This window comes from Dermacentor variabilis, chromosome 8, assembly GCF_050947875.1.
Source record: "Dermacentor variabilis isolate Ectoservices chromosome 8, ASM5094787v1, whole genome shotgun sequence".
Taxonomy (NCBI): Eukaryota; Metazoa; Arthropoda; class Arachnida; order Ixodida; family Ixodidae; genus Dermacentor; species Dermacentor variabilis.
Genome location: NC_134575.1, coordinates 13,950,827 through 14,022,915, shown reverse-complemented (window position 1 = coordinate 14,022,915; position 72,089 = coordinate 13,950,827). Strand labels below are relative to the sequence as shown.

Below are 72,089 nucleotides of genomic sequence, written 5' to 3'. Positions count from 1 at the left end.
TGAGAATATCGAGCATCTTGAACAGTAGGCAGCAACGCGGCCAAGCCGTCTCGTATGGCAGCAAGCTCGGCAAGGTAGGACAGTGGTGCAGGATCGGCAACATACGAGCACGTTTGGCCTGCCTCTGGTATCAATGGACACACGAGAGCTGTGTGAATAATGGTGCTATTAACACTGGCATCAGTGTATGCTACAAGAGTCGCATCGTCTTGATTGTTATCGGCACGGTGAAGGCGGGAGACATGGGCATTCGCCTGACGAGGAACCGGGCTATACAGACCACCAAGAGGCTTATTGTCACTTAATTGTACCCTTTTCCACGGAGCTACATCGGGTCTCGTGGGCCGTCTTTACCTCCGTTAGAAGTATCGTCATATCATATCGAAAAAATGGGGGCGGTTCCTCGAGGCAGCGCAGTCTAAGACAGCAGTTCGAAGCGCTCACTGTCAAGTAGGAACAATGAAAAAAATATCTGGCACGTGACATGCTTGTCACAGGCTTGAAAGGCGTACATTGAACCGAAAGAAGACTGCGTGCGTTCATGGCCTGACTGAGAGAGCAGCGGGATGCTATGCTAGAAAAAGCTCGATGCCACCATACGTCCCGTACTTTTTTGCAGCTGCATGACCGTAGCTCAACTGTTATGGAGGTAGCTAACAGAAAACCGCGGTGAGGATCCAGTTTACGCGAGCGCCTTGTAGTGTGCACAAAATCACAACTGCGAAATAGATGCGAGGTATAGAAAAGTACGTCACTTCATTAAAAAAATAAATAAACTCAGGGGCTTTACATGACAAAAACACGATACGAATATGATGCGCGCCTATAATGGGGGACTTCGGATCAATTTCGACCACCCCCAGTCTTTAACCAGCATGCAATGCACACTACATGGGTGTTTTTTTCATTGTACCTGCTATCTAATTGCCACGGCCAGGATTTGGTGTCGTTTCAATAGACGAGGGTATGCCTGGTCCCTTGTGGTCATATAGGCGGAGAGCTTTTATTTTCCCGAAGAGGAAAGGGTCTCTTCCAGGTGGCCCCCTTTTGTGCGCTGCCAGCATCAAACTCAATGTTATGTAGGCTCGATGCATGGCTTTATTAAGTTAGGGCCTCTGGACGTGTATTGAGAGCGTAGAGTCAAAATTGGTAGAGTGGGGGGAATGGAAGGGAAGTGGAGGGAATGCAGCAGTTGAATAGTGGGACGCCAGGCACCAAGCCAACCAGTAGGCAAGCTCTCCCAAGTAACAAAGGACCTAATAAAGAAACGACAAAGAATGAAATTCAAGAGATAAGATAGAATTCACGGAACTGTCAAAACTGATTAACAAAGCGAAAATAAGTGATATCAGAAATTAGAACGTGAGAAAGACTGAAGAAGCCGTAAAAAATGGACGCAGCCTGAAATCAGTGAGAAGGAAACTTGCATACGATAAACCAAGATGTATGCACTGAAAGATAAGCAGGGTAATATCATCAGCAATCCCGAAGGTATAATAAAATCAGCGGAAGAATTCTATACTGACCAGGTACAGTACCCACAGGACTCAATAGTACTCTATTCGAAACAATAATTAACAGTATGCAGAAACTCCTCCTATAACTAGAGATTAGGTCAGAAAGGCCTTGCAAGGTATTAAACGGGGAAAAGTGGCAGGAGAGGATGGAATTACACTCGATTTAATAAAGATGGATGAGACAATGCTAGGCAAACTGGCGGCTCTCTATACGAAGTGTCTATCGAATGCAAGAATCCCAGAAAACTGGAAGAGTGGAAAAATTACACTAATCCACGAAAAGGGAGACGATAAAGAAAAAAATTATAGGCCCATTAGCTTACTCCCAGTATTACATAAAATATTTACCAAAATAATCTCCAATAGAATAAGGGTAACACTGTACTTTAGTCAACCACGGGAACAGGCTGGCTTCAGGGAAGGATACTCTACAATGGATCACATCCATGTCATTCATCAGGTTGTCGAGAAATCCGCAGAGTAGGATAAGCCTCTCTATGTGGCTTTCTGAGATTACGAAAAACCATTTGATTCAGTACAGATATCAGCAGTCACAGAGGCATTGCGTAGTCATTGAGTACAGACCGCTTACGTAAATACCCTGGAAAATATCTACAGAGATTCCATAGCCAGGTTAATTCTACGCAAGAAAAGTAGGAAGATAACCATAAAGAAAGGGGTCAGACAAGGAGACACAATCTCTCTAATACTATTCATTGCGTGCTTGGAAGAAATATTCACGCTGATAAACTGGGAAGGTTTAGGAGTAAGGATCGACGGCGAATACCTCAGTAACCTTCGCTTTGCCGATCACATTTTTCTATTCAGCAACACTGCGGACGAGTTACAACTACTGATTGAGGACCTTAACAGAGAGAGTGTAAGAGTGGTGTTGAAAATTAATAGGCAGAGGACAGAGATTATGATAAATAACCGGGCAAGGGAACAAGAGTTCAAGATCGCAAGTCAGCCTCTAGAGTCTGTGAAGGAGTACGTTTACTTAGGTGAACTAATCACAGGAAACCCTGACCATCAGAAGGAAATTCACAGAGGAATAAAAATGGGTTGGATCACTTATGGCATACATTGTGAGCTTCTTACTGGGAGCTTACCGTTATCATTGTAAAGGAAAGTATACTATCAGTGCATCTTACTGGTGCTGACATATGGGGCAGAGACTGACAAAGAAGCTTGATAAGCTAAGCACCGCGGGAAGAGCGATGGAACAAAGAATACTAGGCATAACTTTAAGAGACAGAAAGAGAGCGATTTGGATCAGAGAGCAAATGGGTATAGACGATATTCTAATAGACATAAAGAGAAAGAATGGCGCTGGGCAGGTCATGTAATGCGCAGATCAGATAACCGTTGGACCATTAGGGTGACAGAATGAGTACCAAGAGAAGCGAAGACAGAAGAAGGAAGGTACCAAGGAAGGCAGAAGACTAGATGGTGCGACGAAATTAGGAAATTTGCTGGTGATAGTTGGAATCGGTTGGCGCCGGACCGGGGTAATTGGAGATCGCAGGGAGAGGTCTTCGTCCTCTAGTGGACATAAATAGGCTGATGAAGATGATGATGATTATGAGGATGATGATGATGATGATGATGATGATGATGACGAATTGAAGGGGATGGTGGCTCATTTCACTTGGAGTTTCTTTTTTCTTATTGCTCAACTGGTCACTGTGCTTCGGGAGGAATCATTAAAGGGTGCAAAGACCATGAAAAAAAAGGAGAGAAGGTAAAGGAAAATATATATGCCAAAGCATATGGCAGGTACGTATGACAACGCCTATTCTTACCCGGAAAGTCAGAGAAAATTAGCTTAGTGAAGTGAAGAGTTGACCAACACGAAGACACTGAGCCACGGCTCATGAACTTTCTACTACCCGCCGTGGTTGCTCAGCGGATATGGTGTTGGGCTGCTGAGCCCGAGGTCGCGGGATTGAATCCCGGCCACGGCGGCCGCATTTCGATGGGTGCGAAATGCGAAAACACCCGTGTACTTAGATTTAGGTGCACGTTAAAGAACCCCAGGTGGACGAAATTTCCGGAGTCCTCCACTAAGGTGTGCCTCATAATTAGAAAGTGGTTTGGGCACATAAAACCCCATAATTTTTTAATGAACTTTCTACTATAAGTCCCTGCTGGAGGTAAGGCATGAAGTGGATCGCTATATTTTATGTGAAATTTAATTCACGCATAAAGTCGGCCTTTCGGAAGCCCAAGCAAATAATAAAAAAAGTTCGCCTCAATGCTCGTATCAACACAAAAAAAAAAAAGCGCTCTGCGTCACGACAAACTCGACAACTGCCCCTTTCGAAAAACATAAAAAATTATTCGACCCTGGCCCAATAGCTGACGCAAGCAGACGTTGCCGTAAAAGTTCCGGTGTGTGTTATCTTAAAAGTATTGCTGTCGACTAATTATGCGTAGTATTTATAATGGCAGTGCCTCATGCAGCGGTAAATGAAGTGGGCCTCGAGGTGGCAGAGAAGAAGACGAGGTTCAACGAAACGAGACCCGGTATGCGCTGTCCTGCATGAGCTCAATTATTCATTATTGCGCAGTAGTTCTAGCACGACCGAGTCTTAGCAAAATTAATTGAAGATAAGCCATATCAGCTTTGGAATTCGATAGCCCTTATCTTGGCGATACTAGGTAACGGCTTCCGTTTTAACCTTGTCAGGCTATTGCTAACATCTTTTCGCAGAAATCTTCATTACCAATGCAAGACGTAGGGCTCGTCTTGCACCAGCGATCGATGCGAAACGCAAATTACTTATTTGTAGGGAAAGGCGCTTACATTTCATTGCAGTGCATGGCATTTGAAAATATATTCTTTGTTCGAAACAATAACCAACTCATGGTTACGTTCTCGTAGATATATTTTGATATAGCTGCCCGTGTGTTCGTGACGTAAAGGAAGCTGCATTTTACGATAGCCATCGATGCATTCTTGAGAAGGGCGATTCGGTCTTTTCTTACGGTTGTGCGCGCACGTGCGCTCTGGAAGTTTATTGCCGGGGCGCGAAAATTCTGATTTGACTCGACGGCACATTTGGAGAACTGTGTAGCTTTAAAGGAAAGCGCCGAAGGGATAAAAAGCGATCAGCATACGCAGTCAAGAAGCAATGCTTTTTTATTCTATTGTGGTTTGGGGCTTGCACAGGAAAATGACTCTCGGGATGACAATCGGCGCAAGCCAAATGGCCGCCCGTGTTCTGCGGCAGCGCTGGCCTTTCATCGTTCTCGGCGTTCTTCTGATCGCACTCGCCCAGTGGAGAACATTCAGGTGAGAGTTCAGGCTCAGTCATTGCGCGCGGCACATAGCCGTCTCACCTCACGCTAAAGTTGGGGTATATACCAAGGTCACTTGGTATGGGCCAAACTTGTTCCCTCCGATATTGCTTTTTTTTTAATGTTTACCTTCCTCACGTGGCCACATACAAGCTGATTGTCCTATTTAGGCTGCTCAATGGGGTCGTTCTTTCTTTTTTGTACAATAACTTTGATGGCTTGCATGGTATAAGAAAAATACGTCTACCGCAGACTCCGTTTGCAATAATTAAAAGGATCTATAGACTATTCACGGCAGAAACATGTGTTAGTGTCGGAGGCAAGCTGGTAATTTATTCACGGAGACTTGTATTTCCAACTGCCTATCAATGGTATCGCTAATTATGTGGAGACACAGAACTGCAATATAAAAAATGTCGAACATAAAAGGAAGATGTCCGGACACCGAGCAAAATGGTGTAAAATATGTATTTACGTTACGGCTCCCCATGGGACCGTTGTTCACAATCGTAAATCGAAACGTAAATATATATTTTAAAGCATTTTGGTAGGCGTCCGGACCTCTTCCTTTTAAGTATGCTTCATCCCGACTAGACGGGCTTCCGTCATACTTACGACTTTATCCAAGAAACAGTGAGACGTACGGAATAGCCGCGCTTCCGGTGCTAACATCTTTCTGAGCACCGGCTTGTAAAGCTTCGTGAATTGCTCTTCAGCATACAAAGAAAGAGACCATGAAAGATGACATCGTTTCGATGCTCCTTTATCTTAAAAGCATAAAATCGCAAAGTAATGTGCACTCTTTGGGAGCGCCGGACAACAGTAAGAGGTCTAAGATGTCAGACTATAAAATTAAGATAGCGGTTCCACCGTGATCTATGTATGGTTATCTTATGGCGTGCCGTGTGGTTCGAGCTTGTGTTTCCACTTCTTTCTGGTAAACAAACCCCGACCTGCCTGCACATTTGTGTTTTGCGCTGCATTTGTGCCATGAAACTATCCAGTACCATCGTGTGCAGTCGGGAAGGAGCCGCATTAACGCGCGACATAAATGATTTGAAGCGAACAAGTTGCGCTATCTCTGAGTGGTGCTGTCGACAACGCTTTGATTTGACACCGTGTGTAAAGACCTAGTAGTTCATTTTACCAGCGCAGTACAAGATCTTGTAAATTCCTAAGTGGCGTCTAAGCAGTTTTTCAAGCAACCTGTGGGCACGTGCAAAAGTTCTCGCCCAGATTTCGGCCAGTGCGTGATGTGCGCACGCGGGAGTTAGCAAGCTTCCACTGCGTATATTGAATAAGTTGCCCGGCGTCGCCAGCTGTAGGGAAGCGTTGTCGCTGTACGGGAAAATGTCATCATAGCATTGTCTGGACCTTGAGCCCAAAGAAAAGACGAAACGGCGTAAATCGTGCTCTTTGATGTGCGTGAATGTAACGGATACATTACAGGGTCTCATCCCAGGTTTTCTTGCTGCACGTCTACATACAGCCTGTCAGCGATGGTTCCATCTAACCCTTCCGGCAGGAGGTTGGTTCGAGGAGGATTGGAAGCGAGTTTCATTGCGATACTGCGCGCATTAGAAGACGTCGCTCATAAATTTCGCTGTCGAGGCTGTTCTGTTGTTATTGATCACGCGGGGCATCATGACTGAGAACGCTGTGGTATGTACGAAACAGCGAATTCTTAAGCCTTGGCTCGTTGTACAGCTTTAGTCTTGGCGTAGGGCTTAAGGGTTTCGGGACAAATACAATCCACTTTTTACAGCCAGACGACCTGGATGCGTTGCAGTAAGCCAGCAGGCTTCGCAAACGACGAGTTGTCGCTTTGGCATTCTCGCAGCTGTGCACGTAACCGTGAATACAGGAAGAAAGCCTTGACTAGCAGTGCTTCTGGTGCACTCACGCTAGAGTGTGCATAAAACCTAAGCTTCCAGATGTGGGCACGCCATACAAATCAAAGATAATGCCGTCATGGAGTTTGGCAGGCAAAACCAGCAGTGAGGCTTTATCGTGGGCAGTCGAGCTTCTTTATTCTACAGGGCACCACTGCCGGAGCTGAACGACGAGAGGCGGCGAGTAAATTGTAAAGATATGGCAAGAATTTAGCCTTTTAACGTGATTGATCCCATTTATACGCAGTTTCTCCTTACTATACAAAGTCTAAGGTCTAATTTGTACAGCTAGAGGCCACGGAGCAAGGAGCATTTAGGAGGGGAAACTCCGCTGTTTGTGGCGACCAGAAAAGGTCACAAGCCCGCGGAACCATTATCATGCTGGCGGCGCCTGGCGGCCTGGAAAGAAATTACCGCCGTTTCGGTTGCCAGGGCAACCGGTCGAACATGTTGATCCCGTTCGGCCGCGCGCGCCTGGCTTCTATTGAGGGCACGGAGGAAGTGGCCGGAGAGCGCGCCGGAGCCGCCTGCCCGGGCGCTGCATTTTTTTTTTCGCTGCGGCTTCTACAACGCGCCGCATGGCACCGCCACTGCATACGGCCCCGTCGGCGCATACAATTGTGACCTTATCTGGTCGCCCGCGCTCGTTCGCGCTGACGGGAGTTTCACCTCCTAAATGTCTTCCTCCGTGCTAGAGGCTAAACAGGCAGCTAAGCCTCAGTGTTTTGTAGCGCCGAGGTTTATAATGTGCTTTTATAGTCAATGGCGTTGTAATGACTAAGACAGTTTTTTACGTATCCTTTACGTATCCTTTACGTATATTTTACGTATTTTTACAAAGACAGGCAATACGTATCCACTGTTCAGGGCTTGTTTTCATATCCTTTTCAATCTTTCTTCGACTCAAAATATGAGCTACCCGGCACCCAGCAGAAAGCCTTCTCTTCTACTTTGGGCTGGTTTTGCTTTTGTTGTGTTCAAAAACGAAAAAAAGGTATAAAGTATCTTTTATTCTTCTATTTTCTCTCTGTCGTATGACTTGCAGTTCCCAAGGCGAGCCAGCAGTCGCTGTCCATCGGAAAGCATATATTCCGAAAAGCTCATCGGCACGAGACTTGGTGAGCGATGTTATGACCATGCATCTAGATCTCCAGTTTGCGGAATATTTTCCTTTCTCATAGAAACAAGAGAGAGTAAGATATTTATGTTGCAGTTGTAAATCACCCTTCCACAATATTACAAAGACTTCACTCTTACCGTGATAAAAGGCTTGAGAAGCTGCAAAGGACGCAGGAACGAAGTTTAAGTATTTGGAACGTTGTTCCACATACCTAAACATGGTTCTAGTAGCCGGTGTGCATAGAAGAACGGTTTATATAATAGGCAGAAATATAAGAAACACGGTTTCGTTTAGCAGTGCTATTTTCGCTGGATCATATATAGTCACACATAATTAAGAGAACTTCAAATGTAAGAAGTTCAAATTGATATGAAACAACCTTTTTGTATTTTGTAATTTTATGTCAAATCTCCTCTAATTGTGTAAATGGAAAAGCAAATGCGGAATTTGACACTAAATGTAACCAGGTGTAACTTTAGTGTACCATATACTCACTTAAGCTTGCTTTGAGGGTGCTTACAACCATGCGCAATTGGCTACCAGGGCTAGGATAATGCCGTAGCAGCCCCCGAGAAAGGACCGTGCAGCTTTGCGCTGCGACTTCAGCATAAAGTTGTACCGCTCGGCGGCAGCACCTTCTGCCTGCAACTGACGTATATATACGAGGCAAATTTTCCCAAACAGAGCTCTAATCTTTATTACTGAATAGCAATTATATGGACAATCCAAATGTGTATTTTTGCCGTCGCCGTCGCCGTGACGTTCTGTACAAAGTCCAAGGGCGACGCCGCGCGTCGTATACTGTATGTGCGAGTATGCTGTATGCACGCGCGGCTCAATCTGGCGCGCGCAAAGAACGAAAGCGGAGAGCAAACGTGCCGTCTTCCGTCGCGCGAAAGACCGTTGGGAGATGGGAGAGAGGGAGCGAGCGTGGGCGGCATTGGCCTCCGGCAGCAGCTGCGCACTTCGCGACCGGCCGCAAGGCGAACTGGCGATCGCGGCTCAATCTTGCGCGTCATATGCGGAGTGCGATGTCATGGAGAGAGAGAGAGAGAGTAAAACATCTTTATTAATAATATTTGAATGGCGAGAGCAATGTGGGAGGAACCCTCAGTCCAGGATCCCTAAGATGATTCCGGCGATGTTTCGAGCACGTTGTATCACAGCTCGGAGGACCTCGGGAGGTCCGGTGCGGAGGGCATCGTCCCACAGCTCTTTGATGCGTAGGGGGTAAAGGAGAGTTGGCAAGGGAGGAAAGAGGTTTGCAGTGCACTCAATCCTGACGTGGAAGATTGTGGGCGAGCTGCCACAGCCAGGACAACAATCTGCGTAACAGTGTGGGTAGAATTTATTGAGAGAGACAAGATTTGGAAAAGTTGCGGTTTGTAACTGACGTAATGCCACTGCTTCCTCCCGCGAGAAGGATGGCGGTGGTGCGGCGTGGGTGCGACGAATGAGTGTATAAGGACGAAGTATGCCTTTGTAACGGTGCAAGGGATCCCCCCACTCTGAACTATAGTCGCCTCACCACGCCGAGTCGCCCGGAGGGAAATTTCTCGGGCGACCGCATGCGAGCGTTCGTTACCCGGCAGCGAGGTATGACCAGGGGTCCAGAGTAAGTGGATTCGGGGAGGTGTGGTTGGTGTATTTTGCGGGATCTGTTTGAGTATTTGGTGCGCCGCTCTCGGGATGCCATGTCCTGATAGGAACGCCCGGCATGCCTGTTGCGAGTCCGTCAATATATACACCAACTCAGGAACACGGATGGCGTATCGAATTGCAAGAACAACACCGAGAATTTCTCCGTAAGCGGCATTTGTTCCGCGCATTGCAGCAGAGTCTCTCAGGGATTCGTTGCCATCCAAAACTACCGAGGTATAGCCCTCTTGAGTGCGTGATGTGTCCGTGTATAAAGTATGTGTTTCCGGGATGTTTGCAAGCATGCGGCCAATGTATCGTACACGGGCTTTGCGCCGCCCTTTGTCATGCTCGGGGTGCATATTACGTGGCAATAAATGAATACTTAGTGCTTGGTGTATCGCTGACGACAAGATCGTTGGACGGGTTTCAGACTCAAGGGGTGGGACAGAGCATCCTAGCCGTGTGAGAAGATGGCGGCCAGTAGGAGTGAGTAGGAGGCGCTGGCGATGGCTGACCCAATGTGCCTCTAGCAGCTCGCCTAGTGTGTTATGTGTCTCTAAGTTAAGGAGACGGTGTGTGGAAGTATAGTTCGGTAGGCCATGGGCCAGCTTCGTTGCTTTGCGAATCATTGCGTCTATGCGAAGTTGTTGCGCTTGGGTCAACCGCTGAAATGGGAGATGGTATGTAAGGCGGCTGATCACGCATGCCTCCACCAAGCGCGGCAGGTCCTCTTCTCGAAGGCCCGAGCGCCTGTTGGAGACCCTCCGGATCATGGCCAGAATTTGCTCAATCTGTCTGGATAGAAGGGAAACAGTGTAGTTTGACCTGCCATCGGCTTGGATGTGTAGGCCGAGGATACGAGCACGGTTAACCTGTGGTATCGGTGTGCCATCCACGTGCACAGTGATAGGGGGAGTAGAGGAACGGCTCCGGGGGCGAATGATTATGAGCTCCGACTTTTCTGGAGCGCATCTTAAGCCGAATTTTCTCGCGTACACGGAAACTGTATCGACTGCTTGCTGCAGTAGGTCTTGGATGGCTCCGTCGGAACCCCGTGTCGACCGGATAGTAATGTCGTCCGCATAAATAGCGTGGGTGACATCAGGGATCTGGTCGAGTAGCCGGGGGAGCCTTGCGAGCGCGATATTGAATAGAGTAGGGGAAAGAACTGAGCCCTGACGTGTCCCACGTCCTACAAGGCGAATCGTACCAGATCGATGCGGTCCATTCCTATGGTGGCTGTGCGATCTCGAAGAAATGCGCGGACATAGTTGTGCATACGAATTCCACAGTGTGAATGTGCAACATTGCGAAGGATGAGGTCATGTTCAACATTATCGAATGCCCCTTTTAGGTCTAAGGCGATGAGCGTTCTCGTTTGGGCGGACGACGGAGGTCCTATGACTTCCTCCCGCATTTGTAAAAGCACATCTTTGGCAGACAGATGAGCCAGATATCCGAATTGTGAGTTGGAAAAGAATGATTTTTCTTCGAGGAAGGGCTGCAGACGCCGCAAGAGTATATGCTCCATGAGCTTACCAATGCAGGATGTTAGGGATATGGATCGTAAGTTTTCAACCTTAACAGGCTTGCCCGGCTTGGGGATCAGTGTGATGTCGGCGTGTCACCATGCTTGGGGAAGCATGCCCTTGCGCCAGCAATCATTGCAGATGTGGGTGAGGTGGTTAATATCCGCGTCACTGAGGTTACGAAGGGTGGCGAATCGGATGTGGTCGGCTCCCGGTGCCGTGTTGCGGCGTAGGTCTTGTAGGACCACTCGCACCTCGTCAGATCTGACGTCTGGATCGAGCAATTCGTTCGCCTCGCCTACATAAGGATAGTCAGGGTACTGCTGCGGCGGGCCTGTGGGTATGAAATGCTTCTCTAGCTCTCTGAGGAGTGTCGAGACATCGTCCCTGTACTCGTGCATTAGGATGTGCAGCTGTTGAAATGTTTTTCCCTTTGTTGTGGTGGGATCTGTGAGTGAGCGAAGAATCGACCACGTTTTTGCTGTGCTCAATGTGCCTGAGAGGCGATCGCAAGATCCCCGCCAGTTATTCCTCGTAAGGATCTCTGCATACTCCTGAAATTCCCGTGTAATTTGATCTATACGTTTCCTAAGTTTGCGGTTGAGGCGTCGTTGTTTCCATCGTCGTGTCAACCCTCTGCGGGCGTTCCAAAGATGAAGTAAATGCGGGTCTATGTCTTGTGTCTCGGTTGTGGTGCTCAGTGTGCTCATGGTGGCCTCTAGATCCTGTGCGAGAGAGTCAAGCCAGCGTTCGTACCCTTGGCGCTCAGGTGGGTCCTGGCGACGTTCCCTGAATTTCGCCCAATCCGTTATACGCACATTTCGCTCGGGCCTGCGCGCACCCCGTAATGACAAGGTGGTCGCCACAATGTAGTGGTCACTACCAAGGTGCTCCTCTAAAGGCCCGTGCGCAACGACTGGGCCAGTATTGCGCACGAAGGTAAGGTCAGGGCAGGTGTCACGAGATACGCTGTTGCCCATCCGAGTGGGGTGCTCTGGGTCGGTAAGCAGTGTGTATCTCATGTTACAGATGGCATTCCATAAGCGGGTCCCTTTAGCCTGCGGTTTAACGTAACCCCATGCAGTATGCGGAGCGTTAAAGTCACCGGCCACCACAGAAACCCGTCCAAACCTACCAAATTCTGTTGGTAGGTGCTGAAAACAGTGCGTTCGCGAACGGGGGGGGGGGACTCTATGCATTGAGTATAAACAGACTCTCGCTGCGTTTACCTTGCGTAATTATTTCCAATATTTGGTGAGGAATGTCAATGTTAGTGGTATGTATGCGACATGTAACATGTTTCGACACGAAGGCTTCTACAAGAGGAGAGACACCCGAGAGCGTGCTGCAGCCGGATAAAGAAGGGGTGCAATTGACTTCCTGTAAGAGGATGACATGGGGAGGGTTCGTGTATGTGGCGATATACTGTTGTAGGGAACCTCGTTTTCGGCGGAATCCCCCTACAATTTCATTGCCACACCACTAGTTGCTCCGCGTTACGCGGCGCCATCATCATCGCGAGAGGAAGCAGGCGGTCGTGCATATAGGGATGCGGGCGCCGGGTGCCCACATTTGAAAGTTGCGGCCGAGAGCCTTGGTCGGAAAGTGCGCTTTCGTTGTTACCGCTAAGCTCAGGAACTTGCATGCGTGCGAAAGTGCACTCTATACATGATTTCACTTGCTCCGTAATCCCTATTTGAAGGGCCTCCATTTGGCGTTCTATCCTGTCCAGAGCCGCCTGCATACTAGTGCTCACGTCTGCCACCAGCGCGTCCATTTATTTTTGCAGGCGCTCACAGCGCGCCTCCATGTCACGACGTAGGCGGGCTATTTCTATTAGAGGATCGGGATTTTGTAACGAATTGGTAATAGGGGAAGTGGTAGGGAGAGATTTACGGGGCGGAGCGAGATCTGGGGGACCCTCCGCCCGACCTACCTCCCGAGGCGCCTCCATTGCTGTTTTCTTCTCCGGGGTCAGCTGCACCTCTGAATGGGGCTAGGGTCACTTTGGCTGGGGCGTTGGTCTGCAGGGCCTTCTTGTAGGTTTGTTGGGAAGATGGGGAAGGAGGGCGCTTCTCTGGGAGGTGCACCGATGCCTCGCGGGATCGGGACCGAGACTTGAACTTGCGACGGTATCTCGAACGGGTCTCCGACCGGACTTTTCTAGTCTCCTTCGTTGGGGCGCGCGACGTTCGGGTCTCCGCCGTATCTGTGGTAGTGGTCGGGTCGCTGGAGGGTTGGAGTTCACGCTGCTCTTTCTCGAGAGCTTTCCGCACCCAAACTTTGTTCAGTGTCTGCCTAGCACGCCGCGGGCAGTTTGGATCCGCTGTAGGGTGGGTCCCATCACAGGATCTGCAGTGTGGGGTGCACGGATGTAACGGGGTGGGGTTGTCAGTCCCGCACGCCGCGCAAGTGACCACTTGCGGCGTAGGACAGTATTCAGCCCAATGGCCGAGCTTGTGACATATCTTGCAAACCAGTTGGCGGGGTCGATGGGGGTAGCAGCGGAGTTCTGCACCACAGAAACGCACGTAGCGAGGCACTTTAAGTCCTTCAAATGTTACCAACGCCACGTTGGTTTGACCCATGATTCGTGCTTGAAGTATTTGAGTTCCAGGAGCCACAAGCTCATCCACTAGCTTGGAAGACGGTGTACCGGGCAAAAGGCTAGGAACAATTCCCTTGCATGAGTTGTCTTGGGCCGCAAAATATGTCGTGATGGGATAGACCCGCTGACCAAGGTTCAGCTCCCTCACCTTGTACAATGCGTCGGCTACGCGTGACTGAGGTGTGCTGATGATTGCCAATTTCTGCTGAGGTCGCAGTCGGAATATGATGTGCTTGTTAATTCAGTTAGTAAGCGAATTTCTCAAAGTTTATGGAGCCGATAAAACTACTATCCTTAATTCGTATAGACCTCTACTAATTTGCTATGGCACTCGACGCTTCGCCTTTCAGGCGAAACTGCGACTTTCTTTGTGCGATGCGATATAACAATCTTCCTCGCAACTATATTTGTTTTTCATTTTCAAGTATGGGTCGCTCTTGGCGACCACGCAATCGCAGAATTCGAGTTCTGTCGCACGGCGAAAGTTGTACGAACAGTGAGGGTTTTATTCATATTCTTTTTATATAATGTAACCTCGGGTAAATGTATTTCAGTCTATAATGGACATGATGTGAGTAATATTAAGAAAGAAAATGGCGGCAATGTGTGTTAACAAGTCCTAGGTTTCAGGGTTATCTAAGGGTGATAAAGAACATTTATTATTTTTCCATAATGCGGACGATTAAGTCAAGTTAAAGATAGTTTATAAAAAATTATTGTTCGTAATCTTTCAGACTGTATTCTACATTCATAGGAAACATGAATTTTGTACGTATACTACAAAGACATCACTTACTGCGAATGCCAAAAAACAAGTAACAGGTGCTCCGTGGTCAAGCAATGTAGGTTCTCGCGGCTATTTCATAGACTTCACCATAGATCCGTCCCTGCAGTTTCAACCTGTAGCTCGATGTTGGTTCTGCAAAGGGGGACATAAGTTCAGAAATGCTCCACTTAGTCGATGGTTTTTAGAGGAAACAAATATACTTGGTCACTGGCTCTTCCTTCGGTGAAGCTCATTGCCACTGTTATCATTCACTCCTACTTTTCTTAATCTCCTAATAGGTTCAACTAAGAAAGTTAGCCATATGTGCAGAAAAAATATTCCGCTTATTGAAACTATTGACGAACAACACTAGGAGTGTGACAGCTGTTAAAAAAGAACCGCGGAAGGTTCGTCGAATTATTCAATAAAACTCCCTCGATACCATATCCGACACCAAATTCCTTACTTTCCCCTGAGTACAGCGCGAACTTATCGTTGCGCAGCATTTCTGCATTAAGTGAACACAGCTGAAAAATCACGCGAGCTGTGTCCGTTAATTATTTTTCCACAATACTGAAACAAAGACTCTTACCGTGAGAAGACGCTGGGTGAGCCAGAAAAGATGCAGAACGAAAGACGGGTTGGGACTCCGCTTCGGAACTTCCCCCGCATCCTAGTCGTGACGTCATGGGTTCTGACGCCAACTCCTCGTGCTTCTTAAATTTTTCGTCGACGCGAATGATGGGTACATTGTACTCTAAATAAGCGAAAGGCCCAGCCTATGGAATGTAAAGAAATTTCTCTGACCCACAATGGCCGAAATTCGGAAAAATACTTTTGCATCCGTGACGTCACATTACCGTGCCGGCCAAAGTGTTTCAGCGCTAAATTCATCAGTGACAGCTTGACCGTCATTCTGTTTTCTAATGATAAACCTATTGCCGCAAAACAAACTGAAGTGGAGTGCTTTAGCAATGCTTTGGAAACCTAACCTGATTCAGTGTTTCTTTTTTTGGTTTCGCCTTAAAGGTGTGACAGCCACTAACTGAGTAACCGCAGATGGTTCATCACCACCTCGAATAAAAATCCCTAGGAACGAATCCCTCTCCAAACGCCTTATTTTCCCTTGAGACGGGACGAAGATATTGCCGCGCAGCGATTTTTCAATAAAGGTCTCTGTTTTGCAGGATGCTATATGCGAGGACCAATGGAAGGAAAAAGCGTACGTCGATTGCCACCCTGACCCAGGAGCTTCACCGATGACCTGCATGGAACGTGGCTGCTGCTGGATTCCTAAAAATCCGCCAAGTAATTAACACTCGGCGCTTACGCTGGGCTAAACGCCTTGCCTGGCTTCGCTTAAGTTGTACCTATAGAGGAATCTTATCGCAAGTGCTTTTAAAAATTGAAAAAAAAACACAATAATACCTATAATTATACTAACACAGCACGCGAATCACCGTCACCGTGATGTTCGGTGCACGTTTATGCATACAGGCGCTATATCTTTATGTGTGCTGTGTATGCTAGGTAGGCACCGCTTTATTCAAGCACAAAGGTTTCTCAAACCAGGCTTTGTGGGCTTGTCTGTATCAGTATTCAGATTATCTTACAATTGCAGTGCGGAAGAGAAAATCATCAAGCTTTCATTCACAGCGTATGCCTTTTATTTTAAAGCTGCTTAACCATATATAAAGAGGGATGAAATATTTGGGCTCACAGACTGAAAATGAATAATTTGATTGACGCAGCTGGACGTGCTCTTTATGAGCATGCGCAGTAGCGCGTCTGACGGTGGCTAAAATCATAGCGTAGCCGCAGCAACGAGTTGGTTTCAGAGTCCGTTAATTCTTGTCACAACATCTATTCTATACTGCAAAGTGGAGTGCTTTGTCGATGGAGTCGTGGTTTGTGCAAAAGCGTTTATGCGAGAAAAGCATATATCAAGCCATTCACCCTAACCGTGGACTTGAACCTTTCTGGGGCGTGAGAGGTACTAGAGCAATGTTGCGCGGTTTGTCGTTGGCCCTGGCGCTCGATAGCGCTGAGTACGAGGTTGATAGTTCGGTTCAAGTTCACTGCAGCCGCATTTCAGTGGAAAAGGAGTGCAAGAAGCTTCGTGCAGTTAAGTTTAGTTGCTTGTTAACGAATCTCAAGTAGTCCAAGTCAAATCCGGAGCTCCTCCCTATATTGCTTCTGCGATAGCGCATGTATTGGCTTGGAACAAAAAATTCCGTGACCTGACTCGATGACTCACCCGATGTAGCGTGTGTCTCATTTCAGTGGCCCCGCAATGCGACCTTCCGGCTGGCGCCAACCGCTACGTCCAGACGTCGGGAGTGCGGACAATGGACGGTTGGAGCGTTAACATGTCGCTCCTAAAGAACACCTCGGCGGCGCTGCCAACACCTGAGTCAACGACGGTGACCGTTACCGGCATCTACTTCTCTTACGGAATCGCACGATTGCGCGTGAGTTCAAAGCTTCCTTCAAAATTCACTTCATAATTTCTCACTCAGGTCAAAGATCCATCCCTATCATCTAGTCAACCTCCAAACGACCCCCCCCCCCTCAAAAAAAAAAAAAAGCTATTAAGACGCCTGCTTCAGTGCTTTAATGTGAGCTCATTATTATAGAAGCACGAAGTGCAGGGAACTAAAACGGTAAAATGTAAGGACTACATATAGATGCGTTGGTGCTCGGAATTATTTTCTTTCATCATATACCCTCTTTTCATACACTTGTGTCCCTTGAGTTGCTTTGCGATCACGAACTTTAAAGGACTCCTTACTTTTTGGTTATGCACTGTAAGCTCTAAAGAACCATCTACAGAACACTTTTCTTTTATGCTTCACATAGTTGTATTATGAAAAGGGATCAAATTGAAACTGTGCGTCGTCATGCGACCAGGATACCAAGCCTCACTGCCAAAATATAAACTAAGGGCCCCATACCGTAAAACCATTCCAATTTATTGTTATTCCAATCTACTGGTGCCGAATTTACGCCGCGACCAATGTAGGCATAATTATGCGGTAACCCGCAGCGTTGTTTGAAGAGTCAAATCAAACGCTCTCCTCGTTTATAGGAGGTGATTTTTTTTTTTTTTTGCTTTAAATCGATTGGCAATTCCTACATTGAGCGGTTTTATCTCATTGACTGACACCAGGTGACGTGCACGCTGAAGTGAAGAGGGCTTCGGTGGGGCCGAGTAAGCATAGTGAAAGCAGGCATAACCAGATGAGGAAGGTGGTGCCGGCGTCAACGATTGGTCCGCTTCCCCCTTGCTCAGCCTGCAGTGGCTGGCCAAAAATCCCGGTAGCGCGTAAAGGAAGTTTAAAGATGTCGCTCAAACGAATCCTCAGTGAAGGAGAGTCGGCAGAGCGATGCAACCTGCCAGTAGGGCTAAGTATTGTTAAACTATCAGGGGAAAATTTTTATTCTACGTAAATAAATCCATGCTCCCTGGTAGCTCCCAGTAGCCAGTGACAGAGCAATCGGCGGGCAGCCGTCTTTTATTCCTTTCGGAACGGGACAGCCTCCACCTATTCAGAAAGGATTACTGCAAAACATTGCGAAATATTTATTCCGTATATTGAGGGATTTCCTTATTTTGGGCTTGTATATACGCGTACATCTCACTATATTTGGAAATGTGTTCTGTTAAACAAACAACGGTTATCGGGAACATTGGCCAATACGCTAAACATCCTGCAACATATTTAAATTGTCTTCGAGGAAAGGCTGTGTGAAAGTGTTTCGGATGAAAGTTGCAGCCATGTGGAAAAGTGTTCCGTATAACAGTGGTTATTTCGCTGGAACCCACTTTCATGTTATTAACGTTAACACAGATAGAATTGAAACAAAATGCAATGTATGTATGAAACGCTGTTTTAGTTAGGTACGTAGAAAGCATTTGCAAAGGTAGCTTGAACCTAACTGGAAAGAGAGCAAAGAACACAATGCGTTTGATGGTAATAAATAATGATGGTAATGACGATGATGATATCTGGTGCTGCTGTTAGTACGGAGAGCTTGAACGCGCATTGCATATGCAGATTCACGATGCGACACAGAAGGAATTTGAGACATCCGTTCCGCCAGTCCCGCAAGGTGACAGCGCTGGCATCGTTTCCTACAGTTTCACAGCCCATCCCGATTTCGTCTCGCTCAGTCCAAAAAGTTTTCTGGACTACAAGTGAGTGTCGCTTTAGAGCACTAACTGCGATGTCCTCGGTAACATTAAAGCTATAGAAGTTGTTGAATGGGCCTGTTTGTGCATGCTAACGTATAGTGTGCAAGTTGTAATAGTAGTGTTTCACCGCAATACTATTACAATGGTAGGAGTGCGTAAGTGCGTGTGTTTCAGCTACTTCCCTTCAACTCTGCCCCACTCGAATATTGTCAAGCGAGCAATAGCGACCGCCGCACTTAGAGACGCCCATTCAAGGTCGTGCTTCCACAAGGCTGACTCAATCTTCAAAACTCAAGATTAACCGACGTATGATTTCCCGTCCGGTTGCTATCCGCCGTGGTGGTTTAGCGGATGTGGTGTTGTGCTGCACGAGGTCGCGGGATCAAATCCCGGACGCGACGGCTGCGCTACGTTGTGACAATTGTGAATGCACACCGGAATTCCACGCATGTTCGGTTATCGGCAGATACCCACAAGTTTGCGCCCGTTTGATAGCAGAAGCATACACGATTCGATAGCTTTAAACGATAAAGAAGCCTTGTTCTTTAGAAGTGCACCTTAGACTTTTCTTCAGGGAAAGTCACCCTAATAAAACCGATGATTAGCCCTCGTTCTGCATAAAAACATTTTACCTAGGATTTCATATCTTTGACGATATGACCTACACATGCGGTGAGGTGTGTTGGTTCTATATATTGCTTTGTTGCAATAAAGACAACATTGTTAGTGAGCGCATGTGTTGTCGGTATATTCTATAGGTCCTCGTCTTACACACTGTTTTCCTTTCCCAAAGGAACAGCAACTAGCTCAACGTCGGTTCCTTGTAAAACCCTTGCCATTCAACGTCCAACAAGCCTTTACTGTACACGACGGCAATCTCAAACATTACGCACGAAGAGAAAAGCCGTAGTTTAAACATTTGGGCTAATTCTCACCACTTGAAGTCCCAGCAAAATGCCTGACAGAAGGATTCGAGAGTGAGAGCATTGAAAGCTTGTTTCGTGCAGTTTCTGTGCCGTATGTTTCCGTGTCGTCATGTTTACTAGCCGAAAAGTGTCAACAACAGAAAAACTCTCTTTTCTCCATCCATTATTAAATCTGACCACTAAAGTCCGAGCGTATTCCCATGGAACAAGCAAGCACACTCAAGGGTGCCACAGTTCTACTTGTGCTTTTCTTGTTCGACCACTAGCTCTAATGAGTTTGTGTGCGTTTTTTATGTTATTAGATAGTGTTAGTTTGTCCCTAAACTTACCATATATAAATTAACGGGTTACCGGAGCCATGAACCACAGTAGCAATTCTGGTTGTGACATCTTGTGACTATTTCTTAAACTTCATAGGGTTAGAGAAATTTTTTTTTCTCGTCAGTGCTAATACCAATGGATACTCTTAAAAGTGCGGCATGTAAAGCCTGAATTCAAGAATCATAATCAGAATTCAAGTAGAATATGTATAGGCCACTGCAGTATGACGTTTGCGTGTGTACTAGTAGTTACTCTGAGTCACCAGATGTCGCTACCAGCTTTGTTGTTGCCGTACACCTCTCCGGTAGCCCGGTTTTCGGCAAACAGTAATACGTTTCCTGACAAGCTAACACTCTCAATTTATAGGGCGTGAACATGGGCGAGTTGGGATCGTTTTTAAATTGCCAAGACGCGTTACTGACGGGACTTATAGTTTAACTCCTACATGTTTATTCATCTACATTGAGTCTGTAACGTGCTTTAGCAGCTTAATCTAAATTTACCTTCGGAAAGTTTCTATAGAGACTGTTCCCGTGTTCCATTCGTTAACACCATGCCCTGCCACCCACTGCAGATTGAAATTTCTGGTTGGAAAAATGTTCCACGCCGACGTCACCAAGCAGCTGTTGATCAGTCTACCCGGCCACATCGTGTACGGTTTGCGAGGGGCACGTCGGGTCCCGTTCGTTAATGCGCGTCGGTGGAGTCGGCACACCTTCTACAGGTCTCATCAACAGGTAGAGCACCAGTAGAAAGTGGCCAGTTTCACTGTAATTAAACTGGCGACATGGCTCACAGTCGCATTAACTGAACATGGCAACAAAACATCTGAACTAAGTTGAGTATATATGAATCAGACGGTGGTTACCACTCATGTAAAGTGTACATATTTTATATTGCTTGATATACGTATCCGTCAGCAGTGTCGTATATTATAAACGTCAACAAACGCTTGAATTTGTTCAGCGCTGTTGGTGTGTGTCCTTATATATGCGTGTCCAATGTGTGTTTGTGTGGGCATTTTTCTTCTTTCTTTAGATGTGCACTGCTTTGTATCTGGCATATCTTTGTTAAGCGGACGTTCTGTTTCCTCCAGTAATTTTTTTACAAAATTCCGTGAGGGCTGCTCAGCCACTTTCTACGGCTGGCCGTGTTCACTACGAGTGTTCTTGGCGTGACTGGCTACGAATGCATGGCCGCTTATAAATCACTCTTTTCTGCATTGATTTCAAGTAATATAATTGTTTGTTTGCAAACTGTTGAGCGTCTTCTGTGTAGGTTTGCAAGCAAAGTTTCAAAGAGAAATTTACAATCGCTAGTTTAGAGCAAGTACTTTCGTGCTGATTTTGTATTGCTTCAGAGAGGTTTCAAAGTTCAAATGGCAGCTTGGAAATTCGGTACAGAGCCCCCACTGAGCATAGCGTTTCAAAATTTCACCACCGGGATTGCACTAAAGCAAGCTTTTATTCTGCAATTTTTCATAGTAATAGCGACATTATTCTTCATGTAAAAATGGCGTACTTTATTCCGGTGCACATGCGGAACGCAATTCCCAACGTGCTGACAGCTTCCCTAATCGAGCAGAAGACAAACGGAAAGGAATGCACGCAGGATTACGGAAATTCACTGATACTAACTCTTTGAACTCAGTGCCCCTCTCATCGTACGAGTTCTTTCCCGTCTTCTTCACTGGCGCTGGTATGAACGCTGACAGAAAGATGACGAAACCCACCCAGAGCAAGATATTGTTGTCTAACTATTAAATTTTTGATACGATGCACCTACAACTACAAAATTCCTCTAGAATGTTGGACCTACAAAGCTCCTAATGTATCTAATTTTCGTCGGGATACCTACGGCCGCCGTGAAACGAGAATTCCGCTGAATAACAAAAGCAGAGGTAGCTCCAAAGCACAGTTTCCAGAAATGTGGTAATTTCTCGAAAGGGTCCTGCAATATCATTCGCAGTAATATTGACAACACATTACCGCTTAGGTGCCATCGTGCTCTCCGCAATGAATCGCGTGAACTCCACTGGCTTTCTCAGAATAAGCTTCATGCCATTCCTCAATTTCCTAATAGCTCTGTCACAAGCGTTAGGTAAACATTTCATGGCGTGACTTCAAGACCACGAAAAGTAAACAAATACGCTTGCACAAAACGTTTTCTCTGTACCTAAGTATAGCACTAAGCGATTTGCAGTCTATTCCAGGCATAGAAAAACAAGTGGTGGAAGCAGTAGCAGCAGGTCTCAGTCCCAGTTGGGAATAAAAAAAGGCGAATGTCTATATATGTGAAAAGAACAGATTAAATATACTTATAGTAACAGCACTTTTGAATCCTTGCGATACTTTTTTCCTTTAAATGGCTTACTGAGTATTTCTTGATCAACCCACTTCTCCGAAACTACTCGACGACATTTCCATTAGCGCATTGCCCTTGTATGCATTTGGAAAGGAATAACGAAACTCATTCCAGCGGTATAACTTCAGTTCAAGTTACATTTTGGCAGTGACGTTCTCTGCGCCATTTGACTGATATCTTTAAAGGTAAAAAGATGTACGTTACTTCCCTCGCTGAGCACTACCGCGAATCATAACCTGTAACGCGCCGGAGGAGGCGTGTGTGTTTTTAACAACATAAAAAAAATTGGACCACCATTGGGGCAATTTGAGCCTGCTGGTATGTTATATATAGTAGAGGTTCTGAATAGCAAAATAACGTGATAAACGGGAACGACAGAGCACTGAATCGCCGTTTTCTATGGGCTTAGTGGACTACCAAACATCCTGCTTTTATATTCTTTTTTATTTTCTTCCTGTTTTTAACCCAGTGCGACCCACACGCTGTTCCACGTCAATAAAAATTTAACTATACTGTTGGCGAGTATTTCTGGCCATGTGGAGTACATTTGTAGAAAAAGCAAAATGAAAACACTTTTCGGGGGGAAACTTGTATTAGTAAAGCACTGCTTTATTAGTAATTGTTCTCCTAAAATATATCGTATTAGAAATGCTTCTATAAGTTCCTTGCGCTTCAGCAACTATTGTTAGGCATCAAATCCAGCTTAGCGTAAGTGATATGTCACGGATCGCACGGATGAAGTATAGTCTTTTATTCGTTATACCACACGCAGTGCAGCATCTTGTATGCAATCGTGCTAGCTAACCCCTGATTCACTTTTACAGACGGGCGCAAGAGCGTACGAGTCGGTCCATCCTTTCTTCGTGATGACGACAGGGAATGCCTCTGTGGGCCTCTTCCTCCGCACTAGCAACGACGTCGGTAAGGACTAGCCTAAAAAAAAGAAAATAAAAAGGCTACCATTCCTGCATCATGCACGATGTAACCTTAGCGCGATAGCTGCAGTCATAGTGGCCATCTTTGTAGGGGAAAAAAATTGAGCTGTGTTTGGGGATTGCCCTTTCAGAATACCAAGCAAGCCTTGAAATCTTAGCGTTAGAAGAGGCTTATATAGTTTAAAAAATACGCGGAAACAATAGACAGCCGTGGCGATGCCGCCTTGATCGTTTCCGCTCAAATTCACTCTGATGCCGTGAATTTTTAGGCTGTCTAATCAAGCCTAGAGATGTTTCTTATTCGAAGAATATGATTAAACGAGCCAAAAACTATACTTATCACTATAGAGAGCCTAGAAACCTCCTAGCCTTGCAAGTGCTAGTTTGGTGGCAAACCTGTACATGATTGCGCAATCATGGTACGCAGTATGATCTCGTCATTAGAGCATTTTTAGCCTGTACACAAACACCTGACCGCTTGCGGTTTAACAAGTAACTGGTATACCAGGCAAGAACTGCGCTGGTAGCGACACCTTGTGAAACAATGTTTAACGAAAGGACATGCAAAACGAATGCTGCAACTTACATATTCTGTATGACTATTGCGGTAAAGCGTTGGTAGTAACGTAATGCTTAACCTGTCATACTTTTATGATTTTCCTCCTATACAAACGTGATTCGACAAAAAAGGTAGAGAAAGAACAAAAATACGCTGCGCAATATAGATGGACAAATTCTCACAAGACGTCTCTACCAGCTTAGCCACTACCAGCCACGTCTCTGGTAACCTTGTAACCTGTAAACAGCAAGTAATTTGCGGAGTAAACCCTAAATATGATCGCTTCGGCACAAACAAGAAAGGACGGAAGGGAACCAGCGGAGCGCCAACTTTCGAGTGTTTATTTTCTATTGCATGGCATGCAATTGCAATATATACATGCAGGCGAATGCGCGACATACAAAAACAGCTTCAATCGCGCAGCATCCTAATCCCAGCCTGCTATCAAAAAAACCTTCTTTCTACATGCATATGTAACACTGATGCGTCGCTAATACAAGACGAACCTCGCTCTTTAATATGAAGCGCCTCTAACAATTCACGTGCCGTGGTGTCCCTGCTTCTACCGAGAATCCGTACCTCGTCCAGGTTTGGCTCACACTGATGTGAGTTGCGATGCTTAGGCAAATGTTCTCCGTCCTTTCAGTGACAGCTCATGTACCCGTGCACGCTCATTTACGCATCGCCCAGTCTGGCCGACGTATGTCTTACCATCGTGGTCTTACCACAAGACAGCGGAAACGTGCTCGCCGCGGTTGCCGATTAAAATTTAAAGAAGAACAACTAAAACGGCCACTCGAGATTTCATCAACGGCTACACTTGCGGCACGTTAAATAACAGTATTTGTGAAAGTTCACAGCCTGTTGCACATGGTAGGCCGTGGAATGAGTCCAAGCGCTGTCTTCCTCTTGGCGCACAGAGGTGACACTGTCGCCCAACCAAGTGGCCACGTTCCGCGTTGCTGGTGGCGTGCTCGACTTCTTCGTCTTCTTCGGAGCCAGCCCCGCTGAAGTGGTCGCGCAGTACACACGACTCGTCGGTCTGCCGGCGATGCCCTCGCTCAGGTTCATCGTGAGTGGACAAACGGCCAGCACCAACAGAAGAGTTGTTCCCTTCACACTCTTCCTCCCAGAGGAGGCAAGTTGCGCACTTCGTGCCTTATGGTCAATCACTGAAATGAGTATTCAGTCGACCGATCAGTCGGGTATAGTGGGTCAAGCAGTCAACGAAGTATTTATTATACAAGTCATGTAATTCATAAGTCATCCAGCAAAAAAGTCAATCAGCCGGTCAGCTAGCAAGGAAGCCAGTCAGCCAGTCGGCCGGTCAACCAGCCAGTCAAGTCGGTACAGCTTAAAGGAAGCGGTAGGCAGAGTACAAAGATCATGGAAGGGGTCATGCTTTTTTATTCTTGTCGACAATAAATATTGCAGGCTCTGTTCGCCATAGTTCGTTCTTACGTGCGGAACTAACCATTTATTTGTTTTATCTTGTGTGTATATATATATATATATATATATATATATATATATATATATATATATATATATATATATATATATATATATATATATATATATATATATATATATATATATATATATTGATGTGTGCGTGTTATTCTAGAGGGAGCCTTAAGACGTTCAGAGAGACTTGGCAGAAAAAGATCTGAGGGAAATAAATTATGAAAATATATCACCGGAATTTCTTATTACGGAAACAGCCGTTACAACGTGTTTCCTGCGACATTATATTGCTACCCTTGCCATCATTCCACGTCACCGCTCTTTACTGGATAACATACAATTACTGTAATGTGAAAATTCTCACAGTTGAAAAGACGACTTCCTTCATTTGGATTGCGACCCATATGACTGCTCTAAACAAGAGCGCGACAGGACACAGTCTACGGTCTGTTCTACTTTTCGAGATTTTGTTACCGAGAACGCATTTCGGCAAACTGAACTTCATGCAGCTTTGCAAATTAGCGCCAGTTGTCACAAAAAAGGAATGATGGAATCGTAAAAATATACTACAGTGGTCGCTTTGATTGCAGCCTCATCCTCTCCTCGCCGCTCATTGGCGAACGTTTTTCGCATCATTGTTTGTTGATAGATGTAAATAATAGATATGGCGGATAAACCACAGACCTCACAGGTGCTGCGATTCCGAGTGACCGCAATGGCAATTGTCGCAAGATTATAAATCACGCAGTATTTCATGGATAAACTCAGTGCGGAGGAAGCTTGAAATGGGGAGGAAAGCTCAATAAAGGAAATCCGCATGAAACTCTGAAGTGCTATCAGTTCTCCTATATGTGAAGCTCGTTATTTTCTCTTCCGTTCTCACTCAATATTGGGTTGCCTTGTTTATTGTTGTAGTGCTTAGCTTGTAGTTTTAGTGGCAAAACGTTCTATTTATTAAACAGTGGATAAGGACTGAATAATTTATGCGTGCTATGTTCTCTCAGTAACATTTAATACAAGTCGTGCATCCCTGCAGCGTTACGATTTTATCGTCTTCCTTTTTTTTTACGATGTACACGTAATATTATTTTCAATGTTGGATGGTTCCAGCTTTCACTTTTTCTTTATCTCCTGATTGTTTTCACTGTGCTTGCAGATGCGATTGTGTTTATGAAAAGAAAGCACCTATACAATCTCCATGACGCATATTTTCGCTTGTTTCAGATAAAGAAGAATGGCATGGACGACCCCCTTCGTTTGGCCGTTTTCCGAGACGTTGGAGGAGCTGTGCTCACATGTCGAGTGAGTCATCTTTCTTTTGTTTGGCCGCCAGCATTTCCTAAGGGCGTAAGAGTACATTGGTATCCCTGTCACGGAGCCACTCCTAAATCTTGCGGCAAATTTACTGAAAAGAATGCCCTTCTAAGCCAGGGCCGAATATTTAGCTCAAACACTGAAGATGTTTTTGTAGGCTCAGTTCAAATCATGCCAAATAACCACGCGGCTGTGAGGCCATGCTTTCCTCCTTGTAGCACTTAGGCGGCGGCTGTGTATGGCGCGGGTGAGCGCGTTTGCGCGCGCCGTATCTTGAAATCTATCTCCGATAGGTGAATAGTATAGCCGCGCGGAGGGCTGTGAGCTTCGCGTGCGGTGTATTCTCGCTGCCTGGTTTACGTTGAAACGAGAGGCAACACGAAGGTCGATTCGCTCGCTGATGCTGCCGCTGTTCCTCACGCCCGCGTTTCGGCCGCGAGTGTTCGCGGTTGTCGAGTGAGATATGTTTGTCTGTGCGCGCGTGGCGCCATGATTGTTAATGTTGTTAGTAAGAGAGAGAGATAACGTAATTGAAAGAAGGCAGAGAGGTCTGCCTGAGCTAAGGCGCTCTAGTCTGCTACTCTACACAGGGGTAGGGGGAACGGGGACATAAAGGTGTGACGAGGGATGATGATGACATAGCAAGAGGGATGCGCGACCGAATGTTTACAAGTTTATAGGGCTGGTAGAACTAGTATCCTTACTTCGTATAGCTGTCTAATTTTTTGCTATCGCAACTGATCTTTCTCCTTTCGGGCAAAACAGTGACTTTTTTTTAAATAAAAGATCACAGGGTAGAAGCAGGAAGCGTGCAGCGTGTGGCGTTTTTGATGATGTGCTACGAAAGTAGATGTCGACACTTTCATGGCACACTGCTTGTTCCGTCACATTTAAATGCGGAAAAATAGGTTTTAAACTCTCATGACATATTCGGGTGTTCATTTGATTGCGAGCGCTCTGACCGTTCGATGGTGGTGAAAAACGCCTTTAAAGCTTTATTGCGAAAGAAAAAACGAGTTATGGAAAGTAAGTGTTCATAATGCTTTATTATTATTAGCGGAGACCAATCATGCTATCTTGAACGTTTAGTTGCTCTTTTATGGAAACCTAGAAGCACTACCAGAGCGCTGAAAAACGACACGCGAATGTGCCACGAGATGACGAGGTGTATATAATGTGCATATGTAACGAGATAATCCCGAGATGTCCAGAAGGGGCGAACGGTCTGGAAACGTTCGGGCACACTAATGGGTAGCTCAGCTTGCGACATCAAAATATATTGACTTAGAAGTTACACGCAACACGCCAGTTCGCGTAAATAATACGGAACTCAACATAACCTGAACAAGTTCTTCACCTGAAATGTGTTAGGTAGGTAAGTCGTTAAACACTGAAAGATAAATACAAATAAATAATTCGCCGACGATTGCGATACTCCCTAATGCGAAATTTGAACACAGCTATATACGTGTTTCCATTTCTCTAATATTGGCTGGCACGGACAAGCTGTCTCGTGCGGTACGTTGCAAACGGAGCGAATTGGGGTATGACTGCCTCGCTGACCCGGAGATTGCGAGAGGCAGCGTGTGGGTGACGTGTGCGCAGTATTCACAGGAGCGCTGATGCAGCGCTTTGTTTCCACACAGACAACGCGCGCTACTCTGGCGCCACCTCGTAACCATCTTCCCCGCGCAGCCCGTCTTGCGCGGCATTATGCTTTTCCCCTGACACTTTCGTCATACCATCCTCCTCCGCTTTCCTCCTCGCGCTCTCTTCGCTATCATTATCTTTCATCTCCCGCGGCACTCCGCATTTGCTTTCATCATTAACTGTGCTCGTTCGCTCGGTTACGACGTAGAACGCCAAAGATTGCCGCAGGAACTGGTACCTAAAAGTTGCGCACTAAAAATAAGCGCTGGTGTATGCCAAGAAATGTTTTATATTTCGAAAAGTCATTACATAGTTTATCGCATGCATTCACGTTATCCTCCTAATCCACTTTGAATCTAGACTGGCCGCGGATCCGTGGAGCGACTCGTTGATCTGACACATCCGGCAGCTGATGACGAGTGGTCCAAGATGTTTGACCTCGTACAAGTTATCGAAAACTTCAAGACTGCAGGCGTACTGGTGCGTAGTCTGTTCAGAAGGTCGTGCGACACATATTGGGAATCATGCTTATACTAGTAAAGTTTTCTTTGAAAACTCTGTTGTCGTTGCTTTCGATATAATGGGTTAATCATTAGAAGCGACAATGAAGGTGAAAATTTCAATATTTCGAATTTCGCGCCGTAACCCCAGCCCGTAATACGTCAGTTAGACGTCACGGACTTTAAAGTATCTCATTTTTTCGTTTAGGGCGCGTTGGCTTAGTAAAAGTACCCGGAACTCACCATATTCAGTCTTTTACTCGCTTTACAACACAATGTAGTCGATGCTTACTGCAAAAGAATTAACTAGGCCATAGCAGACACCGTCAAAATCCATGCCGTTACGGCGTGCTGGTGCTGGAACTTAAAGGGAGCATTGCCACCAGTCTTTCGTTTGCGCGTTACTTCCTTTCTTACCAATCAGCTTCTCCTGGTAAGAGTGGTGTTCTTGGTATTGTAGAAGGGTAATTTCCTCATGCAGGATAAATTATTATTTTTTCTTTGGTGTCCCTTTAAAGAATTTGAGGTGGCCCGGGCGACACTCATAATAGCAATAAAAGAACTGAATTGAATTGAATATATCTTTATTTCCAATAGATTGGGGGAGGCAGGGAAGAAAAGTTGCAAGTGCAGCTTTTCTTCCCTGTCTCGCAGAATGACTTTTTCTAAATCTTTTCTGGACAGCCGATCAGGCTCAGTGCCTTCCTAAATATTCCTTTCGTCCTGTTTATTTTTTTTTTCATCATGCCCGACAACGGTGACGCAGTGGCTAGAAGCATTCACGTGCTTGAAGAGTGACAGCAACGTCACCGACTGTCCGGCGCATGCACGAAGATTCCCTGGTGACGTATGTGGCACGGCCCAGCTGCACCGGTCTGCGTACTCTGACGTGCGGAACGCGTACGGCTACCTCATGGCGCGAATGGCCCACCGGTTTGTCCACTGTTTTGCGGCTTACGCGTGCACATTGTAGAACTGAAACTGGATAGTACTTACACATGTCCATGTGGCTTGTGCTGGCCACGTCTTCCACGGCATGTATATGCTGTTCTCTTGTTCTTGTGTGATGAGTTACTTTTGGGAACATGTTTAGGACATTAATAACAACAAAATGTTACGCTGGAGCTAACTGGAAGACTCCGGCGCTTGGAACAAAGGAAGCGTCGTAATAAAGCTTGAACTTCCTTTATGAATGAACAAGAACACTACACAAGAGACGGAACCTAAACACCACTATTATATCTACAACTTGCATGGCGTCTCAGTCATTAGTTCTTGTTTCTCCCTCGTTAGCACGTGTATCTGGCTTTGTGAACACTGAACCCAGTGGTGACATTTTTCGGCATTATCTCACGGTGCACCGTACTCATCCAGGGTGATCACGCCGAAGAGACAGGCTTATCCCGCTCTGGCCACTATCAGCGACACGTTTCCTGGCATCGGCCAGTGGAACGTCTTCTGGAGTCTTGCACGCGTAGATGGAGCAAAGGGCCTCATAAAGGCTGTTCGAGGTAAGCCTCCTCGACACCGCAGAGTGCTAGATACCACATATTTTTTCGTGACCGTTTCACAGCTCGACACCGAGTGTGTCAGGGTATGATACGGCAACAAATATATACACCGCAATCGGTCAGTCTTTCTTTCTTAATTTTTTTTGCTTGGTTTCTCCAAAGGCTCATGACAGTGGGTGAGTTAAGAAGGTGAGGGATATCTTTGTAAAATGAACGCCCAAAAACATCAACGAAACAAAGCTTCCAATGAGGCACATGCTTTGGAACAATTCCAAACCACTATAACATAAGATAAACTACGAAACAACCCACTTTGACACTTTATTGGTAGCTAACATGATAAAAAAACAAAGTTGCTTTGGAAGACAGAGACACAAAGAATGCTGAAGTATTACAAAACATGGATATAAACAGCAAGAGGCAAAGTATAAAGACCGCATGATACCAATTAGAGTACTACATGACGTTCCACAGGGGTGAAAACAGTCATGAAACATTTCTTGTGTACGTTTTCGGTCGCTTCGTGGGGGACTATATAAACATTAATTTCTTAGGGGGGGGGGGGGAGAGACTATCTAAGGCGCTGAATAGTGATGGCAGTATTTATGACCGCTGTGTTACTGGTTTCTGCCATAAGTGAGGCAACTTTTGCGTTCGTGGTTTGAATACACCTCATCCACCACCAAGCCCCTTCCTCGACAAGCATTTTTCTTTCACGAAGTGTAATGTTTATTGAGTACACGGGTGGACATGTCTACACCTCCGGTGGATGAAGAGCTATGTGCTCAATGCGTGTTTATGGACACAACGCTAAGGAAAAAAAAGCCGAAAACACAAATTATCAAAGCAACAAAAAATTATTTAAAGCGCATAACAGCAACCTCAACAATTTAATGCGTTGACTGGAAAACTCAGTGTAACATTTGGGCACAGATACAGGGAACCGACGGCGATGAACGCTGCTATTACTAATAACTGTTTACGTTGCGCTAAGCTTTCCTGTAAACATGACAGACAAGCTAGCCCGTCAGTTTTTACAGATAAACAGTCGGCTCTTATTTTGTTGTTACCGTACGTAATCACAAGAAAGTAGGCCTAGAGATATAGCACCACTCGTGAGGAGCCTAAGTCACCAACATATGCCCCCAACTCAAGTCGAAAGTGAAGTCTCCTTGCGTTCGGGTTCACTGTATCGCATATCTATTTTGGCATGTATATTTTGCGGAGCGTGGACAGCTGAGGTAGCTGGTGCTTCAGCCAACCGCTGAAGTGCCTGAATGTAGCTAAAGATCGGCCGTCTTTCTCATTCGGCCTCTAACAACATATGACACTGTGAAGTTGCAGAACCTGGAACCACTTCTCGTGTCAGTGTTGTCTGCTACAGAAGCAAGGGTGCGCTAGCAGAACACGTAATAAATTTTGGAGCAGGGCGAAATACAACACGGATGCCACTCTTCGTGAGGTCGCCGCATGCATTCAACTGTAAAAAATATTTGTCGAACACAGACATCCAGCTCTACAGCATGATGGGTCTACCATACTTTCTGGCGTCCTTGTGCCCGGTGCAAGATGTGGAAAACAGCACCATACACGGCATCTGCAGCCTTTGGCTGAACTTGGCGGCCTTCTTTCCTGTGGTTCAACGCGTGAAGGTTTTGGAGACGTCGAACGTAAGTGGCGAAGCACAGGCTGTGGTTACCAAGTGCACACTAACTGCAATGGAAATGTTCTGTAGCTGCATCGCTTGAAGGCAATGTCTTTTTAGCGAGTTGCCAGAACTTTTCCGTGTCGGGCATGCTTCTAGTCGTTTTCGTGGGCTGATCCCGAATAAAGTGCAGCCCAAAAATGCGGGCTACTATGGGCTACTGTGTATACGTGCCCCTGGTGCCATTGCTCACCGTGATGTTTTGTGGAGCGCCCTAGTAGAGTAAACATGCCGCATGACTTCGCGAGCGGAGTTTGTACTGCATTCTTATGCTGTCAGAGAGTATTACAGTGAAACGCAGCGTGAAACTATGCAGGGCGATGATCCAGCAGAAAAGTCTGCGTGCTCACGCAGTGACAAAAATGTGAAACCTCGGCGTTGGTCCGCTTAGGATGATTGCCGTATAAGCGGGAGCAGAATGGGCTGCTGACACACTGCACGGTAGAAGCATTCCGTAATTTCAAAGTATGACACAAAGATCGTTGAAGATCGTTTTTGTTTGAATGTTTCTGGCACTTTGCCTCAACAGTTTACAGCACTCGAACTTTATGTCTGGTATAAATATGCGGAACAAGTATGAATGCGGCGCTTGCTCGTGCATTTGTGCTGTGTTCGTTTTCTTCTTATCGTACATATTTCCTTTTTCCTGTTTTGGTTATTTAGCGCAATGTAGTAACAAATAACGAAAAAGGAACTTAATTAATCCAGCTCTTCACAAGACAGGGGCTGCAGAAGCGTGTTTGCGCACTTGCGGTTGGTTATCCGATGGGTATATTAGGATGGAATTTTAGGCTTGACGTTGGCCTGAGCGTCCTGTGCCTACTACTGAGTACCAGGACAGAGGCACGTAAGGTGATGTGGGGCCGCCGTAGACATAGTAACGGGTCCCTTAGCACAGGTTCCTGGCCTGTCAGTTGGCCGAGTGTACATTCACGTCGATTCACGAAGCAACGTTGAATGTAATTTTCTTTTCCTCGGTCCCCAGGATGCTTCGACCGAAGAGATGACCCCCGAGAAGTCGTACATGAGAGCAGTGAAAGGCGCCCGGTCACTGCGCAGCAAGTTCCTTCCTCACCTATACACGCTGATCTTCAAGAGCTCCACCACCGGCGCTATGATTGTGAGACCTCTAGCGTTCGAGTGAGTATAGAATTAACACATTTATATATATTATACATATATTCAGCTTACTCAAGGTAACAATTTCCGGTGACAGGGACTTAGTTTCCTATTAAAAAAAATTATTTAAACAGCCTGAAGAAAGCTCTATACGGGCTAGCTCGAATATAACGAACTCGCATAAAGTGACATTTTCCATGTCGAACACGCGTAACTGTCTGGTCGAGACTGACTTAAAATAACTCCTTTATAACAAACTGGATATTGGATATATATCTATTTCGGCGCCCGCTAACAGTGCCATAAAGCCGCTTACATGGCATGAACGCAATTGTTCAAGGGAATTATATTTATTTATTTGTATAAAACGGTTCTTGCTTGCGATGATTTCTTTTTCCTGTCTGTATCTCTGTGTGCGGTATTTTCTTAGTGGACTGCGGCAGTTCTAGACAATGTCGTGCATTGAGAAGGCAGTTCTTAATGACTATGACAAACATTTATATGCAAGGCAAGAATACTACCCTATTCCTGTACTTTTGTTTTAGATTAATCAATTTCTTCCTTGCATTTCTCTCCGCTGTGGGTACAAAATTTGCGTATTAAAACGCGTGGGAAAAGTTTGTTTTGGTTTGCTATAGGCGAGTTTGGGGGTATGTGGGATTAACTGATTTAACGAACTACTTCGAGTGCATGTACGTGGGTGCTGGTTATAACAAAGGTCTGCGTATATGTGGTACATTAACTTCATACTTATGCTTTAGGTTTCTGGCCTCAGCCTTTTAGTTACCTGCTCTCTAGATGTAGAATTCTTACAGAAAAGTTGCCGTAGCTATACAGGCAATGCTGCAGATACGGTGCATCTCTGCTTGATAGAAAAACGTCAAGTAGTCCGGCAAGTATGATATTGCTTTACTTTTTGCCTTTTCGGCTTATAGCGCCACGGGGGTCGTAAAATGAAGCGGTTAGTAAGACAGTTTGGAATTACATGATATATTTTTCCGTTGTAACAAGCAAAGTATAACAATGAATGACAGAGTGGTACGTTTTCCTTAATGTTTCTTTTGATATCTCTTGTTTTTGGACGACGAAACGGAAGCGTTTGAGCGAGCCTTTTTATTTAATTTTCACGCGTGTTGCTTTAATGTGAGAGAGGCCTCATATTTGTTTCTTCGCGCTCCAATTGCGATGCATTTTCCACAAACTGTATACGCACTTCATAGCTCGATTAGAGTTTGTGGGCGACGCTGGATGAAACAGATTGAAAGATCAGGGGCGCTATTCATTTGTTGCAATGCCAGTGCACCGTCCGAGAACGACGGCGAATTCATGGCTTGGCCTTCTCGTTCTTCTCGCTCTTCAATGTGCGTGTTACTTCGGCGTCTTTGGGTTCCGACCAAACACAAACGCGAACATTAACGTAAAAATTATTCCACAACTACTAAAAGCAATTTTAATAAATGGTGTTTTGTATCTATTTCTTTAGGAGCGGCCGTGAAACGTGCGAATATATCCAACTGTGGTCTCATATGTGCCCTTCTGCTCCTTATCTTTGCTTCCATAACGATGCGTCTACTTGTCTAAGTTGATAGCCGAAAGCAAACTTCCTCGAAAAAGAGAGAATCAAATGAACAATAAAATAAATTGCTGTGATTGCTAAATAGCTTGCTTTCTTAAATATTCTGTTAGCCTTGCAGTATACGCCAGATGGAAGCAGTGCCCTGTTGGTAGCATTTGTTTTCTTTTCTGTCTCATGTTCGCAGCGAGCTTTTGCAAGGTTATAGTGTCTGCATATCCACATATAGTCGTCCACGCATGTAGAAGCAATACGTTTGGATGTTGAAAGACTGCTGTTAGACGAGAAAGATATGTACTTGTTATAGCTTCGCCCTTCAAATAACATGTACATGTTAAGTAACCTAAAATGACAGCGAAAAGAAATTGAAGCGAAGTATTCTGCTCAAAGCCAGAAGAAAACATGCTTAGACAGCCTGCTTACATATAATATAGCAGGATACATAGTGTAGATTTCACCAAACTTTACCAATAAGCAATGACAGATGTTCTGCAAAGAGCTACAATGAGTGAATTCCATCACACAAACACCAAATTTAACGCTTAATTTGCACGTGTAGTCATTCACGTTAGCCTTAAATACGTGTTGTTAGGTTAGCAAATAGCAGGGCTAATTTTCAACTTCCTGAAGCACTGGTCACTTTAAAGTAAAACGCGCATCACATATCAGGGAATACAGCGTCAGCACATGGAGATATCCTCGAATGTACCAACTGAAAGGCCACGCATATTACACCGCAATTAGGTGGAAACACGCGAAAATAAAATAGAAGGCGAAATGTGTTTATTTGTTTTTCGCCTTTACCGCTCCGCATAACACTGTGTTGACTCAGTAATTCACTGACGCTTGGTTCAGAAGCCAGTGCATACTTGCTAAACTTACGAAGGAACCAGAAAAAAAATTGAGTCTTATTTTACAATGTCATAAGTGAACTTGTAAGTAAGCACCGCTATATAGGTGAAACTAAGTCACGGGGGACAAGCGATAAACATACCAGGTATGCTATAGGAATCAGTCTCTTTAAGCACTGTTACAGAGACTACTTTTTACGAATGACGTGTGAGTGGAATAAACTGCCGGAACGTGCCGCAAATGCAAATTTGGAGAACAGTTTTTTTCTTCTGTTTTTCAGGAGTGTCTTCGTTAGTCGGGGAGTATTTGCTTCGGCTGTTAAGTGCTTTTACTTCGGGCTTGATATTCGTGCCCCAGATAGATGCGCAATTGTAGTTGCTTCAAGAAGTCGTACATTTTCAAGATCGCTGTTCCGTGTACTACCGTTTTAACTTGTAATATCTGTGTGTGAAAATATATTGTATTCTGATATTGTGTTGTAAGGTGTGCTTTTGCGGTATGCATTTGGTGTTGTGGTAGTGTAGTACAGATTATGCAGAGCGTAGTAAACGCGGACAGTGTCTTCAAATAAATAAACTAATTAATTAATTAATTCGATGCTTGTGAGTAAATCAGACGCAAAATGCGTTTTCGCCCCCTCACGTTTCATTCCAGCGTGGTCAACCAAAGATTTTATGTTTGCAACTTTCTTCAAATAATGTTTGTTAACTTCTTTGATTTAGGTACGTTGCCAGTGTTCTCCAAGAGAGCAAGCAACAACTTGCATTTCTTGGCTCTGACTTGTGTGTATTTGCCGTGTAATTGATCCTTTCTCAACCAGACCCACATTTCTCTTTGCAAAAGCATTACATTTCAAATCTCTGTGTGTCAATGTCCTTGCTTCCCAGGTTTCCAGGTGAGCGTCTGGCACACACCTACAATACGCAGTTCATGCTGGGCTCACACCTAATGGTGGTTCCAAAGACGCAGTACGAGGTTGGTATTCCTGCTACCGGCAGCGTTACGCTTCTCGTACCACTTGTCAGGCATTTCATCATCATCATCATCATCAGCCTAGTTACGCCCACTGCAGGGCAAAGGCCTCTCCCATACTTCTCCAACTACCCCGGTCATGTACTAATTGTGGCCATGTTGTCCCTGCAAACATCTTAATTTCATCCGCCCACCTAACTTTCTGCCGCCCCCTGCTACGCTTCCCTTCCCTTGGAATCCAGTCCGTAACCCTTAATGACCATCGGTTATCTTCCCTCCTCATTACATGTCCTGCCCATGCCCATTTCTTTTTCTTGATTTCAACTAAGATGTCGTTTACCCGCGTTTGTTGCCTCACCCAATCTGCTCTTTTCTTATCCCTTAACGTTACACCCATCATTCTTCTTTCCATAGCTCGTTGCGTCGTCCTCAATTTCAGCAGAACCCTTTTCGTAAGCCTCCAGGTTTCTGCCCCATATGTGAGTACTGGTAACACAGAGCTGTTATACACTTTCCTTTTGAGGGATAGTGGCAACCTGCTGTTCATGATTTGAGAATGCCTGCCAAACGCACCCCAGCCCATTCTTATTCTTCTGGTTATTTCAGTCTCATGATCCGGATCCGTGGTCACTACCTGCCCTAAGTAGATGTATTCCCTTACCACTTCCAGTGCTTCGCTACCTATCGTAAACTGCTGTTCTCTTCCGAGACTGTTAAACAATACTTTAGTTTTCTGCAAATTAATTTTCAGACCCACCCTTCTGCTTTGCCTCGCCAGGTCAGTGAGCATGCATTGCAATTGGTCTCCTGAGTTACTAAGCAAGGCAATATCATCAGCGAATCGCAAGTTGCTAAGGTATTCTCCATCAACTTTTATCCCCAATTCTTCCCACTCCAGGCCTCTGAATACCTCCTGTAAACATGCTGTGAATAGCATTGGAGATATCGTATCTCCCTGTCTGACGCCTTTCTTTATAGGGATTTTGTTACTTTCTTTGTGGAGGACTACGGTGGCTGTGGAGCCGCTATAGATATCTTCCAGTATGTTTACATATGGCTCATCTACACCCTGATTCCGTAATGCCTCCATGACTGCTGAGGTTTCGACTGAATCGAACGCTTTCTCGTAATCAATGAAAGCTATATATAAGGGTTGGTTATATTCTGCACATTTCTCTATCACTTGATTGACAGTGTGAATATGGTCTATTGTTGAGTAGCCGTTACGGAATCCTGCCTGGTCCTTTGGTTGACAGAAGTCTAAGGTGTTCCTGATTCTATTTGCGATTACCTTAGTAAATACTTTGTAGGCAACGGACAGTAAGCTGATCGGTCTATAATTTTTCAAGTCTTTGGCGTCCCCTTTCTTATGGATTAGGATTATGTTAGCGTTCTTCCAAGATTCCGGTACGCTCGAGGTTATGAGGCATTGCGTATACAGGGTGGCCAGTTTCTCTAGAACAATCTGACCACCATCCTTCAACAAATCTGCTGTTACCTGATCCTCCCCAGCCGCCTTCCCCCTTTGCATAGCTCCTAAGGCTTTCTTTACTTCGTCTGGCGTTACCTGTGGGATTTCGAATTCCTCTAGGCTATTCTCTCTTCCACTATCGTCGTGGGTACCACTGGTACTGTATAAATCTCTATAGAACTCCTCAGCCACTTGAACTATCTCATCCATATTGGTAACGATATTGCCGGCTTTGTCTCTTAACGCACACGTCTGATTCTTGCCTATTCCTAGTTTCTTCTTCACTGTTTTTAGGCTTCCACCGTTCCTGAGAGCCTGTTCAATTCTATCCATATTATAGTTTCTGATGTCCGCTGTCTTACGCTTGTTGATTAACTTAGAAAGTTCTGCCAGTTCTATTCTAGCTGTAGGGTTAGAGGCTTTCATACATTGGCGTTTCTTGATCAGATCTTTCGTCTCCTGCGATAGCTTACTGGTTTCCTGTATAACGGCGTTACCACCGACTTCTATTGCGCACTCCTTAATGATGCCCATGAGATTGTCGTGCATTGCTGCAACACTAAGGTCCTCTTCCTGAGTTAAAGCCGAGTACCTGTTCTGTAGCTTGATCCGGAATTCCTCTAGTTTCCCTCTTACCGCTAACTCATTGATTGGCTTCTTGTGTACCAGTTTCTTCCGGTCCCTCCTCAAGTCTAGGCTAATTCGAGTTCTTACCATTCTATGGTCACTGCAGCGTACCTTGCCGAGCACGTCTACATCTTGTATGATGCCAGGGTTCGCGCAGAGTATGAAGTCGATTTCATTTCTAGTCTCACCATTCGGGCTCCTCCACGTCCACTTTCGGCTAACCCGCTTGCGGAAAAAGGTGTTCATTATCCGCATATTATTCTGTTCTGCAAACTACTAATAATTCTCCTCTGCTATTCCTAGAGCCTATGCCATATTCCCCCACTGACTTGTCTCCAGCCTGCTTCTTGCCTACCCTGGCATTGAAGTCGCCCATCAGTATAGTGTATTTTGTTTTGACTTTACCCATCATCGATTCCACGTCTTCATAAAAGCTTTCGACTTCCTGGTCATCATGACTGCATGCAGGGGCATAGACTTGTACCACCTTCAATTTGTACCTCTTATTAAGTTTCACAACAAGACCTGCCACCCTCTCGTTAATGCTATAGAATTCCTGTATGTTACCAGCTATTTCCTTATTAATCAGGAATCCGACTCCTAGTTCTCGTCTCTCTGCTAAGCCCCGGTAACACAGTACATGCCCGCTTTTTAGCACTGTATATGCTTCTTTTGTCCTCCTAACCTCACTGAGCCCTATTATATCCCATTTACTACCCTCTAATTCCTCCAATAACACTGCTAGACTCGCCTCGCTAGATAGCGTTCTAACGTTAAACGTTGCCAGGTTCAGATTCCAATAGCGGCCTGTCCAATGCCTGCCAAACGCACCCCAGCCCATTCTTATTCTTTTGGTTATTTCAGTCTCATGATCCGGATCCGTGGGCACTACCTGCCCTAAGTAGATGTATTTTATTGCCGCCTAAATGCCTGATTCCGATGGCGGCCTGTCCGGCCGCCATTGGAATCAGGCATTTAGGCGGCAATAAAATACATCTACTTAGGGCAGGTAGTGCCCACGGATCCGGATCATGAGACTGAAATAACTAGAAAAATAAGAATGGGCTGGGGTGCGTTTGGCAGGCATTCTCAAATCATGAACAGCAAGTTGCCACTATCCCTCAAAAGGAAAGTGTATAACGGCTGTGTGTTACCAGTACTCACATATGGGGCAGAAACCTGGAGGCTTACGAAAAGGGTTCTGCTGAAATTGAGGACGACGCAACGAGCTATGGAAAGAAGAATCATGGGTGTAACGTTAAGGGATAAGAAAAGAGCAGATTGGGTGAGGCAACAAACGCGGGTAAACGACATCTTAGTTGAAATCAAGAAAAAGAAATGGGCATGGGCAGGACATGTAATGAGGAGGGAAGATAACCGATGGTCATTAAGGGTTACGGACTGGATTCCAAGGGAAGGGAAGCGTAGCAGGGGGCGGCAGAAAGTTAGGTGGGCGGATGAAATTAAGACGTTTGCAGGGACAACATGGCCACAATTAGTACATGACCGGGGTGGTTGGAGAAGTATGGGAGAGGCCTTTGCCCTGCAGTGGGCGTAACTAGGCTGATGATGATGATGATGATGATGATGATGATGATGATGATGATGATGATGATGAATTTAAGGTAGCTGTTTCTTTCATTTCACGATGACTAGAGAACTCGGCAACTTTGCCTTGGCCAGCTTTTTTTTTCTTTTGTCTTTCAGGCCATGGATGCTACATTGAGCTGAGATTGAGCTTAATCAACCGCATATCATGTAATAGTGCACATAGACGTGGTTAGGTGTGATGGGGAAAAAGCTGCATGTCACAGCCTGACTGGCTCCATCACCCGCAGAAAAAAAATTACAAAATTACACAGTTATGCATCGTATAAAAGAACAAGGGACAAATGTGTGAAGAAAGAATGCGGCAGAATCCGTCAGTTGGATTGTTTGTTGAGCGCTGTCAAAATATGTGATGTCACAGTGAGCCTGTCCAGGAGGCTCAGGGGGATGAGGTCGGTGTCACCACCCGTATTTCTCTCTCGCATTTATTATTGCTTACTGAGCTTCCTCTCGCAGTGAGAGTGACAGTTTCTCAGCTGCAGAAGTATAGTCTACTGACTTGGCACAATGTCGCAGGTCCAATACACCGTCCGGGTCGGCTTTTCTTTCGGCGGGCAATATGCGAAGGCGCTCGTGTAGCTGTATATTAGGCACACGTTAAAGAATCCAGTGACCAAAATTAGCGATGCTGCGATGGGGGCCAGTTGGTGAAACATAATGGTTATACGGCATTATGAGCGGTCGTTAATCATTAAAAGGAGAAAAGGTAAAGCGGTAGTTCACAGCTGCTTTGTTTTTCTAATGGTATGGGGCTTATGAACAGAGCTCAAATAGTAATATATTTGAGAGAGGCACACCGGGAGCAAAAAATTAAGAGGTAGGGGGGGGGGGGGTCAATGCAGATTAAAGGCATATACGAGAACCTCATTTTCCTCACCAGCAGGTGTGCTTAAAGCGCTAAGCTTTTTTTTCTTTTTAACTGATGCTGCTTTAAAAGAAAGTTTGGAACTCTTTACATAATGCTGATGCCCATTACGGGCCAAAAGCAGTTGCGAGTTAGTGCTTCACTTAGTCGGTTTTCCTGTCGTTAGTTAACCTGCACCTCGTTACGCCTTCGAGCAGCGTGTCTAGTCACGTGTTCAAAATTGATCCGGAGCTCCCCGACTACACGGCGTCTTGTGTTGGGCTGCTCAGCACGAGGTCGCGGGATCGAATTCCGGCCCATAGCAGCCACATTTATACGGGCGAAATGCCCAAACACCCGTGTACTTAGATTTAGGCGCACGTATGTTATAACATACCCCATGGTGGTCGAAATTATTCCGGAAGCCCCCACTGCCTCATGATCAAATCATCGGTTTGGCACGTAAAACAAAACTTTTTTTTACATGGCGTCTTTCCTAAGCCACTGCGCAGTTTGGGCACAATAAACCCCGGCACCTAACGTTCTTTTGTTTCACAAAGCTTCAAAAAAGTGTTAGCGAGCACATTTCTTACTCTTTTCGCAGGATTCTCGGCTTTCCCTCGACGCTCTGTTGCTGAATTCGACACCGACGCCGGTGTACCTGCCACCGGGTATCTGGTACGAGTGGCAAAGTTGGAGGCAGATAATCAGTCGAGGCTCCGTCGTCTACATGTCCCCGGAAAACACACCCCAGCCAATACTGTTCGTGCGTGGTGGAGGAATTCTGGTCACCAGAAACAACAGCAGGTGACTTCGCCATGACTGACATGGCTGATTATTTTCTCTGAAGAAGCCTTCGTGGCAAATTTTATCATTGATGTGGTTTCAGTTCAGTTTTGTTTCAGTTCCTGCCGGAAGTTAAACCAAACTTTTAGCGTGTGAAGGTCGAGGTTTTGGGCCTGCTGTTTCTGGTGCACATTGCCTATTCAACGAATGTTTGTCGCCACTTGTCCTGACGCATGAACTACCAGTAGATGACTCGTTAAGGTTTTTAGATTTGCGACTTAGTATCTCTAGAGATCCCATGTGCTGGATGTACGAGCCCAGAGGGAACAATCCATTTTTTCTTATCTGTCGGCCCTTTCTAAGCTGGTTAAACGGGGCATTGTAAATCTTTGCTTCACAAATGCCCTAAACGAGTCTTGCTTCCACTGTTTAATGCGCAGTTTCCAAGCGCAGGCCTCCCGCCTAACATATGCCTGGGTACATTGAGCTTTTGTGTGTTTCTGTCGCATAAAAGATATTAAAGAAAATCAAGCTGGGAGACAAAGCACCAGCTCACAGCGCTGCCAGAGACAATAAGCCAGTCGCGGTGCTCCCTTACTTGCACAAGATTTCGCGCAGCTTGAAGAAGATGAGCAGTAGATGTTAAAGTTGTTTTTCCTGCCCCTGAAAAATTATCAGTGCTCTGTAGGCGTGAGAACCCTCATGCCACACGACGAAATCTTTGCAATACTAAGCATAGGAAGCGGTTTGGAGCATGCGCCATGGGTGTGGTTTACATGATTCCCTTGACTTGCGGAAAGAAATACGTTGGCCAAACAGGCAGATGTTTAAATGAGCGATTGAAGGAGCATTTTTACAATGTTCATACTGCCGCGCAAGGTCATCTTGGCATTCACTACAGAGACTGCCGTTGTGACCCTGAATTTGAAAACTGCGTAATAATTTCCAAACACCGAGAACAGCTTACACGTGATATCATAGAGGCTGACAAGATTCAGATGCTGGGAGGCTTTTGCATCAGCATGCCGTCTATTGCCCTCACAAAAAAAAAAAAACGAAATCAAGTATCTGGCTGTGATGCAATAGGGGTTCACGTGTGACTTAATGCAAAGATTGTTTTTTCATTACCTTTACTCATCTATATAGTTCCGGCGATTTCGTAAATAAAGATCAGTTGAAGTCAGCGCCTGTGTGGTGTTCTTCCTTTAGTCCTCGTCGTTTGCGCTGTGCAAACATGCCGATATTGAATCGCCAACTCGCCCAAGCATCCACATTATCACTTTTACATGATTGCGCCAGACAGGAAATGGAGAAGATGAAACAAGGAATAGGAATAAAATTCAAGTGCGCAGTATCCCTTCTTGTTTCTTTTTTCTTTTTCGTGCTTGTTCATTCTGTCTTAGATTGTTGTTTCAAAGAGCGCTGCCACATTCCGGATGTGGCTCAGGTTACGCTTTTGAAATATGCGTTTAGAATAAAGAAAATAAAGTACCCTTACATGTTCTTTTACAGCGATACTGTTAAGGGATACTTTCCCCACTATCGTGTCCGCGTGTAGAAAAACAACCGCTTAGATAGTACAATGCCGGGCCGATCCGCTATGGAAGTGCAGTTCGCCATTAAGGGCTCCACATACATAACTTCGCTGGTCATCCTTCACAGAGAAGAAACACACTGAGATTTTTCTAGAATTCTTTTTAATACCACGCTTGCTTGACTTGATTAATAATAATACTAATATATTGTGTAAATGCAGATTTCACGAAAGGGCGAAGGACAGAGCGTTAGCGGCCACCAGTTTTCTGGAGCTCACCGTTTGTCTAGACGCTGCGGGTTCTGCCTACGGAGATCTCATTGCGGCGTCAGCCGAACATGAAGGTAAATTTCTACTTGCAGAGCGCCAGTTTTCACCGATTGATAGACAAATGAAACAAAGTGTTGTATATAAATCCTAATTAATCAATTAAGAAAAATATCATGTAAAAATTGATGCTTGTGACAGCGCAAAATGAACTAATTTGTTAGAGTCCGTGGGCCTGAGACTTGCTTCGAGGAAAATTCTCCTCAATATCTGCGGTAAGTTGTATATATCGCCATTCAAGTTGTCTTCCACGCTCTTCGGTTCAGATTCAATAACCCTGACAGAGACCACACTGATCGCCAGATTCATGTCTTGAGGATTCTGTCTCTGCGCCGGGAGTCCGAAATTGAAATGTCCTATACTTCCTAGAATTCCCGTCCAGACTGCAATCCCGCAGGACAACCATTACATCTGCCTTGATTGCAAGGACATGTTTACAGCTACCATTGCAATCGACAATCAAGTGTAAGAAGCTGACATTCCTAAATGCAAGCAGCTGCTGGACATGACTGCAACAGTGAAATTATCGTACAGCTGCAGAGGTCACTGACTGATTTATTGATTGGGTTTAACATTCGAAGGCAAAAAACATACCACAGAAGCCAATTGTCTGAAGGACTCCAGATTATTTATTTATTTATTTATTTATTTATTTATTTATTTATTTATTTATTTATTTACAAATACTGCAGGCCCTACTCGGGCCCAAGCAGATCAATCGAAAAATGCAGAACAATAAAAAATATACAGGGACATCAGCCTTTGCACTTTAGAATTATCAGCAATAAATACGAAGTAGGAACTATACTTGTCGTTCGCCACTCAACTACATAGTGATAAGGCATGAACACACAGCAGATCACTCAGTTCAGCATTTTACCTGATTTTAGTGCAGCACACAGACGAAAATTAACTTCCTTCCCTGTGTTCAGGACGCTATCAAACAAAAGAAAAATTAAAGAAAGAAAAAGTTAGGACGTTCTACGGCGTAATACTTCGTCAGCTAATTGGACCTCTCCGTGTAGCTGCCGCACCCGTGACCTTGAGCTCAGCGGTGCGTCATTGGCCCTAGCCGCTAAGATTTCGCGGTGGGTCAGGATTAAATTTGAATACTTGGGGGTCTGCGCATAGAAAATGTGCTAATTACACGACCGCTTCTGCGCTGCACTGGCCTCCAAGTTAATTAGAGAAAGCGTTTATCTACTCTTTACCGAAACATTCAAGTACATCGTATACGCTTTCATTACTTTCTTAGTAATATGCTTTGTCAAACGGTGTACCTAGTGCCTTAATGTAGCACGCCGGCTTGAGGCGACCAGCTAATTACATCTGTCTTTATTACATCTCTCCATGTTGTTGGTCTTGTTTCAGCTCCTAACCCCCACCTGAATGGGCGGTACACGCATTTCAACTTCTTCTACTCAAGAGTAAGTGAACATTAGTCAGCGACTAAACGAACAACGCCAGTGGTAAAAAAAAAATAAAATGAAATCAGCCGTTGCCCAGAGATTTTAGTGTTCAATGCAGCCCCATGACAAAAATTACCAGGCAGTACAGATGACTGCAGTGTTCAGAGAAACATCACTGATTAATTTTAGACTGATAGAAGCGTCAGCTTAGCGTTTCAAACTGACAAGCTCCCACGCATAAACGGTGCGTGTAGCCAGGATACAAGTGACGTAGAAGAGAGAGGACGGGCGCTAAAACCAACTGCATTTTGTTCCCCTTACTTGCTTTACAGGCCTTTATAACGAGAGCTCCCTGCACTGCGGCATTTTGTCCTCCCTCCCTCTCTCTCTCTCTCTCTCTCTCTCTCTCTCTCTCTATATATATATATATATATATATATATATATATATATATATATATATATATATATATATATATATATATATAATATACTGCAGTAGCGCCAATACCTGCGTCTTTACACTAGCGCGACGAATCGAGTGTACAGGGAGGAGCCTCTCCCTCTCATGACTGAAAGGTACATCGTCGTCTTCATCATCATTATCAACAGCAGCCGTAGCATCCGATTTTTATGACCTCTGCAGAACAAAATCATCCCCCAGAAATTTCCAATTACCCCTTTCTCGCGCTCGCGGATTCCGACTTGCGCCTGCAAATTGCGTCATTGCATCGCCCCACCTAATTTCCTGCTGTCCACGACAGCGCTTCCCTTTCCTTGAAGCCTATTCTCCAACTCTAACGTTCCACCGGTTATCTACCCTAGGCATTACTTCGCCTAACCAGCTCTTTTTTTTTCTCTCCAAGTGTCCGCTGTAGAATACCAGCTATCTCCATGAGGTGTATATCACCTGCATATTGCTTATCACAAAAATACAACACTTTGACCTCAGACATTACTTCATATTTACAGTGCGCGCGCTATCTTGCCGAGAGATGTCCTACTCGCATATAGCAATATATGCATTTGGTATATAAACGTATTATGCGCAAGTCTAAAATGAACTTCGATTGGAAGTACTGTATAGTTGTCCTGTCTTGTTGATCGTATGTGAAATGTATTTGTGTCCAAAAATATAACAAAAAAATGGCGAACGTCAATGTAATCCGCGGACTACCCCGGCAGGAACCCTTTGAGGCTGTAACGTGCGGAGCTTTTCTCTCGCAGAACTTTCTTGCGGGCTACTGCTCACCGTGTGACTACAGGGACGTCCTGCGCAAGATCACCGTGCTCGGTCTCGCCAGCGCTCCGTCTAGGGTGGAGTTCAACGGCAAGGAATTGAGTTTCAACGTTAGCAAACAGGTATACGCACATAAAACACGTCGCTATAGGCTAGTTCTTCCGAGATTGATTACCAGAATTGTGGCGCTGCAAAATAAGAAATACAGGAACAACGTAGACACAGGGTGCACGACTTTCTATGCCTCTCTATTTTGCTTATATCGTTCCTCGTCTTTTGCTGCGCCACATTTCTGGTAAGGTATCTACGTCGACACTAGGTATTCGGACACAGACCATACCGAAGTTGCCTCTGGTACGCGTCAAAGATGTAAGTGGATGCAGTCTACTGTGAGGTAACCAGGAGAAAGAATTATATTCGTAATATTTCAAGCATTTGGACATTTGTCAATGTGGTATTGCATGCACTAAACCTAATCGCCTAAGCGTTAGTGTTCGGGTGTGCGGATCAACAGGGCACGGCGCTTTTTCTTTAGACATGCTTAATTTTTCAAACCTGCGACAACATTAACAATCAACTAATTACTGAGAATGCCATAATACATTTTTAATTAATTACTTTGCGGGTATGCAGTAATTTTCTAATTGTAACTGCTCAGTTTTCAACGCATATAAAACGACTTCTAAGGATTTCACGGGTTTCCAGATATGCGCCTTGAAACTTTCGCAACAAATGCAACATTTTTCACTTACTTTTTTTACAACACTCCCTTTTTACGCAATGAAGCAGAAAGGTGACCCGAATGCCCAAGTATTTCGTTGCGCACTTTAGTAATTATTATATCGAACCTGGTGTCATTCTGGAAATTTGTCGCAAGTGTACGCGTTGCGAAGTCACCGGCTTTACTTTGGAAATTGCAATATGCGCCGGAAAGTAATTACTGCCGAAGTTGAATGGACAATTTCTGATAGTTAGCTGACTTTGCGTTTCAGTTTTTCCTACAACTAATGTCCGCCTCTTTGAGTAATCCGACTCAATCTCCAGAATCATGCGATCTGTCACACGCAATTTAAGAATGCTCTATATGGCTTAAAAAACTGACTACACTGTAATAAAGCGTGTTTCAATTCTTTGTATAGGCTGTGTTTGAATTCTGGGATAGAGTGCGTAGAGAGGCAAGGCGATAGCTTCTAGCCCGAGTAATGGAATATATCTGGAACCGTCTGGAAGAAGTCTCCACGACGGGGTGTCACCTCGCGTCTACAAAAAAGAATAAAGCTAAGAGAACCACATATTGTCGCTGTATTTTAACGCTTTGATTTTACGAAGCTATGTAGAACACGACGCTGTTTACATAAGGCACATAAAAAATCATGAACTCGTCGGGTTTCTGGTCGAGTTTTCATACCTTCTGCTCTGCCGCCATCTTGGTTGGACAGCAACATAGCCCGCATTGTTTTTTACCTCGATGATGCCTTCCCAAAACTGTCTTTTTTGTCGGGTACGCGAGAATTGGAACGATGCCACTGCCCACTTAGCTTTCGTATTTGGCCCCCTACGACTAATATCTGAACAAAGCCATAAAATCTTTCAGCGAATAATGTGTACAGCTTACGGAATTTAACTCAAAAAACACATTTCACGATGGACATGAAAAAAATATTTCAGGAAACCATCGATGATGATTATCTATATAAGCTGTAACAGTCTGCTTGAGCTAACGAACGATCGAATGAGCGAGCCAACAACTTGCCGCCGGTGGGAACACGATCCGACGTTTTCGCATTACGCGTAACGCGCATACGTGGGATCGTGCCCCCCCCCCCCCCGCCCCCCGGCGGCAAGTTTTTTTCATCCACTTTCATTGCCATTCTTTATCATTTCTTTAATTCGATTAGGAAGTGCAAGTAATTGCCCCTATATTTTTTCTTGGTGTCTTTCTTGGCTTCTCGTGATATGATTACGAAGTGTTTTAGTCGCTTTCACGCGGCAAATTATATGTGGGTCCACAAAGTGTAAGCAATAAAGTAATAAAGACATAAAGCCCACGTGCTTTACAATAAGAATCGCTTACGGTTTTGTCTAGCGTTGTGCTCCTGAATCAATTTTTTTTTTCATTGGTACATCAACGCTTGGCCCGTGCCAAACTCGGATGACGTCGTGCTGTAATCAGAGATGATTTCCACGTTCCTGCATTTATTTCCGCCTCCTGCACAAACGCAAACCTTTATTCGACACTCGTATTGGCATATGCGGCCAGCTACCGTAGCCCAGATGCCATGGCCTTGCGCACCCGAGCACGAACTAGGTCGCGCGTTCGGCCCAGGCCACAGCAGTCCCGTTTCGATGGGTGCGACCTGCTAAAATGCCCGTGCACTTCAATTTAGCAGCCTTTTTAATTAATCCCAGGTGAAAAAGTAATCTGGATTTCCGCATTATGATGTGCCGTTTAGTCATGATGTTGGTTTTGGAACGTAACATGCCATAGTTTGGTTTTGGTTTTCTTGGCGTATGAAATAACGCCTGCGGAGGTTTTGAACATGAGGGTGATTGTAGGAACATGGGCTAAATTTTAAAAAAAATGCGCGTTAGTTCGCACAGAGCAGAAGTAACCTGTTTGTGCAAAATGTCCGTGTGTTATGCAGCCCATGTGGAATACATATGTACTCAGGCTGCACATCACAAAGCAAAATGGAGGAGTGGAATGATGGCCTTTATACTTTGTGGCATTGGGCACAAATTGCATTTTACTTAGAAAACCTCTTTTTATTTTGCAATAAAGCACTCCGTGGCCGCTATGGTACACCGAATAAAGCGTATCATCAATCTACTAGTATTTTTCTTTTTCGGAAGACCCTCTTCAGCTACCCCTTCCCGTTATTTGTAAACTAATTATTTTACAACCTTCCTCACCAACTCGTTCAATGAGCTTTTTTTTGTTATTTCTGTGGCGTTACGAGCCACAGCCACAAAATGGTTATGAGGTATGCGGCGGCCGTCGTGTGCGTCTCCGGAAATTTCCACCACCTGGGGATCCTTAACGTGCCCCCCAACGCACGAGACACGGGCGCTTTTGACCCACCTAATGTAAAAATAAACAAATAAATCTCTGTATATATAGTTGGGTAAGTGCTAAGTACTATGGGTTTTACGCCGTAACAATCACAAAGCGAAAGTGAGAGTCAAACTGAGACAGCAGGACTCCATGTGACTTCCGCTCTTAAACAAACTGAAGTTCCCAACTTCGTTTTTCGTGTTCGCCTTGTATGTAACTTCTGCTACTGCAATTACTTGGTGACTTATTCTTTTTCTTTATGCGCAGGTTTTTATGGTCGAAGCTGCCTACCATATATTGACCGAGCCTTTCATCATGAAACTGACATAGGCTTTTTTTCATGAAGAATAAAAGAAAAAAATATTCATTTATTATGCACCACGCGGTAATGAACCCGTCGCTATGGAAACTGCATCAGATGATGCTTCTTTACGTGTTTTGTATAACCACAAAGAAAAGGAATATGCTGATGCAGAACACATGATAGAATCTATGTCAGTTACGCTTTAATGATGCGGTTAACTAAAAGCTTCGAAACCAACGGAAATGCACATAATTTCGCTTATTCCATTATGTGCAGTGTGAAACTTCATTCTCACACAACCTTTGTGTTTTTTCATTACAAAGCTTATACATGCCAAGCCGAAATGCAAGCGCTATATCAGGCGCATGCGCAGTGCAAGATGTGTATGCTTCGATGTCACGAAGACTATATAAGACAATGTCTAATGCTTGTCGAGGAAAGAACGGTGATGAGTGGTGCCTACAGAGACATGTACAGCACCTACCTAGCTGCATTTATATCTGCATCTATTATGTCACCATGGCACAATCTAGAGCATTCGCCAACAACAGCCACACACACGCAAAGGCGCATACGGAATTAAAAAATCAAGCAAGGCATTGTAAATGAAGCACTCCTATGAAAATATTGCACTCTTCTATTAACAGCTGACGTGTATTAGATTATATTCTGAATTTTGTTCACATGATTCAAAGCATTTTGTTTGGTAATGAATGAATAATGTCATCAAGAGTATGACTGGAACTCGGAGAGCTCAGTCTATACATTTTCTCGGTAAGAAGAGAAAAGCGAGCGAGAGGAAACAAGAACGTGAATACAACTTTTACGTTCTTGCGCGTGTAAAAAACATAAAAAAGAAAAGAAAAAACGTAGCGCTGTCAAGAATACCAGAACGGGCACTGACAAATGTCAAAGTCAACGAAAACAACACGTGAAAAGCCAACAAAAAAAAAACGTGAATGCAAACTTGCGTGAAAAAAAGGAAAGAAAAACTTAAAGGAGAGCAACACGCGTGAGCAGTTTGTGAATGACCCACACGTCAACACGTGCAAATTGACTCGTGTCCACAAGGAAATATTACAGATGGAGCCCGTGTGAGGTAGGGAGGGGTGACATGTTTGACAGGGGTTGCCGCTGCTCCGACCTTGAAGATGGTCAATGCTTCCACTTGGTTAAAAGGCTCCTGTACCTCCACTGGGCCCTGAGTTTAAGGAAGCTGCTTTCCATTGCCCTCTTTGCACAAGTGGTATCATTTGTGTCTGTGAGCAAGCTGTTTTTAATACAAAATTTATGCGTGTGTGAAGAACAAAATCAAATATAAGCGAAAAATTAATTTACGAGGACAACTGATAAGTATGCACATATATCAGCAGGGCGAGAAGAATTTCTAAGAAATGATGTGGAAATACAGATGTCATTTCATCAACGTGTCCTATGATATGTATCATCTCTAACGGTCATGAATTTCATGAGGCAACTAGGAAAATTGTTCAGTGGTGAACCATACTGAAGTTTCGAACACACAAACAAGAACAAAAAGAAAGAAGAAAGAGGGGAAAAAAGTAAAAAAAGAGCACTAAAAATGTTAATTGCTGGGGTCTTGCAAAAATAAAAGGGTATATTTCGCGTGTATCGCTTTCGTAATAAACCCCATTCCTTTTAAGAGAAATTTTTCGGCAAGTTTGTACCGATTCATTAAGGCTATTTAAAAGAACAATACACAGCACACAAGAGAAAATAATGAGACAGAGCGCCACTCAAAAGTCCTTTATTTTTAAAGAAGGCGCGCACATTTATCCCTTTAGTCAGACCCTGCGCATCTTGTCATTCTTTTCTGACGTGCGGAGTCTGGCCAGAAGTAATGATACGAAAGATATGGAAATTATTGAAACGTTTTATATCAGTGAGAAATGTAGCTTGTGCGTAAGCGAAACACGTTTGTAGGAAGTTTGTAGGAAGTTTGTAGGAAGTTCCTTATCTTACCGCACTTGATGCTCGAATGTTCCTGCGCCGGCGCTGACTGAAGGTGTATATATATGTACGCGTATTCAGCAGAAATAAAGCAGTTGCGGGTCGTGCTCTGGTTCGTTTTCACGTTCCTTTGCTTAGCGTTTACTTCTCGAATCTAACTACGTCACATGAAATTGGAGGCACTGCATTGTTACAGTGAGTAATCTTGCCGCATATAGCACTCTTCTCCGTGATATAAGGCTACGGTCTACGGCTAGCAGATCCTATGCAATATGAAGCTGATGACAATAACTGTTTTAATTGGAATACGTTTGGGTAAGTACCTCTTTTTCCTATAGGTATATGTCATCTGTTGGGGACTAACTCTTATTGGTCTTTTAATTTATAAGTATAATGAAGGATACGCCTGCCGGAGAAAATGAGCATATGTTTATTATGAAATCATAGTGCTTAGCGACTAGAAACTGCACAGTTCGTTGTGAGGGGTGCTGCTGTGGAAGGCTCCGGATTAAGTTTGGCCACGGAGTGTTCTTTTACATTCACTCAAAAGAGATAAGGCGAAGTAAGTCAATCGGACTCTCGCAGTTACTTCTGTGAAAATAAATTTATTTCTTCATTTCGTCATATAGAAATTCAGGGAGCAGAAAAAAAAAGGCTAGCAATCGAAAGCTCGACGGAACCTTCGTCGTTAAAACAGCGAATAGCAGAGACACACTGGTGGCTGCCGGTATAGTTAAGCGTTATCCAACGCACGCAAACTTACGTACTCAAATAAATGCAAAAATCGTCACTTACGAAAGGTGAAATTGCGCCCAAGTGAATAAAATATGCATGATAAATATAGGTAGGTGGACGAGTTGTCATAGGTTGACCATTTTGAAGTGTAGCGCAAGAACAGACAAGCAAACAAATGGTGCGAAAGAAAGAAGAGAAGGCTCACATACGATTGCTACACTGACAAATGACCTTTTATTAGGAAATGCAGCACACGCACCTGCAGAACATTTCTTTCCCGAAAGGCCAAAAACCTTCAAAATTGGAAACATGAACCCTGTAGAAGCATGTCCGCATCTCACCCTTATCGAAAAGCGCCCTTCGCAAGTGGGCTTAACTCAGATACCTCGGCTTGAGCAGCGCTTTGGCACAACCACTGCACTGACGCCACGTCTTTTCACGACATCCAATTATAGTTGCCATAAGAAATCACGTCATCCTGGCTGACGCACAAACATTTCACGGCGTATAATTGCACTTGCCATTAATTCTCCACGTTTCGCATTCTTCAGCCATGACCTATAAGCGTCCAGGTATATCCCCGTCACATGACAATAAGCTGTCACTTCAGTGAAGTGATAAGGTGATATAGAAATTATCATGCGAAACTGCACAACATTGTTCCCTTCCGATGCGCTTCAGCTAGCGTGCTTTTGAGTAGGGATGGCTAGAAGGGAAACCAAAAGCTTATAATATGTACGCCACATAGCTAGAAGATTGTTTATCGTTCTGAATCACAGCATTCACTGTAAAATAATTTACACCCTGTAAAAGTTAAAAAAGTGTAAATGTGTTTATAACTCACGCCCTAAGGGTATCTGTTATATAAATCACACCCTAAAGGTGTGCGTTATAGACAAATTTACACCCTTTTTCACTTTTTTAAGGTTGTAAATTATTTTACAGTGTTGTGCAGTGAGCCGTTATCAGAACAGATCACTGAAAGAAAGTTGCCGCTGAAAACAACCAGACACCCCACGTGTGGAAGAAAATGGCCATAGCATCTTCGGTGCAGACAACTAACATACACGGAAGGATAGACGTTGTCCAGAGCACCCAGCGCATGAGCAGGTATATGTATCTGCGCAATCATTTTGCAATAAATCCAATTCAAAGCAGTTTTTACTTCAATATAAAGGTTAGTGGAACTTCATTTTATAATAACATGTTTAGGTCGTTACTCTTTAGTCCAAACATTGTGCGTTCGCTTTAGCGTTCTATGCCAGCATTAAGAAACTCTTCCGGGATCCCGCAGCCATAACCGTGACCGCGTTGATATGACATCCTACTTATACTTGGCGGCAACGCCTTTGGTACGTATGTAAATTAACACAAAAAGTTAGCCTACCGTGGGCTTCCTTACATGGTAAAACTAGCAGCCCGATATACGCTGAGCCGATAGTGCGACAGAGAGAACGCAAGGAACGACTCCACGGAGAGTCCGCTTTCGAAAGCTGACGGCGTGATGTCACATTTTCTCCATGTTTATTTCGTTCGTCCATTACAGTAACGAAGATTTAATTGCGAACGCTGGTGGCCTCCGCGAGCACTGTCTGTGCTTGCGAGACAAGCTGAAGCCATTATGCGGTGGTGGAAAACGGGTCAAAGCAGTCACATGTTCCAACGGTGCTTGTATAAGTCATCATTAAGACCTATTAAACACTCGGGTGAGGAAACGCTCCAAAGTGCACTTGAATATGTGTAAAGGGACGGGGATACTCACTGACTGAGATTTGCTGTTTTGTTTATTTGATGATAGCGTACTTTTTTTTCAAACCTTGTATATAGCATGGGTAAAACCTGGGACTGATCGTAACCGCGCCATGCATCAAGTTAATTCATGTCTCTCTTGAATTCACGCTAAAGGTTGGAAAGCTTGTGGGAATTCTTGGTGCATTCTTCTCCATCATAAGCGTTCATACAATCCAGTGCTCTTCAAGAAATGTAAAAGAATGACTATTATAATTGCCTGCTCTCCTTATCGGTTCTTTCCCTTTTTCCCCTCTCAAAGCGTGGGGTAGCCAACCGGGCACGTCCTTGGTTAGCCTCTCTACCTTTCCCTCTTCGTTTCTCTCTCTCTCTTGGTGCATTCTTCTTTGCGTGCCAAGTGGTTGAGTTATAATTGCCTGACAGCAAAGGTGGAAACATGGAGATCTTACTTGACTGCAACTCCAAATAGCAGGGAGTTTTTTTACGCCATGCGGTGCAGATGTTTGGTGAGTTATGTAGTAGCAGCTACACAGTGCCCGTACACACGACCACATGAAGCGCTTTGCGGGACAGGTGCGCGTCCTACATTTTCAATTTTGTTTGGCAGACGTTATAGAACCATGCACAGTTGCAACATTGCGCGACTGGGGCCGCCCACTTCTATCCATATTCGGCCATGTTACTTCTTTGTCACAAAAGCAAGACAAATGAAAAATCATGTTTCCTGTCGAAGTTGCATCTTTCTCTGAGGATCATGTGTTGGTCATGTTTTGCCGTCACTTAATATAGTACTTTGCGTATTTCTCGATAACCTGATTGATGACATGGATGTGACCCATTGTAGAGTATCCCTTCCTGAAGCCAGCCTGTTCCCTTGGTTGACTAAAGTCCAATGTTGCCCTTATTCTATTGGAGATTATTTTAGTAAGATAATTTGTATAATACTGGGATATTTTAGGAGATGTATGATATAATTGTGGGAGTAAGCTAATGGGCCTGTAATTTTTCAGTTCTTCAACGTCTCCTTTTTTGCGGATTAGTATAATGTCTGCATTCTTCAGTTATGTGGAACCCTTGCAGTCGATAGACACTTCGTATAAAGAGCCGCCAGTTTTTCAAGCATTATGTCTCCTCCATCTTTGATTATAAATCGACTGTTATTCCACCTTCTCTTGCCGCTCTTTCTCGTTTCAATTCTGCGTTAGTTCAAACAGAGCAGACGATAACCTGTTTGCGCAATGTGTCCGTGTGTGAACGCAGCCCACAAAGAAAATAAATTTCCTCCACCACTTGGCTGTACATCATGAAGCCAAATGAAGGAGTGGAATGACAAACGGGAATCACTCAGACTCATTCACAAACCATTTATTTTATTCCTTGGGGGCCAATCGTGCTCATACTAAGCAAATCTCTACTCAGAAGAATACTGGGTATTTTATTTACGCTCTGCTAATCGCATTCAATAGCCCATAAGCCGGTTTCATTGACCGATACAGGCTAAATGTTGAGAACGTCCCCTATCTTTAGGAAACTGCGAATGTGCAGCCAGCAGTCGTAGCCAATGTCGGTGAGCTGATGCCTGGCGTCGGGATGACGAAGGCACTGCACCCGCTCCTTGACGACGCCTGCCATTCTCATGAACTCGTCAAGGCTGCTGCGGTGGACTCGCAGGAGGGCATTGCTGATCATTTGCTTGGCTCCGGTCTTTGTGACGTCAGCACCTTCCATCACCATTTCGAGGAGGCGTGCGTGGTCGTGCATAAACTCTATTGCATTCGCGCCTTCCAAGTCATCTTGTTCGCCTAGCACGAACTGTGCAGCGGCCGACACCGCGGAGGCATTCCTTCTGGTCGCTTGCTGCATGAAAATAAAACAGGTGACACGTTATGTTCAAAGAAAAAAGTCTTACGATAAGCCTGAAATGGTATCAATTTCTGAAGAGCCTGATAGTGTGCGCGCAAATGGAAGCGTACAACGTTTCCTAAAAATAATGATAAATAGCTCTGTTACAGACAGCCAACGTGCTATCTGCATCATTGCTACTTATCTTGTAACTAAGGTGATCTTGGAAACGGGCGATAAGAAGTCATAGTAACGTGAGCGAAGCATTCTGTGCTAAACCATAAGACTTCGAATGCAGAAATATGCATTAGGACTTTCAGACTGACTCCAACCAAATAAGGAATTTTATTAGCCCGACGTTTCGGAGCCCATTCGGCTCCTTCTTCAGGGGTTGTTCGTCGGGGGGGGGGGGGGGGGGTGCAGCTTTTAAAGGGTCTTTTGTAAAGAAAGGAGGAGGGAGCACGGAAGGTGGGGAGATACTTCACAGACGGGAAGGGGGGGAAAGGGAGGGAGATGGCTGCCGTGGTGCTGGGCGGCTGGGATGACCGGTGCTGGGGACGCTTGGCCCGCGAGAGTGCTGCTGATGGGAAGAGGAGGGGAGGGGGGAGAAGTTACGGGGCAGCGCCGACGTTTTTGTGTTGGTGAACTTAGCGGGAGTCTACCTGGCTGGGAGGCCTTTTCTTCTTTTCATCATTCGCCAAGGCCATGGACATACACCGAGGATAGGTTGCCCTAGACGCGGTTTATGCTTCAAGAAATATGCATGCAGAGCAATCATCGCAGACGACCACATATTCTGTATGCACAAAAATTATATACTGGTTGAGAAATTGCAATATGTGAGCGCAGAAAATTGCCTCCTCTCCCTCTTTCTCACCGTGCACCAGTGGCCTGTCTCGCAAGAGCGATGCAGGTGCCATATTCCGCCATGGCCTCCGCGATCGCTTCGCGGGATGGCCGATAGATGGTGCAGCGGATGCAGGTGGCGCTTTCAACCATGGAGTTTCATATAATTATTACTATAGGGGACTCTCGCGCCAGTATGTACAGGAGCTATAATCAGGGCAGCTCAGCCAGCACGGTAATTATACGGGAAGTACGTGGATTTGCCTAAACTTCGTCGTTCTGGCTTCAAGTGGCTTCGCGACATTGTAAACTGGTACCTTTTAACGAAGTACTGTGTAATAAAAAACTAAAGACACATTAATAAAATTACACGGAAGCCTGGTACTGGAAACCCTTACGCCGCGAAAGCGTTCAGCGACAAGAGCCATAGAACGCCCTTAGAAGTTCCTCGCAAGCAAGTCATTGCGTTGAAACGCTCGGCGCGTTTCGATTTCGCCGCCTAGACAAGGTAAACCGCTCCAATTAGTGTTAATTGTGTATGTTCGCTGCATTGCTGTATCCTCTGCAATTAAAAATGTGTTGATTGCTCTGAAATTTAGCACCACGGCAGACAATGCGTTATAAACAAAGTCGCAAGAACGTCTGAATGCACAAGCACGAAGATCAGACAAATCAACTGTACCATCATTCCCGTGATCCCAGCGCCAGAGTTGCCTCCGGTAATTATTCTAGGAAACCTATATGCTTTCACCTGGCGCCCAAGGCCCAGCTCCCCTCCGCAGTTTCCATTTGCCGATGTTCAAGCAACAGCAGAAGCCGTCGACAAACAACTTGCCGCAGTCTAGGCACCAAAGGAACCACTCGCGTGGCAAGGGCTTCTTTGTTTTGGAGCAAAAAGGTGTTGCAGAACGTGAGAGTATCCGGCTTCGAAAACGAAAGCCAGGCGGCAAGAAAAGAGTGCAGAGCAAGATAATCACGTGGCCGCCATCACGCACGAAGCGAGCATGCGTATGTGCGTCTCTGTACGCCTGCAGTACGCTGCACAGCAGAGAAAAAAAAGGAAATCAAAAAGCCGCATGTAATCAAAATATATGGGCCTAAACGTAGGTCGAACACTACCATTTTCATGCGTACATGACTTCTCAGAACACTGATTCCCACAGGTGCGTGAGATCTCGTGCACTTCTTTTATTTTTCTCCTTCTTCTGCCTGTGTACAGATGGCGCGAGCATCGGACATGATACAATTGCGCGCTGCCAGATGTCGAAGACAGTAGTGCGTCGCATTTGCCGTGTGGCCAGCGCAATCGGCTGCAATAGTCAGCATCTGCCAACAGGAGAGCTTGCTAGTGCAACGGCAAAATACCTGCGTGCATTGCAATGAACGGTATAGTACTCTATCTAAGAATTGCAGTGCCCTGCCAGGAACAAATTCGATACTAGTCCCGAGCTCTGTAAATAAAGTAAATATACAAGGACCTGTACACTAGTTCGTAAAAGGGCCATTCGTGGACTGTCTAGGAAAGAGTGGGCAGAATTTACCTGTAAAGCGTACAACTAAAATTTTCTTGCGTTTAACTTGTACGCGGCACTCAAGCTTTCAGAACGCATTTTATACCAACCTAATTGGAAAAGATAATTAAGTAAAGCAATGATGAACAAAAGACACTATTATGTGAGGAACTTATCCGGGCAATTCACTGAATAAACAGGTGAGAACAGAACAATAAAAATGAATAGGTACGACAGATTGTAAGTGCAAACGACAAGCGAATTGACTCCCCGATTACTCCTAAGTCGAATTCGGCACTTCCCTTAGAGTTTCCTACCCCAATTACTAGAGGGAATTGTTCCAGTGATGCAATCATCGAGCTGCCATTTTAAGGAAGAGTACATTTGGTTTGAACTATAAGTACCTTGAGCCTCAAAATTTTTCGTGACGCCTTTACCGATATTGTTTATCTCTCCAATTTTCTAAGCGCTCATTTTTGTAAACACAGCAAGGGCTGCGTATATCATTGCAGTTTTTTGGCGCTTATGACTTAGTATGCTGTCTAAAAATATTTCCAACGTCAGAAAAGGGTTGAACAGACCGCTACGCCCATAGGCATTACGCCAAAAGGACCGTACTTGTCGCAGGAAATGCTTTCGCAAGTCGTATTCGAGCGCTGTTTCAGTTCCTCAAATTTCTTAACAGCGAAGATGTTTACAACTAGCCTCCGTATGCACCCCCGGCATGCGTTCTCACGTGGGTGTTTATTTGATCGGACTAGGAGCATCGCAGCGGCGACAGTCTAGGCAGCGCACGGACTCCGAGTGCGAGCGGCATTCACGAGCGACAGCGCTGGAGAGGACGACCCATTGCAAAGTGCCGGAGAGGACGACCAACTATATCGTTCCAATCCTTCTCTATGTATAAAGTACACTTCGCGTAGTAAATTGTCCTTCGCACGCTTTATTTGTTTTAACTCGTGTTTGACGAATAATCAGAGGGGAAAGAGTGTAGCGATGGCGCCTGTGCACGTGGCCTGCGCTTCTGCGGTAATAACGTCACGCGCGAAGGGGTCGCCGGCGCGGCTGCAAGCAACGGTTGCGGCAGATGCGGAGGAAGTGCGGTGGCGCTTGCGATAGCGTAGTGTGCTGGGCCGTGTGAAAAAAAAATAACGGATGATATTGTAATGCATGCAGCTTAAATAGCTTCGATGATAATCCGTCCCCATATGAATGTTGTGGCCGCACTACATTCTTTCTTTCTTTTTTGTGATCGCGAAGGAGAGAAACTGAGCCATACCAGGATGTCCGATAGTGCGATGTTCTTGAAGTTGAATGCTCCCTGTGACCTCTTGGTCAACTCAGTATCACGACAACAACGCTTTTCACAAGATTCCCATTTCCAGATACTAAAACCACAGGCAGGAGTCATGGTGAATGTGGTCAGGCGGGTGCTCATGCTAGCAGCAGTCGCGAGTACGTTCAAGTCGTCGTTCGACAGCAGCGCCCCCTTGATGCTGACGTTTACTAGCTTGAGGTTAGAGGCCAGCGCTGACACCAGTTCGGCGATCACGTCCGGGCGTTCCTCTTCTGTCAAAAAGGCCCCCAACCTTATGTCGACATCAGTGAGGGCGGACGCGTTCCTTAGACATGCCGCCAAGGAGGAGAATGCTTCGAGGCTGAAGCGACGACACTTAACCCGCAGCGATGTTATGTGACCGCTGCCCCCGACCAGTTGCAGAGCTGAGGTAACCGACTTCGTGCCGGCGTCTTCGCGAAACAGCAACCGATTCACACTTATGGTTGTGCTGCTAATCTCCACACATTTCAGCAGTTGCTTTGTGCTGTTGTAATTTGTGCACTTGTGCCCCTTGATGACCACGCGGTCACTCAGGCCTCGCTCCCGCATAGTTGTGCAGACCCTATCGAGCCCATTGATGCAGGGCAAAGAGTTGATGACCGCCCTCAGAGCGTCGCTATCCGCGACTGCGTTGAAGAAGGCATGGCACTCAGTTTTTCCGAAGCCCCGTAAGTCAATGAAGAGCTGGTTGAGTAGAGATTGCGGTGTCTGCAGTGCCGTGGCCCAGGACGTCATGCATTGCGCGGCTTCGCGATCGGCAAGCTGGCAAACGGGAACGCCGATCATGTACGGAGGGTGATCGCAGAGCGTCGAAGGTAGCCTGAGGCAGCGTAGTGAGGGGCTTTCAGTGACCAAGTTGGCAAAGAGGGCGACCGAACTTGCGCTGAAAACATATAGAGAAAACACGTATTACATGAAAAACAATTTACCTAAATTGAGAAAATAACAAGAAAAGCAATAAACATTCGGTTTGAAGTTCATTAGTTGGTAAGAAAGTTGCACCAATATTTATCTATTAGAGATAAGTGAGAAAAGGAGAAAGGCCCACGTCCTCAGATGTCTCAGTGCGCATTGATTGACAACGACGACTGAACATCAGTCGTTCTGTTTGAAGTTGTTAATCTTCTCAAGCTGTATGCAGCAGATCATGTGTCTTATTGTCATTGACCATGACCTGCGGCGCATAAAATAGTGCCGATTTTTCGTAAATCCTGGTCTTACGGAGGGTAGAAAGTAGCAGTTTGAAGAGAGGCGGTGGAACATCAATTAGCACCAGCATAAGTCAGTCCGGCAACCTCTGCTTATGTCTCCATGTCGTCCGGGATGGCGTGAGTTGGCAGGTTCACTTAAAAACGTTTTTCTTTTCTGCAGCACAGCTCTTAGGCGCCAGATCCTACGGCGAGTGTCGGCGTCGTACCTCGTACCCGAGCGAACGAGCACAGCGAAAGATGAATGATAGCGGAGCGCAGCGAGCGATGAAAGACAGCGAAAGCAAAGAGGAGCGCGAGGGGGAAAGCACAGAATGACGATGCTGCGGAACCATGAGGCGGAAAAAGGAGGAGGGCATAGCGAAAGCGTGAGAAGCGTGGTGCCGCGCAAGACTGACAATCACGACGAGCTGGCGCCAGAGTAGCGCAAGTCGTTAGGGTGCCTACATGCGCTCGCTCGCCTCCGCTCCATTCGCGGGGGAGCGCGCACGGAGGTACTCTACGGGTCGTCTGTTTTTTTTTTTTCGGAAGAACTGAAGACTGCCCTGTTCCGAAATGAGCAGAAGATTGCTGGCCGGTGATCGCTCTGGCACGCGCAACTCGGAGCTGGCGGAGAGAATGGATCTATTTGCATATAATAAACACTTCACAGCAAAATCTGTTGTATATGCTCTCATCTAGCGAAAGCGGGCAGACGGAGCTCCCCTTGACTGCGCATGGTCGGCGATCTGGCAGCGCGTGCTCTTCTTCTTGAGATAGAACACGCCTGAGAGAACATTAAACGTGTGCGTATGTGACTCCTCGTCTGGCCGTCTCGCTCTTCCTTCCTGGCTACAACATGGTGTCATAAAAACAGGTTCTACTAGCGGACATCGGCTCCTAGTCCCCCTCCGTACGAAGGACCATGCCAGCAACGAAGCACCGGTGAGCTGCTACGCACATCTCGGTACTCAAGCAATGCGACTCCTTAACGCTCGAGGCCATGGCGTCATTCGTAATTCAACTGCCGGACGCCTTCAGCTTTTAGTCGCCGAACGAGTGGCCGAAGTGGAAACAAAGATTTGAACGTTTCCGAACCTCTTCAGGGTTGTGCGTTCAGTCGGAGAAGAATCAAGTAGACGCGCCACTCTACATCATGGGCGAGCAAGCCGAGGAAATCTACGTCACTTTTTCTCTCTCTGAAGAAAACTCCAAGAAATTCGACGCAGTCGTGGAGCAGTTCAACAAATACTTTATCCCGTGACGCAACGTAACATTTGAATGAGCCAGATTCAACACCAGAGTGCAACAAGACGGTGAGTCGGCCGAAGATTTTGTTACTGCGCTTCACACACTTTGGAAAGACTGCGGCTTCAGCGCTCTTCGAGAAGAGTTTGTGCGCGACCGCCTCGTAGTTGGGATAAAAGATAAGCAACTATCCGCCAGGCTACAGCTCGACGCAGACCTCACTCTTCAGAAGGCTCTTGAGTCCGTCCGTCACATCGAGAGCGCCCGTCAGCAACAAGTCGAGCTCCGCCATAATGTGCCATGTGTGAACGAAGTTGCGTCCGCTCCCCAATCCACTTGGCGTACTTCTGAACAGAACAAAAGCGGCAGCTATTCACGTGGGGCAAACAAGCCATCTTCCTCCTCCTTTCAGAACAGCATGCAGAAACCATGCCGTTGGTGCGGTCAAGAGCGTCACCCTCGTACTCTGTGCCCAGCACGCTCGGAAGTCTGCAGGAATTGCCGAAAAAAGGGTCATTGCGCCTCTGTATGCATGTCGCGGCGCCTCGAGTGTGTCGAAACGCAATAAGTCAATTTAGAAGCAGGATTCCTCGGAATAATCAAGACGTCGGATGCTGGAACGTGGGAGCAACGGTCTTGGTTCAAGGTCAGCCAGTAGATTTCAAAATTGGCACTGGCGCCGACGAAACAGTCCTCCCGAAGCAAGTATTCCACACGCTCGAGGACAGATTTTCTCTCAGCTCCTCCTCGCCAGCTAGATGGTCCAAACGGAAAGCTTCTTCCAGCCGCAGGAGTTGCACAATTCCAGCTTATCTACCGCGACCGTTCGACTACTGAGGATGTCTACGTCTTAGATGAAGTCCGCACTGTATTGCTAGTCAAGCCAGCGATCAAATAGCTCCGGATGTTGACGTTTGTAAACGCCATTGCTGAGAAAGTGAATCCAAAAGAAGAATTTATAGCGCTGTTCCAGGGACTCGGCAACCTGCACAAAGAACACCGAATTCAGCCGCAAGCAGGAGCGAAACCTTTCGCGCTCAGCTCTACGACGCGCATCCCAATTCCTTTATACGAAAGGACAAAGTTGGAACAACAAAGAATGCACAAACTCGGCGTGATATCACCTGTTGACAAGCCGACGGAGTGGTGTGCACCAATGGTAGTCGTCCCAAAGCCACTCGGAGACGTGAGAATCTGCGTGGACTTCACAGAACTGAACCGCAACGACTTGAGAGAATGACATCCTGTCTGTTCCGTAGAGCACACTCTCGGACTTCTTCATGGAGTTCTTCAAACTGGACGCTGACTTTGGATTTTGGCGAATTCCACTTTGTGAAGGTTCTAAAAAGCTAATCACATTCGTCTCACCTTTTGGACGCTTCTATTTCAACCGGTTACCATTTGGAATTGCGTCTGCTCCTGACCACTTCCAGAAACAGACGTCATACATTTTACAAGGCATCAGTAAGGTTCTCTGTCAAATGGACGACATCCTTATCTGGGGTTCGAATGAGCATAAGCACAATTAGACAGTCAGAAATGTGCTGCAGCTACTCGTCAAGGCTGGACTGACATTGAATGAAACCAAATACTTGTTTAAGGGCCAGCGCTTTACGTTCCTAGGACACTGACTAGACCAAGACGACATACGACCCGACGAGAAGAATGTTGAAGCCATTATGAAAATGGAGACCCGAAAAAACAGGACCGAGCGGCAAGAATTCTCGGAAAGACAACATACCTCGCCAGATTCGTTCCCAATCTCCCTGAAGTCCTGCAACGACTTACTCTTTTGCTCTCAAAGAAGCAAGAGTTTGCTTGGGATGCTCTACTACAGCAGGCGTTCAACAGATGGAAGTCGGTGCTCTCGTCTCGCCCTGTTTTTGGAGTTTACGATCCATCGAGAGAAACGATCGTCACTGCAGATGCATCTTCCTTCGGACTTGGTGCATTAATCCGGCAGAAGAAAACGAATGGCAAGATTTCTGTCATCGCTTATGCTCCACGATTACTCTCAGAGACCGAGAAGCATTGCGCTGAAATCGATAAAGAGGCTGTTGCTTTAGTCTGGGCAGGTGACAAGTTCAGCGATTATCTTGTCAAGTTGGAGACGGACCATAAGCCGTTCGTTCCCATCTTCACTTCGAAAAGCCTTGACGACCTGACACCCAGATTACAAAGGCTAAAGATGAGCATGATGCGATACCAGTAGGAGATTGCATACGTCCCAGGCAAAGACCTTCTAGCCGCAGACAATCTTTCCAGAGCGCCTCTCCAAAAAATAGAAGACACAGAGCTCGAAGGAAACGTGGAATCTTTCGCATGCTCTTGGAAAACCTCTTTTCCCATAAAGGAGCACTGCCTTCAATGGTTAAAAGCATCCCAACAAACAGACCCTGTTTCTGCACAATTTCGCCGGTGGAGCAAGAGATTTACCAGTGGACCAAAAACCCTTCTACGAGCGTCGACACGAGCTCACTCTGGAGAACGATTTTCTCCTCTACGCTGCTCGAGTTGTCGTCCCTGCCTATTGCCAAAACGAAGTCCTACGACTCTTACATGAAGGACACTTCGGCATAACAAAGACATTTGCTCGAGCCAGAGACTGCGTCTGGTGGCCCACTATAGGAGCTGAGGTCATGTCCCTGGTGAAGCAATGTCAGCAATGCTTCGAAACAACAGGAAAATGCCACTAAAATGTTCCGAATTTCCAGAAGGACCTTCGCAACGCATTGCAATGGACTTGTTTCACTATAAGAGCCAGTGGTGATTGATAGCAATACATTATTTCATGACAAAGACGAAAGACCCTCACTTGACGCTCCTAGCTTACAGGTCGACTGATTAGAAGAATGGGTATAGGAGTGCGGAACTCTTCATGGGTCGTCGGCTAAGAACCAATAGCTTCCTCTTTGTTCCACCAAGCCGACACCCCCAACTACCCGATCAATAAAAGAGCCTTCGGAAGTTCGAGGAACAGTACCGCAAACGTCAAAAGAAAGACTTCGACAGGCGTCACGGAGTCCACGACCTGCCTGATCTACTCTACGGCGACGACGCCTGGTTGACAGCCCTCAAGTGCAAAGCGACAGTACAAGCCCCAGCCGATGAGCCTCGGTCCTACCGGGTTAACACCGACACTGGTACTGTGCGCAGGAACAGGACCCAGCTCGTTCACTATTCCCCTGCTAAAACCAATGCAGAAAGTATTTGTGTCAGTGACGGTGTAGCAGACGCCCGTTTGTGTTGCGAAGACACTTCCCGCATGCATACTAGAAGTGAGAGATGCGTGAAGTCGCCTGCTGCAGCGAACTTCGCTTGCTCTGTTGGGGAGATGTTGTATATGCTGCCATCTAGTGAAAATCGGCAGACATAGTTCCCCGTGACTGCGCGTGGTCGGCGATCTGGCAGCGCGTCCCCTTCTTCTTGAGATAGAACACGTCTGACCATTAAACGTGCGTGTATGGGACTCCTCGTCTGGCCGTCTCGCTCTTCCTTCCTGGATACAACAAAAGTTGCATGTGACTAACCTTCCGTAGCTTTTTCGGCGTCCTGAAAAAGAAATAGACTTAGCAATTTCTAATAAACTTGTACGGATGCGGTGTGGCGGCGCAGATGTCAAAATGCGGAACATATTAGAGCACTCGCCGTGAACAATGGCGTGACGTCAAGGTTATCGCAGTATATAAGCAGGAGAGGTGTCGGCGCTAAGAAAAACTGCGTTATCGATGGGGCGGGCACATATAGTTCGTACACCCGAAGAACAACATGCGGACGAGGAGCGCTGGAGGGAACAGCAAGAATGTAAACGGCGCCCGCACGAAACGACCATCGACGAAGAATGTTCCCTCTGTGCTTGACGAAAACGACAATCGGTAGCCCGTGTATCTCCAAACGAGCAACGACGCCGGACTCGCAACGCAAAAAATTACAACCATTCCACCCTAAATTAAATTGCATGGTTTTACGTGCCAAAACCACTTTCTGATCATGAGGCATGCCGTAGTGGAGGACTCCGGAAATTTTGACCACCTGGGGTTCTTTAACGTGCACCTAAAGCCAAGTACAAGGGTGTGTTCGCATTTCGCCCCCATCGAAATATGGCCGCCGTGGTCGGTATTCAATCCCGCGACCTCGTGCTCAGCAGCCCAACACCGTAGCCACTGAGCAACCACGGCGGGTAACCATTCCACTCTGTGCAGGTGGAATGGCAGCGAAAGCTGACGACAGTCAAAGCTCTCAAACAAAAAGCAAAGGGCTTTCGCTGCCATTCCATCTTCACAGATGGGAATGGTTGGATAGATGGACGCAAAACTTTAATAAAGGTCCTGAGGTACGCGACTCAGCGCGCTGCTCCCACGTTGGGACAGTCAGGCCATGCCCGACCGCCGCATCGTGGGCCCTCTGGACAGCCCATAGTTGCGCCCCGGCATCGGGGCTCTTGATAGCGGAGGGCCACTTGTCTTCATTGATTTGTGCTGTGCCTCGTAACAAGGGGCAACGCCAGAGCATATGGTCTGGGCTAGCGATGCCATTGCGGTGCCTGCAGTTGTCATTTTTTGTTTCGTGGCACTACAAGTTTGTCGAGCCCTTTGAACGCGTACGCGATATCGCTCTGACAAATTTTGTTAGCTGAGAATCCATTTTAGCTCCATTTTTGCCCTTCCATTTGACACCGTAGCAGTTTTCTGCATGACATCGAAAGCTAATCAAGAAGAAGCGTATGGACACTCGGAGGGGCTGCCTCCTGGGGTTGGTGCACCACGCGCTGCCTCCGTATACCTCGAGCGGCAAGCTGTCGCGCGGCAATTTGGCGTATTTTCGCAGGCTTCTTTCACGCTCGGAGATACAGACTTAAGTAGCACCTATGGAGTAACAGAAAGCTGTATCGGGAGTTTTTCATGTTTCTCCACAATATTATCGGTGACAATTTCATTATAACTATAATAATTGATTCATTGAATAAGACTACTTATCTAAATAGGCGGAATGCAAAAATGAGTGATCTCAGTATCTCCAAGCGATGACAAACAACGTTACCTCGGTTCGGTCCAGCTACGTGGCATTTGCATATTTTTTTTCAAATTGGCTCAACTTACGTGAGACAGACACCCTGTTTATGCTTTCGCATCGAAATGTTCACTGTTATTGTAAGTGGAGTCATGCTAAGGCGAAAGAAGGCAGGAAAACAAATGATCGGTTGCGACGCCACTAAAAGCGCCAGCTCTTCATAACATAGATATTATCACCGTCCACTCGAACCATTTTTTTTATTAGGAACAACATTGCATTCTGAACGAGCCACTGTGTTTCGACAACTTTTTCGGCACCAGAACGATGCGAATAAACAGAAACACTTTGACGATCATAAGACATACTGGCATGGAAGCCTGATGCTCCTGTGCGAAATTTAATAATTGTCTAGCTGAAATGGCCATTTTTGGTGTCGGTAACAATAGTTTTGCGTCAAATCAATGACAGTAAGATCTCAAAAAGATAGCTGTCCAGAATGAACTCTTTTACAATTGTATTCAAGTACTGCCTCTAAAAACAAGCTCATATCATTAAATACATGTTTAACGCTCTTGTTCCCAGTCACAAGACAGGAACTTTTATATGTACCGCCTGGATATGTTATTTAGTAGCTGGCAAGTTCAAGACAAATTCATCACAACTCCAGTAAATTGGACGCGTACGTTTTAATACCCCAGCTATAACGGCCAAAAACAGTTAACTGAGAACAACTTGTCCACTTTCATTTTTGGTCACGAACAATACATTTCAAAATCGAATTTTATTTGAGTAAAACCATAAGAAGCACAGTAAATGTGTCATTAATAAATGGTTCGCTGAACTCCTCTCAGTTGAAAGCTCGCTCCAGCATATCAAAAGCGCTGCTATAAGGTATGCTTTAAACTTGCCACGTATTAATCAGAATTTTAAGTATCATACTCGGAGTAGCAAATACGTGTGATTCGTTATGCATCAAATGGTTACCAAAGCTAAAGCCCCGTAACGATTGTAGCGAAACGTCCCAATGGAGTGTCTATCGATAATAAAATTTCAGAAATATTTACAAATACTTACAATATGGTTCTCCTCAGGGCCACATCCACATTCAGGTTCTCCAAAAATATCATCTTGCAGAAGGCATCGATGAGTTTCCTCAGGAGTGAGCCGTCGTTGAACAAGGCGGTGGATTTGAGCACAAGTGTCCGCAGCCTGCAGTTCTCAGTGGCAAGGTATCTGGGAAACATGGCATCGGAGAAAACATTTTGTCCGACGCTGAGGTCGGTTATGCTTTTGTTTTTAATGAGCGCCTGGACGAGCTGCCCAGCCTTACACCGGGGCAGTACAATATCTGGCACGTGGAGGGTTGACAGATGATTTATACCTAGTTCAAATAACATCCTAGACCTATTCCAATCAATGCCCCATAGCTTCTCAAAATCATAAACCTTGAAGACAAGATGCTTGAGCTGCGAGAGAGATTTGATGACCTCCAACACCTCAGCTGCGCGGTGAGATACAATGACTGTTCCGCACACTGTAACGCTTGTCAAAGAGGGTTGACGTTTAACGGCTAACAGTAGCGAAGGGCGAAGCATCAAGTTGTGGTTGAATTCCATCGCTGTGATGCAGTGGTGCTCGGCGAGTAGATGTTCCACGAAGTCCAGTGCTCTCGCTTTGTCCGAGTCTTCCCTAAAGCCGTACCATCGATACCTGCATGTGTTTGCCTCGACAACAGCAATAAGCACATCGCCTCTGCTCTCTCCTCGTCTGTCTTCCCGAAGCTCCAGGGCAGCGCCTAGAAGTATCCTATTAATTTCCGGACGGTAATGCAGTAAGTGACATCTCGTACCACCCTCCTTTGTGCGTGGTATGTCGTGCGCGCTCCATTCGGTGGTACTCCAGTCGAGCGCACATGTGATGTCGACAGCATGTCCTGCATGCGACGCTTTAGACATGATTCACCAGTCCGCCAGGTGGCGAAAGACAGTGCTTCCAAGGGAACGCCGTCCCGTGAGACCTGCAAGTAGAAAGACATGGTGATCAACATTGTTAGCGAATAAGCAGTTGCTTTGCAGTAAAGCTCTCTCAACACGCTGCCTTCGAAACCTCCCCCTGCTGTTGTGAAGCGATATCATGTTCCCAACTCTCGTCCACATATACGAAAGACACAATGTGAGGCAATGTATACACGCGAAGACGCCCTACTGCATGATGACGATTATTCCACGTGCTGCTCAAATTTCGGCCAGCGTTCAAGGTACAACACTAGCCTACGTTACCAGCATCAGTCTATGAAAATTCTAATCATCGGCATGGTTTGTCATGCAGCTGCTCTTAATTCTGTCAGCCTGACCAGTTTCGCACACGTCAACTAAGTCAAGGTACTCGCATTAAAAGGGCTTATTCATCAAGCGGAAAGGAAAGCTTCGAGATCGCTAAAGAGATGACAATAAAATTGCCAGCTTGCTTAAGCAAGAATGAAACTTATTTCGCCAATCGCGCCATCTTGCGCCAAAGCATCGAGCTGCGCCAAGCTGCGAGAAAACACTCATTGCGAAATCAAGTAGCCAAATTCAACAGGAACTGCGTGTTCAATGGCAACCACACAGCCACATAGACATGCGTTGGCAAGCGCATAGCGCTGCAATAAATTTCACCGTTGGCATCGTCGGAGTGTGTGTGTACTTGGTGCCATAATTGTAACTATAGGCCACATTCAACTGAAAACCGTATTGCGCTAAACGATGCATTACGAATGTTTTATAAAAGCGTGGCGCGTTAGCGTATATACGGGCCGGCTAAAGATGAGCTGAATTGACGCTTGTTTCATGGCGCAGTCGGGAAAGAAAGCCGCACTGAATGAGTGAGGTCGTACAGTGTAATCAGCGTGTAGCTCATCAATTTCGTTCTATATTCCAGCATGCACTCTACTTCGCACCATATTAATACATCTGCGTCGATGAATGGGCGAACACCTTGCGGGTGACGTTCGATATCCATTTCGCACGTGCACCACGTGTGATTATACCGGGATAAAGGAGCGACGCACCGACAAACGATCGACCTGCTTGCTCTCACGCAACTTCTTGGCCACAAATATCTAATGGCGACCGCAATCGTCACTCGGGTGTGCACTCAGGCCACACAACTTCCTGCCCTGCCAGGCCACACAAAACCGGGTGGTGTAGCGTGAAGGTTGTGCGGTTTGGAAGATCGGGAATCTTCGACGCCGCAGAACGCAAGCCAAAGGTAAAATTATAGGGTTTTTACGTGCCAAAACCACTTTCTGATTATGAGGCACGCCGTAGTGGAGGACTCCGGAAATTTCAACCACCTGGTGTTCTTTAACATGCACCTAAATCTAAGTACACGGGTGTTTTCGCATTTCGCCCCCATCGAAATGCGGCCGCCGTGGCCGGGATTCGATGCCGCGACCTCGTGCTCAGCAGCCCAACACCATAGCCACTCGGCAACCACGGCGGGTAACGCAAGTCAGGGATGTAAAGTTTCATGTTTAGTCAGCCTTATAGCGGCCAAATTGTGCTCATAATCAAATTTTTGCCGAAATCGCTTATCTTCGGAATTTTGTTCGCGTGCAAAGATGTTTACTGCGCAAATTGCGCAGATTAAGTCTAAAAGTTTTAATAAACCATCTTTTGGCGCACGAAATGTCGGTTGCCATTTTACATTCACGTTATGCCGTCTGTGGCGGAACCCCGAATAAGCCCGAATAATGGAGCTTATCGAAAATATTGATCGACGATGCAGACGAGAAGGTCAGTGAACATTTTTATCCCTTTATTCTTTTCAAAAATACCTCGGAGGTTTTTCTCGGCAAGCGATGTGAAATACCGGCAAACGCCCAATGACAGTACGTGAACTTCACATTTATTATGCGGTATTCTGCTATCTTATAACTGAAAGTCGCCAAAAATATATATTACCTGAGGGCATGCACTACGCGAAGGGCGTTCACAGTGACTATTTCTTGTGAATTGTGCACGAATAGGTTTAATTAGTTAAATTTATAAATTTACGCGATCGATGCGATGTGAATGAAAAATTTGGGGATGACGTTGAGAAATGGCCAATAGCAGCATTTCAAACAATCTAAGATTCGTGAAGACTTTTTTTTCAAATGAGAAAGAAAGCCGGCGAAATAAATAAAAAATAAAAAAAGCAAATACACGCTGTGACCGTCACAACGTGTCTGCGCACGAAAGATTGCATCAGTCGTTATAATAATTCCGACATTTCCTATTCGAAAAATAACGCAATCGTACTTCGGCCGTCGCACAAATTTCGAAGATAATTTTTTATAGCAAACTTAGGGCCCAACACGTGCTCATCTGACGCGTGATGACTTATAAATGAAATGATGGTGGCTAGGTTTTAATGGCGCATGTGCGACGGGTGGCCAAACAGGGTTAGATGTTACGACAACACTTAGCCCCTCAAACTCAGAATATTGCAGGGAAAGGGGCAAGGAAGATATCGCACGTTAACATGATTTTGATAGAAATTTTCGCCGCAGGAAATAATCGGAAAGAGGATTTACATCACTCAGAGACACTTGGGTCTCTGGATGATGTAAGGATTCTACTCGAATCCAATGACTTATCACGAAGCCAACGGCGTTCAGTTAGATGAGAGAACGCAGGCGGAATGCGAGCCTGTAACGATGGATGTTCAGTCCGCCTTCGCTGTGGTTTTCCGGGCAATGACGTCGTGTATGTTCAGCTTCTGGCAACGCCCGTGCTCAGCGACAGAACAGAGAGAAGGATATAAGGAAGTCAGGGATGTTAACCAGTCACGAGTCTGGTTCGCTACCCTACGGTGGGGGAAGGGAAATGCGGAAAAGAGCGAAGGTAAAGGGAGAAGGTATAGAGACGTGCATGGACAGTACTTGAGTCAAAGCCGGCCGTGCAGACCAGATGTTTCCGAAAAAGCACAAAAGTGCCTTCACTGCCTTCTGAGGGGACAGCAAAATCTCAGGGCGCGAAAAAAGTCAATGTATGGTTTACAAAGGACTGTAACCTCGGTATGTGGGCGTCTGGACGACACGAACGTGTTCAGCGAGGACATATTTCCAGCGCGGATGCGTT

The 72,089-nt window shown here is 45.6% G+C and overlaps 1 protein-coding gene across 1 annotated transcript; it reads left to right on the top strand.

The window, feature by feature from the left end:
- Window positions 1-16,745: 16,745 nt before the first annotated feature.
- Window positions 16,746-49,578, top strand: LOC142590834 (lysosomal alpha-glucosidase-like). The gene is made up of 15 exons (XM_075703236.1): window positions 16,746-16,847; window positions 23,007-23,103; window positions 24,597-24,814; window positions 26,368-26,445; window positions 28,468-28,587; window positions 29,374-29,540; window positions 29,982-30,118; window positions 31,625-31,788; window positions 32,809-32,963; window positions 36,255-36,342; window positions 41,494-41,696; window positions 43,432-43,553; window positions 44,908-44,963; window positions 46,172-46,306; window positions 49,507-49,578. Exons 1-15 carry the CDS (start codon window positions 16,746-16,748, stop codon window positions 49,567-49,569), a joined length of 1,905 nt encoding a protein of 634 aa, XP_075559351.1. The 3' UTR covers window positions 49,570-49,578.
- Window positions 49,579-72,089: the final 22,511 nt, after the last annotated feature.

Bases quoted from the DNA above. Each gene is read 5' to 3' on its own strand.
- LOC142590834 (XM_075703236.1), top strand. From the start codon at position 16,746: ATGTCGCTCCTAAAGAACACCTCGGCGGCGCTGCCAACACCTGAGTCA. The intron at 24,815-26,367 runs GCAAGTTGCGCA...CGCTTGTTTCAG, and splicing joins CACTCTTCCTCCCAGAGGAG to ATAAAGAAGAATGGCATGGA. The intron at 36,343-41,493 runs GTTGGTATTCCT...CTCTTTTCGCAG, and splicing joins TTCCAAAGACGCAGTACGAG to GATTCTCGGCTTTCCCTCGA.